This window comes from Ptychodera flava, unplaced genomic scaffold (genome assembly GCF_041260155.1).
Source record: "Ptychodera flava strain L36383 unplaced genomic scaffold, AS_Pfla_20210202 Scaffold_31__1_contigs__length_3010019_pilon, whole genome shotgun sequence".
Classification (NCBI taxonomy): Eukaryota; Metazoa; Hemichordata; class Enteropneusta; family Ptychoderidae; genus Ptychodera; species Ptychodera flava.
In genome coordinates this window covers 1,064,665-1,136,753 of record NW_027248353.1, presented here as the reverse complement: position 1 = coordinate 1,136,753, position 72,089 = coordinate 1,064,665, and the positions used below count along the sequence as shown (strand labels likewise).

At 37.8% G+C, this 72,089-nt stretch overlaps 2 protein-coding genes across 3 annotated transcripts; both read left to right on the top strand.

Moving 5' to 3' along the window:
- Positions 1-35,945: 35,945 nt before the first annotated feature.
- Positions 35,946-71,092, top strand: LOC139127431 (glycogen synthase kinase-3 beta-like). 2 transcript variants are annotated; one of them, XM_070693356.1, is made up of 9 exons: positions 35,946-36,262; positions 60,546-60,739; positions 61,164-61,247; positions 62,298-62,408; positions 66,351-66,481; positions 67,476-67,582; positions 68,072-68,265; positions 68,476-68,662; positions 69,263-71,092. In XM_070693356.1, the coding sequence occupies exons 3-9, from the start codon at positions 61,182-61,184 to the stop codon at positions 69,430-69,432; spliced, it is 966 nt and encodes a 321-aa protein (XP_070549457.1). In that variant the 5' UTR covers positions 35,946-36,262; positions 60,546-60,739; positions 61,164-61,181; the 3' UTR covers positions 69,433-71,092. The 2 variants fall into 2 exon arrangements, with proteins under 2 accessions (XP_070549457.1, XP_070549458.1); XM_070693357.1 differs by lacking the exon at positions 35,946-36,262 and having other exon boundaries at positions 60,535-60,739; positions 69,263-69,573.
- LOC139127430 (uncharacterized) lies at positions 36,917-39,873 on the top strand. The gene is made up of 3 exons (XM_070693355.1): positions 36,917-37,231; positions 38,056-38,140; positions 38,367-39,873. Exons 1-3 carry the CDS (start codon positions 37,214-37,216, stop codon positions 39,368-39,370), a joined length of 1,107 nt encoding a protein of 368 aa, XP_070549456.1. The 5' UTR covers positions 36,917-37,213; the 3' UTR covers positions 39,371-39,873.
- Positions 71,093-72,089: the final 997 nt, after the last annotated feature.

The following is a 72,089-nucleotide window of genomic DNA, read 5'->3' as shown; positions in this document are numbered from 1 at the left end:
ACAGTCAAAGTTCAAAGTTCGTATGGGACCCGTATTGTACGACAAATGTATACTGTTGATGAAAGTTCAAACATGTTTGCCATGACGTACAGTAAAATATAAATGTTGCAGCTATGTTGATGTGATGCATCTAGTTATCGTGCATAAAAAACATCGTTTGTAAACGAGAAAGTAGCACTAGCGAAGTTCCGACCCCCTCCCTGTAGATGACATCGGGTGCACGTACGGAGTAATTAAAGCCTTCGACCGAGAGTATAATTCGAATTTCAGTAAAATGATTATGTACTTTTGAAGACATCCGATTCGTCTAAAGCCCCAACAAAACAAACAAACAAACAAACAAACAGACAGACAAACAAACAGACAGACAGACAGACAAACACAAACACATCATAGAGATTCGATTATGACGAAGCGTTAGACAAACGGGTCAAATCCTAGGTGTGCGGATGTTGTACTAGTACTCAGGTTCATGTTCATCCTTGTTCAAACCTGTCAATACAAGCATTTTGTGTTGCCATTACCTGAAAGTTGAATGAGAAAGCACAGGGGTATCTGAAATTTTAAGACATCAATCGCTTTGGGAACTGTAATATCTCAGACCGGAGAAAGCCACGTGTGTGAAATAGACTGGATATCGACTTTGCGATCGGCAGCGCCCGAGGAAGTGTGTGGTGCGATTTCTTGTAATCAAACTACGCTCTTCAGATAAATGTTTGGTGATTTAGGAAAAATATCCGGCAGTATGATATGCACATAACCAAAGTCGGCTTGATGAAACTTATTACATATGTGCTCTTTCCTCAGAACCGCAGTTCGAGATGTCCAGAAAAAAAATACACGGTTCAGCTTTGTAGAAGATGGCAATGTTCCCCGCGTGAATAATCTTCGATAGGATAATATGAGATCATGGCGTATGGTAGCCCCTCCTATGAATGCAAGTGTCCCGATGTGTATTCTTCACCACATACGCCCTGAATGACACAAACACGATTAGAACTAATTTGGTATAATTGGATGGTGAAGTAATGCCGATTTAATCTACAAATGTAATCTCCTCTGTTTTTCTTTTTTAGTTACACACTTGTTTTTTGGGGCTAATTTACAATATTACAACATTCATTCAGCTGTAGGGCACCTAACACTTTTGAGAAATTTGAAAAATATGAAAATCCAATTATCCTGAACTAGTTACAGTCGTGTTCACAGTTTATCAATATTTTCGTCTCCGTCGGCGGCTCTGACGCAACATGTAAACGCCAGCGTAAACATATCCTCTTGGTGATACGTTACAGACAAATCAAATTTTGAGACAAAAAACGCGAGGGGAGTTGGCTGGGGACCTGGAGGCAGACAGAGTCACACACCGTCGGCCAAGCTACATTTTTTACCCACATTTTCTGGAATTTAATGAGAGGAACTAAATATTAAAGGCGGAACCTCCCTTTAAAAGGGCGCGAAGCTATGATGGCGGCGTTCATGTGGACATCGAACAGGCAACACGCGGGCACACGCTCCAGAAAATGCCACTTTTTAGATTTTTCCGGCCGCAAAAACACAGACAGACTGCCAAGCGGTCAGCGCCAAGCTGCTACCGATCGAACTCAGTGGTTATATTCAAATTTTAACGTGACTGGACTACGATTTTTTAGGAAATTCGAGCGTTGTTGGTGGGAATCACGACCGTTGGCGATTTGAACCGACCGTCAATCAAACTCTTGTATAAACTCAGTTTGCGGGATTAACAAAAGGCGCCAAAAGGTTGAGATCAGTTTGTGTAATTAATGTTATAGAAATCAAACATCGTACTGGCCAAGTGTTTGATTGGGAGGAGAACTCCACTAAAGCGAGAACCTGGGATTGAAAAGTGCGGCTTTAATTGAAAATATGGTGATTAGATATTCAGATGACAGGACCGAAACACTCTGGAAGGAATAATTTTTTATGCGAAATGCATGGTAGAATCTTTTCGTTAATTTTTTCGCTATTACTAAATGGCAACCACATTTGCACACGCTCATGTCTGACGAAACTCTCCGCCGTGCTTCAAACAAGTGTGAGAGTACAACATTTCGCCAAGGAACTTATGATTTGAACTTCGCCCAATAGAACAAAACGCTAAAGTAGTAGTTCTTTGTTTGTTTGTTGTTTTGCTTGTTTGTTTGTCTGTTTTTTTTCAGACTGCATGGCCAATGCACGATATAAAGTGAAATACAGCTACACGCCCTGCCTCAGACACGCAATGAACTTCGTTAGGCATGCGCACTTTTATTTTCAGTCTACAAATTTTACAGTACTGAACAAATCTCCGTTCTCTGTCACTCGCCAGTTTTTGTGTATTTTGTTGATACTTACGGTACGGGTTTTAGGTAGATTTTGTCTATTAGTGATAGGGTGACGGACAGCATGCAGTGAGTAGGAGTGCGCCCTCTGTTACGATAACTTTGAAACCTTTGTCTATAGCTAGTGCGTGTGTTTCTCTGGCCCCACCGGTGAGCGTAGCACCAACCCATTGCGCAAAAATACAAACACGTTTAATGTACTCTTTCAATGTTCTTGGATAACGTTCATCGTTTTTCAAAATCACTTTGCGCTCTGCAGATTGTTATGGTGCATCGTCATTTTGAACATTTCGTGTGTCGATGTTTGCTTTACTTGACATTTTAAAATATCTTCCTCTTTTGATTTCACTCTACTGTTCCGTGTATTGTGCTATAGCTTTTTGGACCTAGAGACTGAGTGTCTATACCTTATGGGCAAGTATACGTAAATGTAACGGCTATTGTTTCGAATTTTTATTTTGGATAACAATGTTTCGCTTTTTGTTGAAGTCAATACTTCTACACTGCCAATTCCCATGCATGTAAGCAGGACGCTGCTGATGTAAAGAATTCACAGAGACAGGAATGCAATTCAAGCAGTTTATTACTCATAGTGATGATTCAAAAGCAGTTGTTCCAAACAACACCTTCAAGTTGAACAAAACCTGTAAGAGTTTTCACGTCTGTTATATTATTTTCGCAAAATTATGATTGTTACAAAACTAAAAGTACTTCTCTATGCATATATTTCAAATGTAAAGTGTGTGAAAGAAAACAGCAGATGAGTCACAATGCTAAATAAATAAAATCAACTGATATATTGAGAAAGCTTGCGTTCATTAAAGTGTGAGTCCCGCCAAATTTTGAGGTTTTTTCGTTTGACTTGAGGCCTATACTCTAGTTCTGGTTGTCAATGAAATTGGTATTAATAAAACAAACATTTACACACAAACTGAAGCTTATTTGAGCGGTTTTTAGACGGTTGTATTGTGTTATTTTGACGAAAACACGGGAAAAGTTGCACGTTTTGACTTCAATCATGGCGACATTTTCCGGAAATTGCCGAGCTCGCCCCGTTTTGGCGTAAGTAGCTGTGACGTCACTAATAGGACGCGCGATGGTGACTTAGTGCATTGACTACCGGGATTGACTATGGTGACAGTGATAATTTCATGAGGGAAAGCAGTGCAACTGAGAATGTCATCGTCACAGAAAAACTGACAAAGCTGTTCAGAATTTACAGGCCTGCAGATTTTAACAGGCGGGACCTTAACCTAAACGAGAACAAGAGCGGAACTCTTGTTGACCGTCTATGACGAGCCCACCAGAGTCCAACACACTAGTGAACTACCGTACACACAACCGCAAGCTACCAAAATATGAACGAAGTCTGGAGTTGCCATCCCACCTCATTATTACTTCTCAACATAAATTGCCTCGTTCCAAATCTGTACACAAAAATTTGAATTACACCATGACGTTTGTAGATAAATTTAGTAGAGATCAAGTTGAAAATTGTCCACCGTTTAACACACATCTTTGGAACCGGCTGAGGGTCACGTTAGCATAAAAACCAAAGTAGTATTCACGCCGAAAAAATCTTCAGTTTGGCGTTATAACACCTAACATGAAGTTTGGCACTTTTACACGTAAAAACATGTGACCGTGAAGACATGTCTAGCCAATTTCTCGGGAAGAGATAAATGAAAATTGACGTGATGTAAATATCGGGCACACTGGCAACCGAGGCCGGGCGGCTCAGCTGGCCATTTCTGTGACGGAGTGATCAGCTACGCTTCCGCAGATTTTTTTCTTGATTAAGTGTCAGCGATATGAAGCACAGTGTTCATTGTTTCATGACTGCGAAATTGTCAAAGATGCTAAAATATTTTAGGGGAGACTTAGTCGGGCAGAAGGGAACAGATGGTGACGACAACGCGACTGCTTCGTCAGCTAGCAGTATGAAACTTCTTCGCTACACGTTGTGTCACTTTTACCATGGATGTAATGCTTTTACTGGCAGCGTCGTGCTGTATTATACCATGGATGTAAAAAATAGAGTAAGCCAATCACTACGTAAACTTTTTAGGAATAAGTTAGATTTCTCCCAACGTTAGTAATTATAGAGTCACACATACATGAGATGTAGTACTTGTATATTTTTTATTTACAATCACTTTCGTAAAGCAGCTGAATCGGCGTTCAGTCCTGGTGGATATAAACACGGTCATACTTCTACGGCCCCGCATCCCCTCGACATGTTTTGGGTAACCTGTCGCAGTCTTGCTGCTGTTCTCGCTCTTGTCCACAGTTGATGATGGATGATACACGCGAACGCTTTCTGGTGACAATGGTCATATTGGTACGGCATTGCGATCACATAATCGATGTAGTAAGTCCAGGAATTAAATTAATCTTACCGTACATCTGGCTTCCGAACCGTGTGTATTCGACGCGAAGTTACAAGGTCAATGCACGGCATGCAAGGCACTCGAAAATGCACACTCCAAACAGTGGCGGCGCTCTCACTTCCGTTTCACTTCTGCTCCCGCTTTCACCACTGCCACCGGTGACTTTGCATAATAAAGGCGCATGAATATTAGCAATGCCATTCTTTTGTAATATGTCAGGCGAGGTGAATGATGTCAAGACGTCATTGACCTAGATTTACGGACCAAGTATAGCGGTAGATTTTAAATCCGCGGTAACACGAGTTTTGGACGCGCGCAACCGAAGTATAAACGTAAAAACCAGGACAGAAGTGCTACAAAGTGTTTGGAACTCATAAGGAGACTGGGAAGGAGACATTGTAGCTACGGGAGAGGCGACAGCGAGAGGATACCGTGTACGCATAAAAAGACGTCGCCGTACTCTACATCTGATTTTAATCAGATTGCGGGAAAACTATCATTTTCCTTCTCTTGACACCGATGATGAAGCGAAAAAATGACTCTGTTAAAGGGACGGCACCGTAGTCGTATGTCCGTTGAATATAATTCAACGTGATCAAATAAGCATTTTAAAATCATGTGGTATTTCAGCATGTAAACTTGACATCAGAGAACGTGGAACACTCTTGGTAGATGAAGGTGGGGACAGCAACTTTGAAATAGCAAGAAAATATGTATACATATGTATACATATGTATACATATGTATAAATATTTGTCTTTGAGAATCAAAATAAATAAAGTGAAAATGTTATGTTTTAGAATGCGGATTTTCAAAGTAAACAATAAAAATTAGTCCACCGCTCTAGTTTTAAATAAATTTTGTCAATAACAAAATGCCGAGTAAACCTATTTTTCACATAACTTTTGAAACCTTTTGTGGTGTTTATCTTAATATCTAGCAAATTGAAATCTGGTCTGTTTTGACTGGGCTATGTGCCAAGTTTCATGAAAATTACAATGGAAGAATAGAGTTTTCTATCATCTGACGTAATCCTATGGCAGCAGACGTAATTGTTGCTCTCTTTTCTGCATTATTTTCATTTGATTGTCGTGAAACTTAACAACAAGGATGGATGAAGTCTATACTAAAGAGGAGAAATACGAATATTCGTGATATTTTGCGGCAAATCGATATAGCTAGTTGAAATTGGTAAATCGACATATCGGTATTTCGGCAATAAGCTAATTTCCTATTTGATTTTCACACTTGCATTTTCGGTCAATCCCTGCATATAGGCCTACTGATGTGATATCTCGCATGACGATTTGCATACGGGACAATCTTGATCGCCATAATTTGCTTCCTTTTTGCAAACTAAACACCGTCAATGTAACGTTTTAGAATCTAAAGCATTTGCGGTAAATTTGGCGGCCATTCAATTTTTGGAAACCTAATAATTTATATTTGAAGTATTCTGGAAATGTGATTTTTCTATAACATGTTGCATTGAGGAACATTCGAAGTTTCTCATATATCGCTATTGGACGAATGCCATAACAGCGGAACTGAAGGCTCCCAAAAACGTGACTGCAGGCAGTTTTATTTGAAATAGATAAAGATTAATGATGTTGTCATCATTATTTTCATATTGGAAACCCTCCTTTGATACTCAACAAATCGTACACATGTCAACCACATCACATTCCGATGACGACAGCCATACACCTAAAGTAATTTGAAATTTGCTACTTCCTCTTGTGCAAGTCGTAGTATCTCTGCTACCATGTAATTTGCCTCAATCGACATGATGTCGTTCCCTCGAGACTGGCAATTGCAAAATGGTCAATGTAGGCTCAGAGTTAGAGGGAAGGGAAAAAAGGCAAGCGACATATGGTATATTACTCGGGCAAAAAATAAGTAGCCCTTATTTTATGACTAATGAAATATTATCCTGAGATAGTTTACATCACGAATTTCAAAGTCGTCAAATTTCCTTTTCCAAACTAAGTTTTACATGGTCGACACTTGAAAATAGCTTGAAGTAAAACCATCCACAAAGAAACTGCAAATGACGACCGAATTCAAACGAAATAAGATGCCGCCATCAACAAGGCTCTAGTTACATAAGATTGTATGAAACCTAAACACTTTGACATTTGTCATCATCACAGCTGTAACATTTAAATTATACGATGTAGATTATGACAGATATGTTTTAACTTTCATCAATCATTGTATCTTGGATACAGTATTTACATTGGTCGTACGGGTCCCGACGACTATATCCCTTTAAATAACATGTCTGGATAAAATGATAAACGTATTCATCCAGTTAAAACGATATTATTGAAATAATCATTTGGCCGTATTGTGAACGGCGAAAAAAGAATGGCGTGCCACAAGTTTTTGAAAGCGTGTCGTTCAGATGCACTTAAAAGATATCTATGTCCATAAGCTTATGTCTAATATATTGTTTTGCCGCAAAATGTCACGGATTATTTACCAGTAATTTAAATGAGTGTCAGAGACATTGTGAGAGTATCATGTGAAAAAACTTTCATTTTTGCTATTTAGTAAAGTAATGATAGAAATTTAAATAAAATGAAATAAAATTTAAATACAGTCGTTCAAAATGTATTTACACACAGTCCCTCTATAGAGGGACTGTGATTTACACAAAGACACAAAAGTGTTTTTTCCTCATCAGCGAGTGCTGCTAGTTTTGAAAGCTCATATGAGAATCCTTTTTTATGTTCATTTCAATGTTGGCCATTACCTGGTAGCAGTGTTCAAGATGTGATCATGTCTCATTGTACTTGCTCACTTTCCAAAGTGTGTTATCATGCAATATGTTGAAAAATGAAAGTGCCGTTTCAGTGTTTTCTGCTTCGTGCCACCCTTCACTCACGTTATTGTATCAGACACATTCACCCACGAAAAGTAGGTCCAACGATTTTCGCAAATATATGACAAAAACCAACATAAAGGCATCTTTTATACTTTATTCTTTGACTTTGAAATTAAATATCGCCATACAGAGCATGACATTATTGAAAAATATGCAATCAAGCGAAGTTCGTAAAAATGTGGTAAATCACCACATTTTTGTCACCGGTGGCAGTGGTGAAAGCGGGAGCAGAAGTGAAACTGAAGTGAGAGCGCCGCCACTGTTGGAGTGTGTCGAAAATGTGCACCGCAGAAAACGCTTGTCTGAATCACAGGCCCACGGAACGTTTCGTAGATCGTCGTCGGATGGATAGTGACTGACACTGTGATGTGAGGCCGAAGGCCGAACCTCGGTACTGTATAAGAAAGATATACAGACCGAGGTTCGGCCTTCGGCCTCACATGACAGTGTCAGTCACTTCCCATCCGACGACGATCTACGAAACGTTCCGTGGGCCTGTGAGGTGAACACGCTCACTCGTACGTTCAATTAGTTACGTCATTTCCGGTGGCAATGCCCGCGAATTCCGAAAGGCAGCCAACTTCAAAGTCGCACAACATATTGCATTTTTACATATTTAACCGCGTTGTTTCCTTGGGATGATGCATTTATTTGATAAAGTAGGGATGGCAAAATCATATAGCATGGCTCATTTTAAGCAAATTAAGTTTGAATTTATGCCGGACATACACTTACAATAAATATAAATTTCTCATTAAATATCGGCAACCTCAATCAATAATACCAAGTTTTTAATCACATTCTACAATGAAATATTCACATATCTTAGTTACAAAGCAGTTTTCATGCCAGCTTCATTGAAAAACAAACAATTATATCAATGGTAATTGCCCGCCCCGAATTCGTAGATAATTCAATCTAGATACGATGGTGTTTGCTTCAAATATAAAATCCAATTTTGCCAATCGTGCAAATCTAAAATGCAGCCTTTTGAAAATGCACTACAAAGCTACGATCAAAGTAGAACCGCCAGTCTAAACACATGGAACACAGGAAAGTCAGCCATAAAATCAATAACGAACGCACCAACAACGTTATACACTGTTAAACCCTTGCTGGTGCATTCGTTGTTGACCTTGTCAAAGTTAATCCAGTGATTATCTGGTGACAGCGTCCATAGATCAGTAACTAACAGACGCAACACAGTGATAAAACCTCAAGTAAGATTGTCAAAGGTAAAATGCATTACACGGTGAAGGTGATTTTTTTAAACAAACGAGTACTTACATAAAACTAAGACACCAAAAGGTTGGTATACATTTGTGAAAAGTCTGCCATTTCTTTAATGTTTATCAAGGTTGATTTTATTGATGGCGATGAAGTCTTCTACCACCTTTATGTTGCAAATTACCTTTTGAAAGTAAGTAACGGTGGCACTCTCATTTCACTCCTACTTAAATGAATAATATTCTTGACTTAATACGATACAAAAAAAATACAAATTTAGTTCAAGTGGGTTCCCCTTGCGAAATCTGCTTTGCTGAAACAGAATGTTTTGAACTAAGAAAACGTAACCTAAGTCTAGCTAATGTCTGATAAAAATGTTTTTATCACTTGATATTTATAAAACAACATGTACAACACATCTACCTATGACAAAAATAGAATCCGAAGTAAGGACCTTTGAATGATCCTTTTTATACAATATAAAATTTAGTATCAAAATACCATGATTAACTTCAAACAAAAGTTCTCAAAAGTCTGAAGTCCAAATACAATAGTATGAGTAATTTCGCAGACAGATGTCATACTTTAACATGCTCTCCCGTAATTTTGACAATTTTTTATGGGCAATACGTAAATAATTAGTGTACAAGTCAATCAAGTAATCGACAGTCTCAATGATGTTTACTGAAAATATGTAACTTTTAATGGTGATAAAATACACAAAGTTTAGGAAACATTGAACTGAATCTCCTTTAAAGTACAAGCTCCGAAGAGAATCGTACAGTAAAATACAATCAGCACTGTGACAACTAATATCAAACATTTCGTTTGCTGAAGACAATTTTTGATCATATATCAAAAGATGTAAATGACAAAATTAAATTGTTCAGTCGAACATTATTACTGGAAAATGTAAGAATAATTGTTTAAATTATACATAGAATTGAAAATACATCAATGAGAAGTTCACATAAGACCCTTGCCCCCGAGAGAAGTCAAGGACAACATTAGGTTCAGAAACATATGTAGTGATAAAATATTCTTGATTTAAATAACTATGATAAGCCTACATCTCTGTGAGCGATGATATCCACAATTTAAACATAAATATAATACTTTACTACTTTTTATTACCAGTCTTTAGAATTCAAAAAGAACCAGTATAGGAATGCGATCACTGAAATCTCTGGTGATGGTCAGGTTCAACGATGACGGCGCCACCTAGCGGGCTCACATCATGTCAGGGCCGATGGTCAATTCACAACAGGCACTCTTGGCTGGGCTCCTTTTGCATGAGGTGTCCAAATTTGCAGTAAGTTAACATTAAAAGTTCCTATTTAAAGTTTTAACCTTCAAATTATAGCTTAGGGAAGGTGGGTAAAGGCTTACGGCCAAACATTTATAGGTTGCCATAATGTGTGTTGTACATTATCAACGCCCCTACAGTGGATTGATATTTCGTCTTGTTGGGTAAACATACTTCATCCACTGTTTACAAGGAAGATTTTATGCTATATCGTTGTACAAAGGTACGAAAAATAATTTCAAGCAAAAAAGCTTGCTTTATAATATCAGTAAAATCTTCAAATGTCACGCTTAAAAAATCACCGAAGCAATCTCTTACGCACTATTTGTTATTATAGCGATGAGGTTAACCTGCGGACGTATACAACATGAACAGTGTGTCTTGGATTTGTAGCAGACTGAATGGACCGTGTTTCCGTTTAAAATCGTGAAATTCTGATAGTTTTGTAGTGATCAGAGTTGAATACAAGAAATGACAAGTGCTTTTGAATTCAGTCGACCTACAGGTAAAGTTGGAATATTGTATCTATTGATTTGCAGCAAATATGACAAGATTTGACAGCGATGCTTTGATCAATGGTTTCAATGAATACAACTGTCAATGCAGTCATGTATAAAATTATCAAAACACAACTTGTAAAAAATATGAAAATTTCAACCGATTGCTTTGATTTTCACTTTCTCAGCTTCATTACATTCTGACGTGAAATTCTAACCCTAACATGCCATGGAAAATTCCAAGCATTTCCAAGAAACCACAATAATGTTTACATTTTGCAATGCAATCATCTCAAACGATATCTTCAACCAATTTTCAAAAATATTCTTTAAACAATTATAAAATTTCAACTGATCATTAAATTTCCACTTTTCCAGATCAATTACATCAAGACGTAAAATTCTAACCCAAAGTTGGCAGGGAAAATATAAATTCTAGCACAATCTTCGCTGAGAAATATTGATAATTTGGCGAAAAAAGAGGAATTTTCACTTTGGATGGTGTTGTTGTGTTGTAGAGTTGTATTTGTTGCAATACTTGCATAAACTGTCTTCTCATATTTTTGACTTGTAAATTACACACACAGTGTCATCAGTGATATCTGTATAAACTATTCTACCGTCTTCAACACTGCAATGAAGGATGGCCGTCCATCTGCAGTTACATCTGTCAAGTATTCACCCTGTGCACTAAAGATCTTTACTTTATTCTCATCTGCTACATAAATATTTCTCCAATTACATCAACACTGACTCCATATGGCATTACTAAGTGCTCATGTCCAAATGTGTGCAATGTGTTGAGATTACTGTCCAAAACATAGATACAGTGTTCATCCTGACATGACACTATGAGTTGATATTTGCTATTCATGGTAATGAAGGGTGAACTGAGTTGTTTACTTGAAATCATTTCACCAGCCTTGCTGTATTTTATCACACGGCCTTTGTAGTCTGCTACAAAAACAGTGTTGTCCGGACCAAGACATATCTCAGTGAACCCACTTTACCAATATCTATTATTTGTTTCAATGTACTCTTTGCATCGCACACTAGAATACATTTGTTGCCAAAGTCGGCAATGTAATACAAATTGTTTTTAGACATTTTCACATCTCTTGGTCTGAAAGTATTTGGCAAGCCATGAAAAGCGATTTTTGATATGATCTGTGCAGTGTCTGCTGTTACCGTCTTCACACTGCCAGGCTGGCCATACCGTCCATTGTCACTGACAACTACTTGTCCATCCTGGTTTATTGTCAATCCCCGTGGGTCGCAGACTTCTGCTGGTCCTTTGGCCATGCCTTGACAATCTTTTGACTGTGTCTTTGGGAACAATACCTGCCATTACAAATATAGGTCAAAGGTCATTACAGCAGACTACCTTCACAAAAGGTATTTTTTGTAATCAAAACATGACATTGACTCAAAACTGTAACCATGGCAATAACAGAAAATGACTAACACGTCAAAAGTAATCCAATAGACATCCGTCACCTTGGCATTATGTTTGAAAACCATATTTTCATTCTTTTTTGTGAAAAATAATGCCGATATCAGTGCTTTACAAAGAAAAAAGTGAATGTAGTGCTACAGTTGACCACTCACAAGGTATGGTTTTGTTAGAAGGAAAATATTCACTTAAAGGTGTACTTTATCTACAAAAAATAGATAATTTGATTTGTAGAAATTAGCAGATGAAATTAGATTATCCTAAAGAAGCTCAGCACTACCATACTTTTCGAAGAACTTTGATGAAATTTGGAACAGAGGAGTTTTGTTGAGACCCTGTTGAGTGCACAATGTCGTGTAAAGGCTTTACTGTTTTTCATATACTAATTAATTGGATTATTATGAAAAGGATGCAACTCATTTAGTTTGGGCTTGGCAAGCCTCGAACGTTAATTGGCTTTCCTCTCGCCCTTGCCCATAAATAAAGTTAACGTTAATGGTCATCGCGTCGCCCGTTATTTCTATATTTAATAAAAGTATAAAACAAACAAATTTTATGGCAGTGTTAAGAACACCATTGTCAATGCAGGAGCTGTATTGAAAGAAAGTGTTAATAACCATTGAACTCTAGTCAAATTTTGACTTTAAAGGACTCATTATTTGATTTTTTCTGGCTTTGTCTTTTTGATACTCTCATCATCTCTGTTGTCATTACTGAGAAAACAGCCCTCTACCTAGGATTTCGAATTCCAGGCTCTTCCAAAAGTGGTATCGTCTGGCACAATCCATGTCTAATGGGGGTCTCACTCGCATATCACAAAATCTTGAACGTTTTCTTATTTGAATGGTTCAAAGAAACCTATATGGATTTTTACTCTGACAATTGATGAACTAGATTGTCCATATGGATTGTGAAAATGAGTGATAAAATATACATTACTTTGGGGTAAACACCTGCTGGTTTACTTTTCAAAGCCATAGAGGATAAAAACAAAGCTACAGTATATCTCAATTTTAAAAAAAACAAGTCATCGTTGATGACACAGTCCCCACTTGTTAATGGGTACTTTGACTACAGGTCCTCAGAGAGGATAGAGTCCTCTTCATTAGGTCTGTGATAAAAATACTTTGAATAAATTCGCTTGATACATGTCTGAGTTATGGTTCAGGACATGAAAAACTCGTAATAAAATGGCCACACGGCTGCCATATTGGATCGTATCACAAAACAAATTGACTGTGCATATGCTATGACATTGGTAGATTCCTTGTACCAACTTTGAATAAAATGGGCAAACATGCGGATATGCCTGAGAAATGGCTCTGTACATGAAAAAATCGTAATAAAATGGCCGACCTGGCGGCCATATTGGATCGTATCACAAAACAGATTGACGTGCATATGTATGACATAGGTCATGTCCATGTACCAACTTTGAATGAAATCAGTTGAGATATGCCTGAGTTATGGCTCTGTACATGAAAAAATCATAACAAAATGGCCGCCTGGCGGCCATATTGGATTGTATCATAAAACAAATTGATGTGCGTCTGTATAACATAGGTCAATGTCCTTGTACCAAGTTTTAATAAAATCGGTTGAGATATGCCTGAGTTATGGCTCTGTATATGAAAAAAATCGTAACAAAATGGCCACACAGCAGCCATATTGGATCGTATTACAAAACAAATTGACATGCATATCTATGACATTGGTCAATGCTCTTGTACTAACTTTGAATAAAATCGGTTGAAACATGCCTGAGTTATGACTCTGTACATGAAAAAATCATAACAAAATGGCCACCTGGCAGCCATATTGGATCGTATCACAAAACAAATCGACGTGCATCTGTATGACATATGAAGTAATCCTTGTAATAAGTTTGAATGAAATCGCTCCAGGCATCTCTGAGATATCTGCGTGAACGGACGGACGCACACAGGCACGGACGCACGCACACACGCACGGACATGACCAAACCTATAAGTCCCCCTGGACGGTGTCCGTGGGACTGAAAATCCCTCTCAAAGTTAAAGAGGAAGTTTGCCAAGGATGATTTTCACATATGTGCTAGCTTTGTGGTCACTTACCCCGGAAAAGCTATTTTCGCAATTTATAACTCTCGTCATTTTTTACAAAAACGGACAAAAGAAGTACAGGAAGTAGCATTTTAGGGCTGCATCAACTCCATGTAATTTGAATCATGGGAAAATAGCTCAAAGCTTGGCGCTTGCATCACGTGGTATGGCAGATACCATCTTCGGACGGGTATGGACCCACATTGTCCAATCATCCACGTTACCCTTTGCTGTGTCATTTGCATAACATCGTATGTAAGTATCTGTTGAATAAACAATGCGAGACAATCGTAGTGAGTGATTCTCGATGCATGTTTGCCTTTGTGAAGTTCTTCACCTTTAGTAACATTGGTCTTGACAATTTCGTAGTTCACAGTTTAAAACTGTTGTCATGGGCTTTTCTTTTGTGCGTGGTTTCAAAAGCAACACTAAAAAAGCAGTGTTACGTTTCATCGATTCCTCAAGACAGTGAGACGGAAAATCCGGTTCAGGAATATGTAGTTATAGAGAATAGTCGGAACTATCTACTCTACTCCATTGTTAAACGGCCGGGAAAGCTTGTGGTAGATTCAATGGTTAGTAGTAAACAGCAACACAAAATCTGACAGTGGAAAGTTTATTATAAGTGATTCATCATTTATGCAAGGATACTCAGTATAAACACTTGTTATGTAAATACGCACAGCCTGGTTTGACCGTGAGTGAGTTCACAAGGCCATACCCTCGAACGACGGTCCCTTCCATATCAAAAGATGCAAACTCCAAGCCTGGAGCTTTTCCCCATGATTCAAATTACATGGAGTTGATGAAGCCCTAACAAGCAACTTCTCGTACTATTTTTATTGGTTTTGTAAAATATCGCGCGAGTTATATAAATTGCGAAAATAACTTTTCTTGGGAAAATGACCACAATGCTAGTACATGTGTCAACATCATCCTTGGTGAACTTCCCCTTTAAATGGCAGAAAGTTTGAAGTAGAAGAACTTGTTACGTTATCTAATGTTGTACTCACGGACATGCCTTTTAAAGCAGACAATGGTGCTAAACTAATTGAGACGCTCCATATGTTTGCAGAGATTTTATAGTGAATTCAATCAATAATTACATATTTAAATAGTAACTGATGATTCTGTACTACCATTGGCTACAAATGGATTGTATATTTTGCTGACTGAACAGCGCCCTCTATACGCTAACATTCAATATCTTTTAGATGAAGGTTATTCCTCGGGTTTATTCATAAAAGACATCCTTTCATTACTGTTTTTGGCCAAATTAAAATTTATTAAACGTCATAGTCTTTGTATGGAATCTCCAGACAATTATGTACATATGAGAAATAAATAAAATTGACATGTCTGCTGTGGCCGAATAGTTCCGGTGTTGCAACAATGTCCATGGGGTATTTGTGTTTTAGCTACTATAGACTATAGTCTATAGAAGCTATTGGGATGGGTATCCGTCCGGCGTCCGTCGTCAGTCTGTATGTATGTATGTATGTATGTATGTATGTATGTATGTATGTATGTATGTATGTCCGTTTGTGAGGCGTCCGTCCACTCAAATATCTTGAGAACCGCAGTACTTACTGATTTGATATTTGTTGTGTAGATGAAAAATATGATTTTGAGAAACTATTTTTTTAAATTTTTTGATATTATTGAAAATAGGCAAATTAATGCCAAAAAAGGTGTTTTTGGTAAAAAATCTTCTTCTTCATAACCGCTGGTCAGACAGCTTTGTTATTTGGTATACAGGTCCCTAGGGATAACCCAACTTAGATTTGTTCAAATTGTGATGAAATATGCAAATGTGTATTTTTAAGGAATTTTTTTGTCATTTTTGGTCAAAATTTGACTTACATTGTATGTAATTCTTGTACTGTATAAACCCTATCAATTCACCCAGAAAAAAATAATTAATATGATTTGAAATAATTGAATTAATTAGGAAATCATCAAAGCCAAAATAATTTTAGTGTGGAATTATCAGAAAGTTCAACTTTTTTTGACAGTTCATAGTGAAATGCTTACCATCTTGGAGGATTAAAACTTGTAAAGGCAACTTTCCTGAATCCCAACTTTGATATTCTGAACCACCATTTATGTTATCTAAAGAAATTGCTCATAATAGTTTGTCATGATAGGGTGGTCAAATAAATAGAGATAGAGAAAGTTCTAATTTCCATTTATGGTTGACTTGGTAAGGATAAAATAAGATTACTTTTTCAGGAAAAAATAGAGTGGTCAATTAAAAGAGCGGTCAAAGTGATATGGTTTTTATGGTAAAGCTTGGCTGTAAGATTCCTCATGTGCTATTTATAGCAATTATGCAATCTGTGTAAACAGTGCAATGAAAGTGTAACATGATTCCTTATAATGCTTTTGATGACCTTGAACTTCTTAAGTTTCAAACATTTGTCTTCAGTGTGCTTTCTCTGAGTACGTACAGTCTCAACTTATTCAACAGAACTTACTGGTTTACAAGTCCCTAGGATGACCTTAGTGAGATAATTTCATACAGTCAGGAAATACTTAAATTTTGTATCCATGTCTATGGTAGCTTCAGGGACTTTGGCCCTATGTTTGTATGTGCGTGTGTCGGTGTACTATCCGTACAGAAAACCTAACTACAACACCGTATATTTCAATAGGAAATCTAACTATTTTCCTCCCTCTCTCCATGATTCAATCCATGTGGAGCCTATGTCACCTTTGAGAGACATTTTTTGTAAATTCCACAAAGTTCTCGACAGAAGTACAGTGAAATTAAGCTACAGCTGCGTGAAGAACATGGATAGTATTATGAAATCACACAACAAATAGGTTACCCAGTGCAATGATAACCGCACTGACGAATGTTGATACCGTATCGAGGTCAATTTCCCACTCTAGGAAGCTGATGTATGCAGTGCCTGAGAGGGACCTTTTCTTTTTACAGTAAAACCATAAAAGAGTATTATTACGAAATAGCGTTTTGTAACTATCATTTTAGTTAAATAAAAAAAATCTTTTTACTGAAAGCATGTAAACAAAGGTAAAAGTGGCATCAATTAGAACAAAACATATCTCGTCATTTTCTCTTTCTAAAATTTGTAACTGTATCAAATTTATTGTGAAATATTAGTGCAAGTTGCTTTTTTATATTAAATTCGCAAAAAGCAAACGAAGCAGAATTTTTTGTCATGCTTTTCCTATACACTGTAGTTTCATAATGATTAGTACACTTACTGTTTGCAAAATATACTTTAAATATGCAAACATCCAGACATCTCTGAATATGCATATATATACAGAAACAGACTTCTTTAGATTCGGATGGGTATGGACCCACATTGCAGAATGCAGTGAACCCAATTCAAAAATGGTTTTGCCCAACCAATTCCCCCTTCACACTGACTGTTCCCTGACACGAATGTGTTCAGGTCAAAAACAAGCTCAAGCAGTGTAGTTAAAATGAGTTGAGCTTCAAAGGTAATCTAGGGAGTCCGATTCCAATGAGTCCGGGCACAAAGCGAATGCATTTCACTAGTTGCACTGGGGTTCGTGGGAGTTGCATAGAGGTTTGTGAGAGTTTGATGGAGCTCGTGAGTAGCATGGAGGTCCGTGAGAGTAGGATGGGATTCCGTGAGAGTTGGATGGAGGTCCATGAGTGTTGGGTGGAGTCCCTGAGAGTTGATGGAGGTCTGCGAGAGTTGGATGGAGGTCAGCGAGAGTTGGATGGAGGTGCATGAGAGTTGGATGGAAGTACGTTAGAGTTGGATGGAGGTTGGCTCAAAATGTAAGGTGTTAATTTTGGCATGGATTAGGCTCCATAGAATGTAAGTCAATGCATGCTTGTGGGCACAACAGTGCCGTCACCGGTCTTCTCTGTGTCAACTCGTCAATCCCGATCTCGGTCGTCAATGTTTTCATCTTGCGGACTTTGATGTTTGCAAAGACACATATCTTGCCAGTAGATACATCCAAATTTTGTTACTCTGTTCTGTTCTATGAGCCCGGTCTCTGAGTCAGCTTTGGATAATTCATCGAATTCAGCGCTGCACTGTAGATTTCAGGGTACACAGCTCGACAGATTATGTCTTCGCTGTACTACAGTCATGCAGCCCTACGCAGCAGGCTCGATTTCGATCGAGAATCTACGGATTTTTTATGCGATGAAGGACATTTATCGCTGTTCGTCGAATGATTTTACGCTTGTGCCTTCTATGTCACTTTCCAGAAAATTATACGGTAGTTATTTATTCAGTTGAACTTACGTTGAGGTGTAGCGTTTGAGTTTGTCGCCTGACGGGATCGCAAGGTACGACGTCTACATTAAGCCTTACGACTCAACTGGAGCCGCGATGTTTATACTCTGAGCCATTAGAGCAAAAGACGGTATCTCGTGGAAATAGTTAAAGCTTCAGCGACTCAAAATTTCGTTTGACATGCCTTCTATGTTTCCATGTCTGGATTTATCGAGTCACCTTTTTGGAAAAATGTCATGAGAACACGATATCGATCGCTACAGATCAACCAGTCTCTGTCGCAGTGTGCATCAATGAACGGTACCACTGCAGCAGTGCAGGAAAAAGTTTCAGATTGATGACGTAGACCATGGGTAATTCGGATTTGTTATCCGTCCTGTTCTACGTCACACAGGTGGCGATTCGGACCAGTTCATGTGATATATATATATATATATATATATAATATATATATATATATATATATATATATATATATATATATATATATATATGATCAGTGGCTTGGTGTCAATTCAAGCAATGTATAGTGCTAAATGCGTTTCCGCAGGGCATAGATATTCCTACTCATTAACACTTAAACGTGCCAGACAACCGCCTTGTTTGCATATACAGCTGAACCTATGTATAGGTAGCAACGAGCCTGCCACTCCACTCCCGACGATTGCAAAGCGCATATGCATGAAACAGTCTGTAGAGTAACCACGATTAGTTCCATGCCTAGCAATATATTATAGGGTTATACACAAAATACGGCCCTGTATGGACGAGGCCCGGCGGTGGCAGTCTCTGGATGGGTGGGTACCCACGCTCGTTAGCAGAGTTTGAAATGTACCCCTTTTCCCAGAATTTTTCTCTGAAAAACACCCCCTTTTTGGGAAAATCTGGGAGAAAATCACTGCGAAAAACACCCCCTTTTTTTCCTATATCTGGGAGATTTAACCTAAATGTTTGCCAAGATATTTGAATACCATAATTTACCAATTTTAAAAGCGAGTTTGCTGACTCTTGGTGAAAAGGAACACATTATACACTAGCTTAGCATGGGTTGACTTTGTGTTTGATGTGCACAGTAACAGACTGCCTTGTTGAATGTACCCGAGACGGTTCTGAATCATGGCTTGGGGCATGGATGTAAATAGCTATTTTTTACATCCATGCTTGGGGGACCGCTGCTGAGTTTTACTCTCTCGAGTGTAAAAGCGTCTTGGGAGAAGAACCAGATCTATTCTCGGAGGGTGATCTGAAAAAGTACCCCTTTTTCTCGATTTCACGGACCTAGATGTCTCCTTGATGTCCGACGAAAATCACCCCCTTTTCCGCGAAATTTCTAACGAGCGTGCGTACCCGGCTGCTCCGAGACTGCCACCACCGGGGGACGAGGGCTCAGTGAGTGACGTATTGGACGAGCCGAAGGCGAGTCCAATCCGTCACTCACTGAGCCCGAGTCCATATATGTGTATAACCCTATTATTATACACCTCCCTCCATTAATCGTCCGTATAAACTAATTCTATGGTAAATTTTGAGGGATGTGGCACGCGCGATATGGAGGAACGCGCGCGATTGTTGAAATAAAATTGCTACAAAACCCTGAAAATTTGCATATTACACCTAAAAATAGAACGTCCCAGTCACACACGGTACAGCGGTACGCTCATTAGCTCGCACGCTGGTAATCACAGTAGATTTGCATGAAAGAACTGTTTTTATTTAGAAAACGAGAGCTTGAAAAATTTGAGAAAATCCAATGTATAACAGCATAGCTAAAAAGGAACACAACAGCGGTGAAAATCATGAACTCTGGACTGTGGAACTCAGTGAGGAAAATAGATCACTCCTCCTCGTCGTCGTACAGGACATATGGTCGTCGGCGTTTAGCTGGACATTGCGAACTGGAAGACACTGCTTCTGAGGAATTTGTAATATTAATTGTGAAGCTACAGTTGGAAATAGTCGCATTCTCCAATATACCATTATGTCCTCCGCGAATAAACGAGGTCAATTACACTGTTGTTGATGAGAGCTAGTGCCGGAACTTGGTATTGATGGCGGCGTTGGCGCGATAACAGGTAAGACTTGGAGTTTGACCGGTTTCCTACCGACTGACCTCATCATCCGTATTCGGGATTCACGCGTACTATACAAAATACGGAAAGTTATTCGACTGTCAAACTCCCATAGTTATAGCAGTAGGTGTATAATATATAATGCTACTATGACTCTACACTAACCTTTTCTTATCCGGTCTTGAGATGATTTCATCTTTTCAAGTTCTTGAACCTTTCCTTTAGTGATGTCTTCCATTGATAACATATCATAGGTCAGCATCTTTTTTTGTTGTTTCAATTTTCCCCCTTTTTCCTTGAGGACAAACCTGTCAGAAGATTTTTGCACTCTCCTTTTCAGCGTCATCCACTCATTCCTACTGGCTTCCTCTCTCTCGCTGAAGGTTTGACTCTCACTGATGACTGTCGACTGCAACTTGTCCTTGGTCTCTATCTTCACATCGATCTGCTTCCTTTGGATACTGATGTTTTGCTGTTTCGCATGCTTCTCATCTTCCATTGTCATTATGCGTGCCAGCTCGACGTCACACAAATCTTCCGGAGATTTAACACCTTCTGAAGATATCTGACTGTTTATATCTGAGCAAAGAGAATGTGCAAGCAGAGTAGAATGTGTTACAATGCTTAGAGTGATCCGTTGAAATATAATTACAATGCTCACAAGACAGTAAATGAGCGGTTTTATAGCAAAATCGCAGTTGATCCTCTTTAGTTCACTGTTTTATACATGTAGGCTACTGTCTTAGCGATGCCTGTCTGTATGTCCATGCGCGCGTGTGAGGGTGCCTGTCTGTATGTTTACACGATAACTTAAAAACGCCTGAAGGGATTCAAATCAGATTTGGTTGACAGGTACCATATGCCTTTTTCAAGAACTGATTACATTTTGGCTTGCGTATTAATGAATTTATGAAGTATGTTTTATATATAAAAGTTTCCTATGGCGACAATTATGAAATTGTCGACCTATATAAGAAAACGGCACAAAAGTTCATGAAACTTTTCACAGATGACAATCATTATAAGCATTATGATGATACTGTGAGTGTCATGCCAATTATCTGCTCATTGCCTTATTTAATTATTTTTTATTATTCATGATATAACTCTGAAATTCCTGCGCCAAATTTGATGGTATCTGCAACATATATTGATCTGATATATCTAATTGACAGTGTCAACTTAATATACATCTCATTGCTTTCTTAATGAAGTTTTGTTATTAGTCATATAACTCCAAAATAACTGCATCAAAATTTGATGAAATTTGCTGTAGATACTGATCCAACAGATATCTCACTGTGTTGAGAAGCATTTAGTAGTGTGAAGTTTATGGAGGATTCATTTGGATATTTAACGAACATTGTAATTAATGGTATGACTCTGAAATTACGGTACTACATTTGGTAAAACCTACTACAGATATTGATCTGATAAATATCTAATGGTCACAGGAAGAACTGGACAGTGTCAAGTTAATAAATAGCTCATTTGCATATTCGATGAAGATTAGTTATAAGTCATATAACTTCAAATAAGGGAACTTAATTTGATTGAGATCTGCTCATTAACTGATCCGACAGATATCTGACTGTGTTATGAAGCATTTAGTAGTGTGAAGTTAATTGAGGGTTCATTTGCATTTGTAATTAGCGATATAACTGTGAGATTATGGCACTAAATTTAATGACACCATCTACAGATATTGAGCATATTCTTAATTCGCTTGAAGCTCTGAGTAGTGTCAAGGGTTCATTTGCATATCTAATGAACTTTGTATTAGTTATATTTACTCCAAAATTACACATTAATTTGATGAAACGAGCTACAGATGCTGATCTGATAGTATATCTAATTGTCATGAATCATTGAGTAGTGTCAAGTAAAACAGCTCATTTGCATATTCAATGAAGTTTTGGTTTTAAATGATTAACTCCGAGAGTATACTGTGCAAAAAGTATGGTCTGACAGCTATCTGATTGTTCTGTGAAGCGTACTTTTATGTAATGAACGCGTTGTGAACCACACGAGCACATTCAGTTTACATCTGGGTTTGGCAAGAGTTCCTTTAGCCCAACCACCTCAAACCAGGAAATCACTTTAATCGCGGATTTCCGTGTAAGAAGCACATAAAATACAACTTTTGGAGGGCTTTAGATATAGGTTTAGGGTTAGTTTTAGGGTTAGCATTCTTATAAGTGTTGTATATCCCACTTTAGAAAAAAGATTGTGGTCGCAGGCCTAAAGGAACTCTTTTCCCCATTTTTGCCCATTCTTTGATTTGTATATATTGGATAAAATAATATTTTCCTGCGATGGCAAAGCTGATGTTTTGCAAAGATAATCGATCTCTGGATTTAAAAACATTAAGTGCATAAAATTAAAAGCGACCAGGTTGTAGATAAAGTGCCTCTTCGACTTTGCAAAAGGCAACTATAAATGAATATAATATAACGCTTTGTCACTAAGAATGTGAGCTGATATGTATGTGGTTTTTGAGAGCAATGAAAACCAAAACTGACAAAAAGAGCCTAATAAGTGAATATCAATGTGTTTATCTCCCGCTACCCGCAATCAATTAATAATCACTGGATTGATCGATCAATACTTTAATCATTTGTAATTTTTTGAATAGTCAATCAAAACGTCAATAAGTAAGATTTTAGTTTATTCAATTATATTGTTATTGCATACCAAGAGAATATCACGTATGAAAACTAATCAATAGACAATGCAAAACATCGTGTCCAAATATTGAAAATTGCATTCGAATGAAAAAATTGAGATGACTGTTGTCAATCAAAGATAGGCCTACGTTCAGTGACGGTTTGCTACAATCTTTTCTAACTTTGATGACACTTTCAGAATTCTTACTTTTATGTAAGGTTGTAGGCAAGCATGACAATCCATTAAACAAAACGCTTAATAGTCATTGGCATGGGTAACTTTACTGTAAGTTTTTATTTGTAAACCTATTCTCTTTCCAATGTGCTCCATTTATTCAATATTGAAATTATGCTTCTGGACATGAATAAAACTGTTACATACCTCTTCTTGCGATGTCTTCCTTACACTTTAGGTATTCCTGATAAATCTACAAAGGTTTCCAAAGACAGCATCCTGGCGCCAATATCATCAGAATAGGTATTGATAGAAAAGTTTTATCCGCCATTCTATCTAACTGTCCACTGCTATAGGCATTCCACAAGACATCGGTTGCATCTAAAGATCCACATCGCATGATGAAGTTCAGACTCCCTTTTTCAACGCCTTCTCCAGAAAGGTCGGGATGCATCGAGGTAACTGCATTCATGTACTGCCGAGCATTTGTGTCAGTGCTTTCATGTCTGAATAGATTATCCTCTATGTCAGCAATTGGTCTGTCGTTTTCGGGTACACCACTACTGACACGCAATCTTACACTCATGTGACCTGCCAAAAATCATGAACATGTATTTTGTATTTACGAAATAGACGACCGATAAACTATTTTCACTTTGCAGCAATGTCGACAGAAATGCCATCATCAGCAGACACAGCAACACTAAAATTTCGATCTTAAGCTCATTGGATATTGAAATAGTATAATTATAGTAATAACAACAGTACAAATTTGATGACTTTCGATAAAAAAACTAGAGATTATCATTTCAACCATTTAATCGATCCAACTAATACAGTAATGTCAAGGAAATGGTAACAGAAAGATTCATGGATTTGAGGGGAGAATTGTAAGTAATTAGAAATTTGACTTAGGGCAAAGGAAACTTTCTCTTTCTGCAATTTGACTATTTAGTTTTACATTTAATTAATTCATCTAAGTCTTGAGCTTTATTCCTTGCACACGAACAGATGAAGGTTGAGACCAACTAATAATCTGAAATACATAGGTGGATCTGGATTGAATTATTTCACAGTGGAAACTGATATCTACCTCGTATATTTTGATGCTGATTTTCACCATCATGATTGGAATGGTTTTTATCCCCATTTCTGTCGTTGTTTGTACTTGATCCAGTCCCTTGGTCGTCTCGCTGTGAATCATCACCTAAATAAGACACAGTGGACCATATCTAAATCTTAAATAAATATGATAGATGCCATTGCTAGAGGTCTGTCTGGTTACTGGATCCGTAAAACTGAAATAGTTTACTTATTTTTTTCCATGCCAGCAATACCATCATGTTGCGTTATGGTCAAGAATGAGTATGGACAAACAGTACAACTTTTGGTACTCAATTTCAGTCAAATGTCCATTGGACACGGGATACATTCGGTTTTAAATGCCAAGGAAATACGCTATTCGTTTAATGTTCTACACATAGGAGGCCTATTGATTTGAAAATAGTTGCATGCTCAGTTTTCACACATTTTCATGCAACAAACATTTGCCAGTCTTTACAAATATATCTTTCGTGAAAATGTCGTGTGCACCGATCGTTTTTCAGTTTGCGCTTTTTTCTCGCTGTTTCTTCTTCATCAGGTTTTTACTTGGATCAGTTTTTATAATTTGGGGGAGACATTTGGCCTGAAGAGATGTTCAGCAGTAAAAGCAAGTTTGTGTATCGATGGAAATTTAGGAATACATATATTGAAAATACTTCCAGACTAATTAAAGGGTTCATGTACAAATTTAAAGTCAAACTGATGAAATAGCTTCGAAACATCCGAGTCGAATGGTATTGTTAGAGTAATCATAATTTCCAGCGTGCATTTCAATAACCGCAATACGTATAAAAGATCCTTGATAGTATACCACACATATAGTCCATTCAGTTAATCTGTCAATTTATCTATTAAGTAACAAGTCGGCGCAAAGGAATTTGCTCTCTACGTGTAACCTTTTAAAGCAACAAACTGTGGCAAATTCGAGCAAGTTGTTTATTATTATTATTATTATTATTATTATTATTATTATTATTATTATTATTATCATTATTATTATAATTATATTATTATTATTACAAGTTTAGGGGCCATGAGTATTATATAGAAATCCAAAAAACAATTCATTGAAGCTGTGAAACTTCTGAAAAAAAAATGTTGTTACTCCTGAATGGTTGCCATGGAAACATCTCACAGTAAATGAAAAAAAAAAATTATCAATTTTTTACATCAATTAATAGTTCTTTAATAGGAATTAGGGAAAAAGTAACATTTTCAATCCCAAAATAGTTACTATGGCAACTCGAAACATTAAATAAGTCTGGTTTTTGTGTTCTCTGACCCGAACTTCCTCACTAGATAATTTTCATATCAATCAAAGTAACTTTTCAAGGGATATTAGAAAAACTGAAATTTTCAACACCTAAAATGGTTACCATGGAAACATGGGCCAGTGAAATCGATATCATATTTGGTCTTTTCGACCCAAAATACCCTTATGGTGAAATTTTCGCGGAATTGAACCTATTATTATTATTCGTGTTATTTATTCTATATAATACTTTATTAATTATTGAGTTTATTTCAAACAATTTTAACGTAAGAAACTGCTGCTTAAATTATAAGTCGATATTCGTATTGATAACGCAATTAAAGCAATCTGATTGGTCGAGGCATGAAAAAACCTTGGCATATTCGCAATATACAATCGCTGGCTAGAGCAAGCTCACGGCTAGAGCAAAAAATCCTTTTTGAGGTTCCATGCCAGAATTTCAATATATTGTTATGTCATAATAGCAATAATTCACATGCTGTGACAGTATACCACTCCAGTGAGTGCAAATATGAAGTGAACTTGTCAACATCAGGCATGTGGTATAGCATTGTTGAGTGTGTTTTATTGCTTAAATACAAATCATCTAATTTGAAGTAAACGTACCACCTCCAAGTCCCGACCACTTGGCTTCCAGATCACCTTGTGATGTTGGAGGCTCTCCAGCCAAATCATGACCTGTAAATGGTTAGTGAAATGTGCTTTCATTAAACATAGTTATAAACATCCTGTCAGTTTATGCATTGCTATCCTTGATGTGTCTAATGTCAAGGTTAAACTCCTGGAACATTCAGCTCTATCTTAGCAATCTCTGATTTTCGCCTTTTAATTTCTGCAGAAAAACAAGAGGTTGAAATAAATATAAACCACTATGGCTGATTTTAAGAAGTAATGTAAATTTCAAAATTAAAGATAAAAAACACTTTTTCAATTGTGAAGTAGTATCTCTAGGATTTATCAAATTTGCGTGAAAAAAGCAAACAAGATAATCTATCCCATAACTATCCACTTGCAATAAAACAGAACAAACGGCTGCATCACTAGGATCTACAGCTAACTTTAATGGGAAACTGAAATCTGTAGACAAGACTGGAGCACTTTGCGTATGGCTTTAAGTGTATTAAATGCCTCTTGGCATTGTTCTGACTAAACAAACTTTACTTTCTTTCTAAGTGACTTAGTGAAAGGCTCAATTAAATATTAATGAGGTCAAAGCTTTAAGCAACAAGCGTTATGTTTTCAATGAAGTCTCAAAGAAATTGCCGTTCTCAGATGTACATACCACTTTCAAGCTTTTGCCTCTTCGTCTCAGGTTCACTATCTGAATGACCGGGATTAAGAGTGATACTCTGTTCATAACTGTGACCTCCGGAAGATATCTGACCTGCGAATCATCATGAATCATTATGTTTTACTTCGTTAACGAATGTAAAACAGTATGCACCACTGTCTTTTGATCAATACTGTTGAAAAACACAACGTATTTTTAGAATAACAATATGTATTGCACCAAAGGAGTCAAATCATGGGATAATGTTTAACTTTACCTCCGACATAATTGAGCAAAACGACAGCCTGCAAAAGGGCGGGTAACAAGGAATCACAGGAATGTTATTTGTTACAGCCAAGACATGGGACTATGTGCCCATTGTTGGTGATCTTTTGCCATACAGAGGGAGGGCAAATGGTGCCCTGCCTGGAGCGAACATAGTCGCATGATTGAGCTATTACATGCCTATCTTACATAATTTTCACTCCAAAGTTTCAGGTTTACATACAAATGACAATTATATGCTTAATTTTCAAGTTAGACAAAATAGGTTGTAAAAATAGAATGATTATCATCGTCAAACGGCGCATTGATATATTTAAGTCAATGCTATGCAGTTCATGCATTTTTTTTCCGCATAATTTCGTGAAACAGTATTTCCTATTTAAAATGTGCAGTTTTATCATTTTAAAACCCGAAGATCTCAAGGTGAAATTAGTCCAGGATCGGTTTCACTCAAATGATGACTGTGCGGCCAGCGACGTTACCAACGAGTTACCATTGAATCCCAAGGAGCGCGGAACGTTCGATGTACGAGGCATATAATAAAAGTCAACTTCAAAAGAGGTGCATAAACCTAGCGAACAAAGTTGCTATGATGCCATTATAACATTAATCCGAGGAAATGGCAGTGTAAAATTATGACATCATACATGTAATGTGAAAACTTGATGCCACTATTGAAGTGAGAAGACTAAAGTCGATGTATAAAAGTTGTTTACCTGATCTCTCAGGTACTTCCCCCACTGGGTTGGCAAGTTCGAAATCTTCATGCTGATTTATAAAATTAATCAAAATCTTTTTTACATCGTCTGATAGTTTCTTTGCCTTGCCCTTCAGCTTCTTTCTCAATGCCATAGCCTTCTCAGTGTACCGAGGATAATTAGTAATAGCGCCATTTATTTTACTCAAAAGTTCGGTGTGGTCACTTGTCATATCAACTGCGCATTTCAGATGCATATATACCTGGTAAATACTCGTCGACTGCCTTTTGACTAGACGAATACTGAGGTACCAGAAGTGGGATTCCGATTGCAATCGCAGAGAGGACAATTTAACCGAGTTGATGGAAGATGGAGGCACAACAAGTAAATGTGATTCCTGCAGGAGATTAATAGCTTCAGCAACTTCGAATGACTTGTATGTAATTTTTAGATGGGGATGAGAATTGGATTTAATTTACTTTTTAAATCACCCTCGCGACCTTTCGGTATTGAAACAATGATCCACTTTGGGGTTCTCTTTTAACCCTATGAAAAGATTCAGCCACGTGATTCATAACTTGTGCTAAACAGATTCACTCGATAACTCTTCAATATCAACTTCGTCAACGAACATCACAATCTGAAACTTGCCACTTGTAGGAATTTTACTGGAGCGCTTAACGTTGAAAGATCGTCATCCGGTGTAAGCATTAAAGAAAAGTGATTTATCAACTCGTCAACACATTGATAGTAATCATCAAAATGGTCGAATATTTCAGAACCAATGGAAAATACGGCTTTTGCGTCCCTACTACTATCAATTGCAAATTCTTTCCAAATTTTGTATCGATATTCATCGTAACCAAGAATACTCAAAGGGGTGTCAAGTTTATACGGGTTAACAAGGTAAAATGACGCATCAGGGAAGACATCTTCTCTAATAGCGGTAGCTGGTATTGATGTCACCATACTAAAACTGCAGACCATTTTAACTGACTCTAATTTGCCGATGTCAGGAAAGAATGTCCTATGATCCTGAAGCCAGGTAATTTCTTGCTTATCTTGACGATATAAACGCGGAGGATTTGGATAAACGAGATTGATGCCAGATTTGCGAAATTCGTTCTGCTCGTCATCATTTACTTTAAAAGCAGTGCAATATATTGTCAACCCTATTGCATGCAAATAGTAAATCAGTTGGCGAACAGCAGCGGCCACTCCACCAGTGATTGGCCAGCCTAGGTACGAGCAGACAACCAATGCAGCTGGGAGTTCTTTGTCACTGTAATACGAAACAATTGTCAAATAATGAAACGTTATACTGTCACTACGCAGTACTATTTGAAAAACATATTGATGTCATTTTGCCATGAGATAAACGTCTTTCAAACAAGTAGCTGATAACTAAACGGGGAGAAGCTTGGTAGGTTAAAGGGTCTCGCATTTACTCGTTCAAACGCGTTTTCAGCGTTGTCTATCCTTTGCAACTGAAAAAACAAGGCTATCGAAACAGGTAAAAGGCGAGACAACAACGTACGAAACACCAGACGTGCTATAAAGAGGAGAAGTTGTAAATACCATTATATTTGGATGTTGAAACAAGTGACCGCAACGATTTACTCACCTTGTACCTCGAAAACTACTTTCCTCAGAAGACATCGCTGTGCCAAGATTACCAACAACCCAGTTTTGTTTTAAATGTAATTTTACCAGTAACCACGGTCTACAGCAAAATAAGTTCATAAAACTTTCAGTTCAACATAAATACATATATATAACGATAGTATGCACACATTTAATGCAATAGTTGATTTGCTAAAACGTAGCGATGCCATGCTATTGAAGAACCAGGCTGACTATGAATTACGTTAAGGTACACTGCAGAAAACCCCGCAACATAGATACCGAAAATAGAAATTAGAGTTAAGTCAAAAAGTTGAACAGATTAAATAATGGCCTTGAGTATGCTAAACATTGGTCATTTTGAAATGAATAACACGTAAGATTTCTGTTACACGAACTTTACCATAACCTAGCCACATAATTTCGTTGCGACATTACATTAACAGAGGCTTTTGTAAGGTTGTTTTTCACACTTTACTACATTACTACACATTACTACACCATTCAAACAAATTTGATATGTTAATAATTGAAAACTACTTGTTTAAACTAACATGAAAGTAACATACGAGTTGGAGAGGTAATTTTTGCCAGAGCTATATTATTTTTCTTGAATTACAAAATGATGCAGTTTAATATTTTCATCATACTATTATGACGACTTGTATAGAAATTCTCTCGTGTTATATATTCCAATCAGATTGTACAGTACACTACATTTCACTACAAATAATGTGAACAAAAATGAGAAAAGCCTTTTAAGTTCCCGAGTTCTTACATATATAGACCATGACTCGTAAATAACATTAATAGAAACGATCAAGACAATTTCAAAGAAGCCACAGACCAGTCCAACAGAAAATGTCTTTAACCTCGATTACACAGCACTGAACCTATCTAAATCAGGTCATACATTTTAAATGTCTTAAAAGGTTGAAGTTTCTCAATAGTTCCTTTTGTTGAACTTTCCCGACCAATAAGAACAAAATTATGCTTTGATTAGGAAAGAAATTGTACCATTTCCTTCCGTCTTATACCACATGACATTATGTTTCTCGGAACTATAATATGTTTATTTATCGACATATCGTGACAACATTCGCTTGTAGAGTCAACTACACAAGGAATGAATCTTCTGATAAAAGTGTAGGTATCAGTATCAATGGTTGCCTCTGATCACTATCTCCCAATATTAAACCAACCATATTACAAACATGGAAACAAGATAGTATTACGCGCATGTCTGTATGTTAGATGCTGTTTTTCTACGACTCAATTAAGCATTGTAATGTGTTGCAAGTATTTATATTGTGATCACAGTTCACAGTAAAAAAATTCCACGGGATAATTGCATGTTACGAATGCGGCGGAATGCAGCAAAATACTGAACACGTTACCCATATGCCACTGGCATCAATATCAAGATCGAAGGTAACGTATGAAATTTTATCTCCTTTAGTTCATTTATAAGTTTACCATGATGGGTAGAAAACAGATGCTGAATAAACCCTATTTATTCGCACCATTCTTCAAACAACAAAGTTGTTTTCCGCCTGTTTCATGCGCTGATAAGCACACAACACGCAGTCTCTATTTGCCTATAATTGCGGTTAAAACGTCCTGTATTATTGTTACTTGATCCAAGAACGACAATTACACCGGAAACCATGGCACACCAATGATGTAAACATTCGCGGTAAATTTTAATTCTACTTTTCTTAGTAGATGCGAATAGCAATAATATTCAATGAAGTAATTGTCAAAACAGAAGTTTTAGATATTGTGAACTTCACAAGCGATTTGACTCTGAGAGGCGGCTGGTTGTTAACGAATTGCCAGCATTAGTAGTTTTCATAATTTATTTCAGTGGAGAAATACATAAAATGGTCAATGAATTTGGTGGAGAATAAGTTAAATGTAACATAGAGTACTTAATACAAATTTTTGGCTTTGTATCGCAAAATCTAAGGTCAAATAATAAGCCGCATTGATATTGGATCATTATGATAAGATCTTTTTACAACTACTGTGTCGTTATTTTGGCAAAGTGATATATTACATCTAGCTGGACAACGACTAAAGAAAACCCCAACAGTATTTGAGTGAAAGTCCAGACCCCCCCCCTCCTCCATCGTCAATATGCTAAATTTATGAAGTGGACAACAATATTCAAACAAGTTGTGGATCACCATTACCTGAATCTGCTCGCTTTGTATTTTACGCATCCGCTTGCTGTGCTCTTTATTCACATCCATGTCTTTTAACATATACAGGTTATGCCTAATATCATACAGGTGACAGTTTGCATCGAAAACCTGTTCGAGGTTTAGCCAATATTCACAGGTATTTAATAAGCCACTGCAGCATCTACCTTAAATGTTACAGGCGAGCTATGAATTCTTCAAATATGGCTCCATCAAAAATGCGAAATCATGAGATTTACCTGTTTCCTTGCCTTTCACTAATCTGATTACTAGCTGTTGAAATGTTATGAGTATTGTTCTCACTTATAAATTGAATAAGGAGACTGATATCCAAGCATCGACCGATTAAACTAGACGTCTTGTGTTGAAAACGTGCACAGGCGCAGTGAACAAAAACATTTCACTGAGTAGATGTAAACAAACGCTAGGTGTTCAGCATTGTAACGGTGAAAACGTTTAAGAGGTCACTGATTCACACAAAATCCAACAGTTTGACTCTTATATTTCAGTGCTTCAATACCTAAGACATGTGTCGTTTTTCATTGGGGTCAGTTTTCGAATAAAATTCATGATTTATGTTATGCTTATTGAGCTAGATTTCAGACATTTCGAACCAAATGGGAATTAAAAAATTTTGTCGATGGAACACCACACTTCAGTAAGTATGTATTTCAATCACGGTTAAGGTAATGAATAACGATAATCATTTGTACCAGTCGTTATTGGTAACCCGGACGTGCGTCCTATGTTTCATTATAGTTGCATAATTTGCACATGATCTCATGTACATGTCTTCTAAACGGCAGGGTCAATCGTCTCAATTCTGTTTCTATAGACCTGATAACTTGTTTGCAAATAGACCAGTCATTGAAGTGATCACAGTGTACTGATACAGGCTCACGAATTTACCCTTTGGACAGTTGCAGAAATAAACCTGCACAATTTTCATTTACTAAGCTTCTGACACCCCAAAATAAGGCACAAAACCCTCAGCCACACTAGAAACTGAATTAGTTCAGTATCAGTGAATATGACTTGTCGATGATACCCTTTTCGGCTAGAATTGTATTATCGCCGCCGCCGTCACCCCACCCCCGCCCAAAAGTGGAGTAACTAGTCAATTCGGAATATGTTTACCTCCTGGAATGTACCACCTTTGAAATGGGGTTTGATGTCTTTGAAGATGCGAAGAGTAAGTTAAATGTTTTGATCATAGTTCTACAAGGTCCATTAATTCTATTGGCGTTTTGATGATTTGCAACTAACATAATTTAACAAAAACCATATGTGAAGTACGCACGTGGCTAGAAACAAATTTGTAACTATAAGTCACCTGCGAAGTTACGAAGTGACAGTTTGGGTCCATCAAAGAAAGCTAACAGACATGTTCATGCAGAGCCGAATCAATGATTTTTCTCGCAATTGAAATAATTTGAATCAATGAGGGGTGTCTTAAAATATTTTGGCTACTCAGAGTTCAACGGATACGGATTTACGGTAGCATTGATGGTTAAATGGTCAAAACCTGCATGGAGATCTACGAACGTCTTAGGTATGAACGACCAATAAGTCATACAATTGATCAAAGAAAGCTGTAATTACATGCATACCTACGCTGACCTCTGTATGCAAATCAATATCCATTGAAAGGTTAGGGGGGAGTAACTATCATCATTGTGCAGCACATTGGTTTCAGTCGTTGACTTTTGAGGAGACAGTTTGCCTTCAACATTTCAAAATAGGTAGCATACACTGGTCTTGGAAGCGCTACGTTTGTTAATTGATGGTTCATGTCTAACATTTTGATTTACCGATTGGTTGGAAAGCAGATGTATCGAGTAATCTATCGTATTATTCGTCCCCTGGGGTACGACATGTCATACTTGCACACTCGGTCATTTACCCTCTTCAAGGTTGATCTGTTCACTCTTCTTTAAAAGTACTGGAGGTCAACATAAAACCCAAATTAATAACAATAGTCTGTACGATTCTTCATTTCCAAGATTAAGAGTTCCATATTACGATTTTTAAAACTACACAAAGCATTAGCCTTGCTATAAATTTACTGTTCGATATCTCTAATGGACGACAGTGTCACAAGTGTCACTTCGTTTAACGGAATCAATGGAAACCATATTACCAGTTAGTACTGACTATACTTGTTTGCCTTTTATTCCCTGTGTGTCAAAGTTCAAGGTACAGTGTGTGATTCTAATTGGGTCCATTCAGTGGGGTCTAAGCTAGGTGATAAAAGTTGTTGACTTCATACAAACGCAGAACATCTATATTTCATTAATACATAGCATTCAGGTCACCAGGGCCCAAAAGAAATGCTCACCCCTGGACAGGTTTGTAACGAGTCTTTGTGAGATGCCGGCAAGGTTCTAGAACCAACAATCTCAGTGGCAATCTCAAAAATTGTGATCTCATGAAAAATGTCAGATCGTGTTTCGGAAATTTATTTCTACTAGTGTTTAGGACATTTAGCCTGTTTCCTGTTTAACTGGGACACTCTCAATACAGCGCACGCAGACTATGACACAAAGACAGAAATCTGAAGCCTACAAGCTCTCATGACTTTGGTAAAATTATGTCAAATTGTAACGGTTCCAATATGTTTACACTCAATGGCAACGTTGAGTGAAATAAATGTATGGGATGGCATACCCATGGTGTGCGGAGTATCCCTCCGTTCTTTTACTTGAGTGATGCTCGGCCGATTGCCGCAGCTCACTCACCATTATAGTGAAGCGGAAGTTTTGCTGTAAATTGGTGCTTGCTTTTCGCTTGCCTTGTACCTATCACACTGCGGCGAATAAAAATAGATTTAGCAAAACGTCACAGCCATCAAAACAATGTGAGTTGGTTCCATACTAGTATAAAATCGTATCATTCAAGCTTGGCTTAACTTCATGGACCATGTCAATAGTACGTCTGACCTATGTAATCCTAGTGCTGATAAATGGTAGTTATGAGTGAACGTTGTGATAGGTACAAATTGCATTTACATCAGCCATCGACTTTTCACTAGTCCTATTTGTTATCTTTTTTTTTAGTTTTTGAACGTCCTCCCTAAAATATTCTGTAAATATTCTCGACATACTGTGATTTTTATAAACTAGTCATCGTCAATATCATTGTCCCCTCCGACGAAGGTCGAGGGTATTTTTGGATTAAGCTCCGATCGTCCGTCTGTCCGTCCATGCCGATATCTCAGACATGCCTGAGCCTCTGTTCCTTTCAAACTTTGTACATGGATAATACAAAATGCCATGCAAATGTAGGCTCATTGTTTTGGTTGATGCAGGCATACTTACTGCAAATTTGAGTAATTGGGTGTTTGGAAAACAGTTCTGTTTCAAGAAAGACTGTCAAACTTGGTACTACAGTTTTATTTTAGCTATGAAAAATTATGGCATTTCTTGCTTTTATTGAATCAATAGTAAAAATGTCCAATGAATATGTCGTCAATATATAAGTTTAAGATATTGTTCAATGGCAACACATTTGACTCACTTGCTATATTAGTTGGGTCATCAATTATTGCGTTTGCAAAACTTTCATCGAGCATAACTGAACTTGTTTGAGTATCCATTAAAGTCAAACTATCCATTAAGTTTTCCGGCTGTGTAGTAGGGGTTTACTTATCACAGCTCCCGGCTAGCCTATGTATCAGACGATCTATTGGCAAAGAATAAGCCTGACTGATATTGATTCATTGAGATAAGATATGTTTACAACTTCGACTTTAATACTTTAAAAGTTTGTTTCATAAGTTCATAAGTTTTTGGTCTCCCTTATCCTAAACTTGAAATATCCTTTTTCCTAATTTATCCACTAAGACTTTTCACCTGCTCTACGGAGTCTTCGCTGCAATCTGATTGAGATATATCCGCCTCTCCCTATCATCTAGTGCAATGTCGGATGTGCAAGTTTGCATCTATGCAAATGAGAACAAGTGTAGGGAAGTGTAGCGAAGCTAAATAAACGCTAAAATTGAAAGTTTAATTCTTCAGAAGTGTTCGTTTATATTCTGTAAAGCATTCTGTAACATTTTTACATTCAGTTTCTTTGATTTATCGTCAAAATAAAGCCAAGAAAAGCGTACTTGATTGCTCACCATGGAAGGATATGTCTGTGTTAAGTGGACGTGTTCGTAGCAAATGTTTTGCTATCACAGTTGATGAAGAAATAATGTATTAGGAATGTCGACTTAAGGTGAATTAAGGCAATGGACAACTTTTCAACTCTGGTCGTGTTGGGGTTACCTGGGAATTTAGCGAGAAAATGATACTATTTTATTTAGTTCTGAAGAAAACACTAGAGCAAATGCACGGTCAACGCGGTGTCCGAATGACACATATCACCTTCCCCTTTGTATCGTACTCTCGTCAATAGCTGATAAGCAGGCACTTGCCCGGAACATCGAACAGTGGAAGAGCACAGTCAATCCGACCACGTAAGTACCTGTATACTAGAGTCTCAATAATTGTACTTAGATTCATATATCTTACATATGTACCTCTGCAGTGAGATGGCAGTGATTTATATGTTTAGTTTGTCTCATCATGGAGGTACAAAAAAGACTTGCAACGGCTGCATTGTCTCGTCATGTGTCTGTACACACGGTCGATTCGCGTGACATAAGTTTTCATACACATTCGTACTGGGACAAACCTGCAAATGTATAGTATAAAACAGTATCTTCATTCGGGGTTTGAACCCACAACACACGACATCCAGTCACGTAGCGGAGATTCTTAGCAACATACATAACCGCTCGGCCAAATCTCCATTCTCAAAAAAGTGTGGTTCAATCACCGAGCTAAAGTTGTTAGATTTGTCTGAATGCGACCGCTCCACACGTATTAGCAGAAAGCATAGACCCTAAAACGGAGGGACAGGCAATTAGCTATTTTCTTTCATGTAATCCTGGTTATAATCCGTGAAAAACTTGAACACTCATTAACATAAACAAACGTAACTGTTTATCTCTCGTATCGCAAGCTCACGGAAATTCCCGTGATTTGAGAGACTTGTCAGACGCGTGATTATGTTAATCACTACAACATTGCGATCAGCGCATGCTCATGCTCAAGCTCAAGCTTTCGCGTCTAATTTCAAAATGGCGACGACAACAACAACAACTTCAAGCGAGCATGAGTGGGGCGATGTTTTTTCCGATGTAGACGACGTTTCGATTGTAGTTCTGGTATGAGTTCCGATGCCGATATGAGCGATGACAGTGAAAATGAAGAAGTTAGAGTCCCAGCTAAGTCAGCGAGGCGTGATTTGCGGTACCTCGATTCGTACATTGCCATCGACGGTGTCGGGAGTGGTATGAAGTATTTGTGCACTGTCTGCGAAAAGGCTGTTAAGAAAAAACAGGGATGTAAGAACCATCTCTTGAATGGCCATAAAATCAAAGGTAATGTCTATTTTTATGGAACGATTGCAGTTGTTTTGTGCTCTTTGGACAGACTCATGACCATGCGTGATTATATGTTACGGGCGCCTATCTATAGACATTTTGATTGTGCATACGATCATAGACCCTAAAGGTCTATGATACGATCGTAGACCTAATAAACGGAGGGTCTAAAAACAGCACACAATGTTTTAAAATGGCCGATTCAGACGCTTGAATTTTGTTCAGATTTTAAACATGAGAGTTTGTTAATTACATAATTACTGGTTAATTCCAAGAAATGAAATGTGTGCATGAAACACAATAATGTTTTGGGGTTGGGGAAATTGCAAGGAACAATCTAGTTTACTGATCACTGACTGAAAAAAGAGGGGCTACCATCAAGCACAAGACGTGTCATATGACTTTATGATTTCTTGTATTTCAATCAGGTTGCTTTTTATATGCATGTCATGTGTATACCTACAAACTGTAGCAATCCTGTGACATTAGACAGCATATCCAAGTTGTTGAACCATAGACCCTAAAAACGGAGGGTCTATGGTTGAACCATGTCGGTGATACATACAGCAATGGTCATACACCCTGTGTATGCTGGGTTTGTGACTTGGTATGGTAGTGGCATGACTTTATTAAAAAAATGTAATGTTTTAGTACCTAGGGCATAAATGCTACCACTCTAGTGTCAAAACAGTCATCCCTTTGATGTTGGAACAGGTATCTTGACATATTGCAATAATAATTACCTGGAGATTTGCTTTATAAAGCCATGCATTGTTGGAGATTAGTTTTTAATGACATTTGATTGTGTGCTTTTATTTTAGGTCCCAATAATACATCTGATGGAAAAACACATTCACCCATCCAAACAAGTTAACAAGACAAGAAATAAAATAAAGAAGAATTTAGGTGAGTTTGGTAAAAATACACAAGACATTTTTTTATTCTGTCCTCCTTAGTATGATAACTCATATTACTCTTCATATCCATTCACTTTTAGTGCAATGACTTTACAGAAAATGTATGTAGTTGCCCCAGTACATGATGTATATCATACGTTTGAAAGGTGCATACAATTGTTCAAGTTGAAGGACTTTGTTTATTCAATTACATATTTTACATTTCTTTATTGCAGATGCATTGCCTGTTTCACAATATTCGATGAATGAGGCCATTGCAGAAGGGAGAGATTTGTTTCTTCAATCCATGAGGAAGTTGGAGGAGTGCGATATTTTACACAGCAAGGTATTGCCAGGGGTGTCTGCAGCTAGATTAACCATTCAGCTGTTAATTGAGCAAGTGGACACTGTGAAAGAAGAAATTGTTTCAATTATTAAATTGTTATGGCCTTCAATCATCGCTGGGGATTCCAAATACACTTCATGCAGCCGAAGAGAAGCGGTGTTCTCATCATTCCACAAAGCCAGGCTGTCCCCAGCACTACAAGACCAGGTTCAAGCCATTTGCAGCAAAACAACAAAGGGACATACATCATCTGTGATCCAGACTACCATTACCCGAGCTTTTTTCGAGTCACTTCTGTTAAGGAGAGAAAAAGTTGAAAAGGCAGCTGATGATGACACCAATTTGATGATGGATAAAACAGAAGAAAATGTCCTCCGCTATGCCTGTGGATATGTGCCCATGGCACTGTCTCGGCAACTGCAACGTCGTGGGGCAGCCTTTCATACAATGGTTGAAGTGCTTTCTGCAATGAGAACCACCAAAGAACAGGCACCAACATTTTTGTCATACACTACTGAATGGATCAGTCGGGAAAATCGTGGTGGACTGTATGTTGTCAATGACAAGACATATTTATTCTTTCGTCGGGTTGAACACTTTGTCAGACTTAACCAAGGTACACTAATTTATCAAAATCAATCACTTAAGCAGATTGTAATAGACAGCATTTTGGCAGACAGAGTTGCTCTTTCATATTGGTCTGATCTCTGTTCAAGTTTGACTGACAACTCTGCACTAGAGTTATTAAATATGTGCATCAAGCTATGGGTCAACATACGAGGCCATTCTACTGCTAGACAAATAATTGAGGAATATAGACTAGCTGAGCTGAAGTCAAAACGTAGCAAGAAAGGAATACGAAAAGAACTGAAAGAATGCCAAAAGAAAGAATGATTAAACTATTGACTCTGTTTACTCATAAATATGTGGGCCTAGTAAATTTTCAGCTGAATGAAAATGATTAAATGATGTTATTCACATTGGCTAAAAGAATCACACAAACAGTAAATTTCATCACAATGTTTTAGCAAAACCTTATATATTAGAGGGCACACTGATTTTGTCTGTTGTGAGGGTGGGGGCACTTCCTAGGAAGTGCTGTAAAAAATGTGTCCTGAGCTCTTTTTTTCATACCAGTGTGAGCTTAGATCAGAAGTGGATGCCTGTTTTAAGGCTTTGTTTGTAAAGATGATCACTTTGCTCAGTTCTCTACCAAAAATATCACATGCTGCTAAAATGGGCTGAAAAAGGGAATCCCTAAATACCAAACAAACTTCTATTCAAATGTATGCAGTAATTTTGAAAATGATTTGTGAAGAAATGTTGACTAAGAATTTTTCCATAAATGTTCAATGGCAATTTAGAGAAAAATAAAATTTTATATTTAACCACTCGTACATCCTGAATTGGACAAAGTTACTCTGTTCTGACATGATATGGTCATTTTAGCTTCTTTTGACAGGCATGTTATGCTGAAATATGATCAACCACCAATTGTTTCAATTGTACTCACAACTCACACATGGTCAAAACAAATTAATTCTACTATAATACAATTTTCATATAAAAAATCATAGAAGTTATCAAACATTTTATCCATGAGAAGTATGTGAGCTTAGCTATGACAACAAGATGTTAAGTCCATTCTAGTAAGCAGAACAACATAAATAATTCTGCAAAAGAAACTAAAATGACCTATAGATATGCCAAAACATGGACACTCAAAACACAGCATTAATCTCCACCAAGCCTGTCATCAAACACAAGACGTAAATCTTTATATAATATTATTCAATGTACTTTTTATTTGCATTCATCATACTGTAGTGTGAATAAAGGGCAAGAACACTGGCACAAGATCTATATCTCCATCCAATGAATTACTGAAAATTATGGTTCCTCTACAGAAGTACAGCTGCTGTCCCATTTACCAATTCAGAGTGCACAGTTAATTCCATTCTTTAACAGCCCTATAACAGGTAAAATTGATATACCCTGTTCGCACGGTCACATCAGTTCCTTTACAAGGATCCTGAAGTTTTTAAATAAATAGACAAAAATAAATAATAGTTGACCTTTTGCTGTGTGTCATTTTTCTGTTGATTTGACATTTTAACATCAATTTGCATTCAAAGCTGCATTCTTACCTATTACATTTTAATAATATTCTGAAAATCTATGTGAACTATTGCCTTGTAATATTTTAATCATTCAGGATGCTGATTTTGTTAAATATGAGTGAAACAGAAGTACTACTCTTGCTTTACATTGCACAAGTTTCTCATTTATCTTGAAATATTGCAAAAAGTAGTGTTGTGACAGTATTCTATAAACATGAAAAACTGATCAGTATTGAGTGTAAATGATGCAGCTGTTAAAGTGATATCACTTGTAATGTAAAAGTTACATTAAAAAATATTGAAAAGAAAAGTATGCATACTAATTGGCTATATAGAATTATTGTACTATATTTGTACATGAAAATACATCAGAAGCAGACTGACAATACTCTAGAGTCACACTTGTGTTTGCTTCATGTCAGTCCCCTCACATGAACAGTATAGTAGAAAATCAAATTCATGTAGTAATGACAGAGATTGGACACCTCTGTGCAAAAAAGTAGAGTCATTGTCAAAAATCATGAATCAGGGAAGCAAAATGTAGGTATAACACATTCTCTGCAATACACATACTTCTGGAAGTTACAGTTTGTCTATGGAAATAATTCTTTGTGACAAAAATGAGATTCAGAAACTACCCAGCAAAACTCAAACCATTTGCTTGTGACTTCAACTGAAGTTTATAGACATCAAAGAAATCTTTTTGATACTGAACACCCTCTCTCTCTCAGAGCCGACGAGGAAGTGGTGTATCGTCAATTGGCATTTCAGCAAAAGTTCTAACATTAGCCCCTCTTATATGCAATGTGTTGGAAGCCTTCAGCCTCAAGGCATTTGCATTCTTGCCAAACTGTAAAACGGTTGGTGCTTCATTTCCTCCTCTCATCTGTCTTTGATTACCAAAGTATGACTCTAGGGGATCTTGGTTAAACTTCTCGGACAGAATGCACTGCACCCCAGGTTGGCGGAGAAGGTATCTAGTAACCTCGACAAAGGCATTAACTGAAATGAGAAAAAAAATACATTTGAAATATTACTAAATGCCTCATTCTGAGTTCAAAACTAATGCATTGGTTTCAATGGGTAACAACCGGCAGTGTGGCGGACGGGTAAGCGTTGTAAAGACTGGTTGCAAAGGCTACTCGTCCGATGAAATCAGCTGAAACAAAAGGAAGATAAAACACACATTGCTACAGAAGGATTATCTATAACAATGACAAACTGCTTGAAAACATTGTTTTTAACCCCAATTTTTTTTCTGGTGAGGCATGTAATGAAAATATGTGATTGCCTGAATACATGGGTTTATGGGCCCAAGATTAAGCACTAGGGCCCATATACCTTGGCACAAATATATAGAGATGCATGCTATCACATACTTTTTTAGCTGTGACACTGCGAAATTTACAAAATAACAAATATGTAAAATTACAATAAAACCAGTCCTTGATATTAACAAACTCATAGGTATTGATGGAAACAAGGACTGTCTGGTCCTTGTTTCAGTCGATAAATCATATTTACAAAACAAAAGGTCCACTGTGGATGTTAAAAGCAGTTTGACAATGGAAAAATTGTGGAGGATACATGATGTACATCATAGACACTGTTTTTAGTGTCTATGTATACACATATATATACATTTTAAAACATGATTAACTCACCTGACATGCGTATCCCTTCTAAGGTCTCTCTACTTAATTTCATTCGGCCCTTTTCCTTCTTACTCAAGTGCTGTCTTCTGTCCACACGCTCATCCCAATCTCGTAAGTAGCCCAGCAAATCATCTTGCAGCCACTGTTGATAAATTCAACAAGGATATATTTAGATCAATGTGCTGTCATTTTTAAACAAATTAACATCCTCAGTTACAAAAGATTATCAGCACAATCTGGCTATTATTCACAAAGGAGCTGAAATGTCCAATTTGTAAACAGTAGATCTAAAACTCATTATTTTTCATTGTCTCTATAGTAATAAAAAAGCACTCTATTTGAAGTGTATGCACTGTATAATGTGAATGTTTTGGGGGAAATATGACTCACCTCAAGCCTTGGATCATTTGGATTGTTGTATGGCAGCAAATCTGGCTTCAATTTCCTATGACCTTCTGTCATGCTTCTTACGTTCAAACAGTCAAAGAATCTGTCAAACCGACGAATAAAATCAACAGTTGCACCTTTGTGGTTCCCATACCGTTGTTCTATTGCATTTGCAACTCTTGAGCTAAGAACCTGATGCAAGAAGTGAGAAAATTACAATTTTAAACGACATAGACATATATACCGTACATTCCTCTTTAACTGGTCTGTGCAGTTTACACTATATAAATATCATTTTCTTTTGAAACTTTGCAATCTATATTTTTTCTTTTTTTGAAAAAGTCTATTACAAGACAATCAACCCCAAAAAACAACAAAGACATGGCCATACACACTCATGTACCCTTGCTTTCCTATTTTTATTCAGATTTGTGTATCACTTCTAAACATAAATTTTAGTATAATCCCTTATGGGTGTAATGTCCAAAGAACCATATCAATACAAAATATTAAATAAAGCCCAGTCTTTATGGCATGAAGGGTTGGTCCCTGCACTGACATCATTTACAGACAGTGCTGTCTGCACTCAGGATATTGTTCATAATACAGTCCATAGACTTTATACAGTGAAACCTCACTAATAGTCAAACATAGAATCATGTTTACGTTAAAATACACAAGCTTACATAAATATTTATCCTTACCTGTGCAGCGTAGCTTACTTTCATCCTTGAAAATGATTTCAGGTACACATGATCATGTTTCAGCTTATGGCACAGGAAAAGTCCCCCTCTGCGGTCAAGGTCTGCTTTGTACAGGTCAATAATTGTCTGCCAACTGATGGCCTCACCATTCTGAAGGGGAAAATACAAATTACATAGCATTATGACATTTTTTGATATAGACTTTTGTGAGATATTGCTTTATTTTGTGTATAAATTTTTACAGGCTTTGTCTCTAACAATTTTGAAAAACACTACTTGGAAGTAAAACATGTCAGAAACAATAGTGGTAATGTACATGTACAACATTTTGGACAAAAAATTAACTAACACTAGGTAAATTGTAATAAGTGCCCATGGAATTTCTGCACTACAACTTACAAAGAAAGTGTGACCTACCCAAAGCATTCTCTTATGACTGTGTGCTCCAGAGTTCGAGAAGCAATTCCTCACTGTCTTTACAAGGTGTGGCACATCGGAGAAGAAATATATTTTTCTCCCATCTCTTTGGCAGGGGTTTACAGTGCTGAAGACCACTTCACCTTGGGGGACTCCCTCTTCTCTATGTAAACGATAGAATCTGCGATTTGGTGAGGCGCCATCAGATGTAGATGCTATGACCTTCAGACCAATGAGCTCCAGCCATTCAATGGTTTCCCATACAAGGGAGAACAGCAAGTCTCCTGTGATTGTGTTGGTTGCATAGTGGGATACTGGATATTGAAGTCGCAGCGTTACACCTCTAATCATAAAGGCAAGAATGTATCTTGCAATGGGCTTCCTTTGTGAAGCTTCTGTTGAACTGCTGGGACTTTCATGCTCAAGGCTCCTCTGGTATTGCACAAGGGAATTGTTGAAATTGCCAAAATCAACAAATCCGACAAGTGTTCCACTCTCCTTCACATACACTAAATCAGACCGTATCCGCAACTCGTCATGGAGGAGCACGACATATTTCTGGTGGTCTTCAAGGTCATCTATTTTGCACTCTCTACAAAGCTGCTCCAGAGAGGCAGCACTCAACCCAGTTGATGAATTTGCCCACTGAGTGTAATCCCTGAGTGTACGTTCATTTGGTAGTTCCAATACACCAGAATCCCTTAATGTTCTATATGCTGCACCTGATCTCAGACGGAGATTCAGGCACCATTTGATGAACATTGGATGCCAGCGATGCCCCCTTTTGTCAGTACACTTCAAGGCTGACTTCTGTTGCTCCCAGAACAGGCGCTGAAATGACCCATCTTCATATTCTTTCTGGATTACCTCATCATACTCATTAAGAACTCTCGTAAGACCATCAGCTGATTCGACATCTAAGCTTTCCCCATCTTTTTCTATGCTCTCCCTAAGTCTGGTCTTCAATCTACCCAGACGTGCCTCTGCCTGCCTCTTTGCTTTAATTATGTTGTGTGTTCTTGCCATTAATTCATCAGGTTTGAGAGTTGATAGGGGTACCTTACTGCTTGCCTTAATGCGGTCTTCAGAAGTGGCCTTTCTCTTCTTGCTTAAGATAGCAGACAGCTTTCTTCTGAAATCTTTGCATTGTGTACACCTCTCATCAGTACTGGTACTTTCTAGCAGGATTTCACAGTCTGTTGCACGAAGAGTTTTTGTGTGGATTTGACCACTATCGTCTTGTGAAACAAACTCTTCACATGTACCAGTTACACTGCTTGCCTTCCCTGTGCCAGTAAATATGCCACCCCTTGCCTCTGAAATCTCATGGAACTTGGTATCAGGGTTACCAATGCATGTGGCACAGGAGTCAACCACATCTATCAGTTCAAGGAGAGTTGAAGGCATCACTATCTGCTTTGGAAACTGCAACAGAAGCTGACCATTTGTAATTCTTCTTTGAAGTACTCTGACTTCCCAATCTCCAGATCTCCTCAGAACTACTTCTTTCAGGATCTTCAAATTTTGAGCATCGTTCAATTGTCGTTGGAAATTAACAAAGTTTATTTCTGACATACTGGTGCTGCTTACCCATCCGCTTGGGAGTGTACATTTTTCAATTGCAGACTGAATCATGTCAAATCCAATAGCAGATGGAAGGGGTGGATAAGATGAGGCAGACATAGAGGGTTGATGGCACAGTTTGGAGGGCGGATGGAATGATTGGGTTGGTGGATAACATGCCTTAACAGGTTGATGACTTAATGACAGAAGGCCATCAAGTCCATCAAGTACATCAGCGCTGTGGTCACTCTGAAGACTGGACAAAGTTATGTTGGTAGATGGATTGCCTTGTGACTGCTGTGCTGTATGTAATGATAAAAGTGCTATCACCCATCCATTTCTTCAGAGTTGCAGTTAAGATCCTCCAAAGTAACATCATCTTGCTGGGCACAGGATTTAACTGGTGTTTGATTGTGTTGGCTACTCACACTGTTGGAGTTTGGTCTGAAGGCTTTCCTTGATGGTGTCAGTGGCAAAGGGATATTTTGGATGTCATGTTTCTCCTGTCTTTTGTCTTCTTCAAGCTTGTCTTTTCTAACATAATACTTTTTCCGACGCCTTCCTATTCCTCGGACATATTTCTTGTATGGCATATCTGGAAAGTATTAACAAAAGAAAAAGTCATGTAAAGTAATATTAAAAATCCATGAAAAGTCTATGATAATTGTTGATAAATATACATCATACAGTTGCGATGTTGTTTTTTCCAGAGTCATTGCCAATAAAACATTCACATGATATTACTAACATTTGCAATTGAGTACCAGAGGTACCTTCTCAATACTACTTCAAGCACACAGCATTTTCCAATTGTTTGTTTTAATGAAAAATATGAAAACTGATGGGCCAGAAGATTTAAACTGAACTTAATAGAGACGTAAAGGATGTTGCATAAATATAACCATGCTCTTATCACTCACATGATAATTTCAGTTCAATTAAGCTGACTATTTTAAAACGACTAACATATACGAAGACAATAATTTTAGGTCATTAGAGTCAGATGCATGTCACTCTAGTTTTGATTTTTATATGGTTTTTACAAATGTAAAATTTACCCCTCCTCCCTAAAAAGTACTTGTCCCTAAAGGAAATTTGCAAAGTTAGGCATATCAAGAAGAGAAACATGGCAGGACAAGAAAACTTACGCAGTTTTAGGGTCTATGGTTGAAAATGCACAGGAAGTCGTCTCGCCAATGGCCATCGAGTCTGAGGTGCATGAATTTTGGTGCACTTTTTACAAATATACATATGACTTCCTACCCCCAAAAATAGTTCAGTCAACAAAATATGAAACGTAAAAACGTGCATTAGCACTGTCATGAATTATCAGTACAACAAATGAGAGGGTTAGGAAAACTACTCTGATGAAACGCACAAATTGTGGTTTTGTAAACAACAATGGCCGTCAACGGCTGAATGAGACGGAGAGGCGTGAATTTAGTCCTAGTTTTACCATGTACGTATGACTTCCTCCTAAAAATACTAGTTCAGTCCACGAAATGAGACACGTAGAAACGTACATTAGCACTGTCATGCATTATTATTACAACAGAGAAACATGAGAGGGCAAGAAAAATTACTCAGAGGAAACGCACAAAATGTCATGTTGTAAACAACAATGGCCAATTTAGTCGGAGGGGCGTGAATTTAGTCCTAGTTTTACCATGTACGTATGACTTCCTCCACAAAAAAATTAGTTCAGTCCACAAAATGAGACACGTAGAAACGTACATTAGCACTGTCATGCATTATTATTACAACAGAGAAACATGAGACGGCAAGAAAAATTACTCAGAGGAAACGCACAAAGTGTAGTATTGTAAACAAAAATGGCCGCCAACGGCTGAACAACGGAGAAGCGTGAATTTAGTCCTAGTTTTACAAATGTACGTATGACTTCCTGTCAAAAATACTAGTTCAATCCACGAAATGAGACACGAAAAAACGTATATTAGCACTGCCATGCATTATTATTACAACAGAGAAGCATAACCTGGGTAAAAAAAATACTTAGTTGAAACACACAAAAAGATTGTCCATCAACAGCAATGGCCGATCGAGCTGGAGATGCCTGCACGTGAATTTCGTACAAGTTTTACAATGTAAACATGATTTGCCCCGCAAAATACTAGTCAGTTGACGAAATACCTAACGTTAAAACGTTTACTATCATTGACATGCATTATCATTACAGCAGATAAATATGACAGGGTAGGAAATTTTCAGTTGAAACAGGAAGTCGCTTCGTAAACAACAATGGCCGATCGGGCCATAGACCTCCGTTTTTAAGGTCTATGATTGGGCTGAAGACGCACGAGTTTTTAAAAATTCTACAGTTCCGAAGTGCAAGAGGTACATAATGAAGTAAAAGAAAGTTTAAGCATTACACATGAATCAGAAATAAACGGAAGAGTTATCAGGGGTGTACAATGATTAGATTGCAAAATTAACTTTGCCGACTCGATCATGAATAAACGGGAATTACAAAAAACAACAACAACAATACCTACCTAATAGTGACTCATCCGTCGAAAATGGTAGCAAAATTGTCTGTAAAAATCAATGGGTAATACAATCCTCGAAAACAACGTGAACTAGACCCCGGAACAGAACGCGACTTGACTTGACAGCAACACAGGTATAGCGTCTAGTCTTCTGTGTAGCTCCAGTGCTGCCAAGACGTCACTGTGTCGTCACGTGACGTGTTTTGCGTTTACATAACTGCGCAGAGGATTATAACCCAGATCGTACGGGTAAACACGCAAGTTTCTTTGTCTTTTCCGGCAGTTGCCTGTCCCTCCGTTTTTAGGGTCTATGCAGAAAGAGGTGCAATGCCGATACTGGCCACATTATGCGGTGAGACCATGTGTGTTCGCGCCGGGTATAGTGTGGAGAGTGTAGCTGTATCGCGAGCCCGAGTGTATGTTTACGTTTACTGATGAAACACTTGTGTAGTCAATTCAACCGTAGACAATGAGACGTGAACACGACAATTACAAGAGAGGTCGGCCAGTGGGAGAACTTGGCCAGTTATCTACGTTTTTACGGGGCGGGCACTGCCCAAGCTCGCAACTGGCCGACCTCTCCGGTTACCCATGTGAACTAGTGTATGGTTTAATTATCATTCATTTATCAACCAACGGTACCGTTTTCTTACTACACTGGCGTGTGTTTACATTTGAATAAAAAGTCATGTGTTTGCATAGTCATGGAGGCAGGAAGAGATTTCTTCCTACCTCCATAGCATGGTTAATATTTAATTTATTTCAAATTATTGCGTAACCTTCATGGGTCACAAAGGCCTGAAAGTCCACTCATGGAGGTAGCTGCGTCCACTCTACATACGGTAATACTGTTTGGAGTTCAGAAGACCTTTATATATCCAGGTTCAGCCAGAAGGCTGGCATATAATTAAACGGAGATGGCACATTAGTTTCACATTTAGGCGATAGTTTATGAAGATTCTCTCAAAATTATGAAAACCACAATTAAAAATATAAAAATGTCACAACGATAAGGGCCAAGATTACCGGTATCTACAATTGTAAATGCTAATTTAAGTTATGAATGAATAAGTAAATCAAACTGCTTGGCTGTGGAGAACGCTGGAGCCCTTCTCTACAATACAAACTTAACTAAGACAACAGATAAACTAAAATCTGTTATAAGCATGCGAACAAACACACTTTGCAGAGAACAAAGAAGAAACATTTGTTTGAAATAAATAGCCCGTACATCAACTATGGACGTAACATTCATCATGCAAAGGTCTTGTATCTGGTAACTACATGCACATAATGGAAACTTGGTAAACCTGTTAACTCAAAGCAGCTGAGTTAGATGTGCAATGGAGGTAGTAGTTCCACGACCTCCATGGATGTGCAGACGGGAGAAGACAGGCTGTTGCCAAGCAGGCTGGCAGGCTACCCAATTTCCCTTGACAAGAAATCTCTGCTCCCTGTATGCAAAGTGTAAGAATGTCATAATGTTGTATTGCCACTGGCTTTGGCACTGCAGATTTGTAAAGTTCATCTTTTGTATAATTTGATTACCTAATCGCCGTGTATTTACACAAGCTTGCCCTGAGTTGCAACTTTTACAATGGAAATGTGTGCAAATAGGTTGCAAAGCAGTAGCTATGCAGATTAGAAATGTTCACCTTTGGCATTATAGGGTAGCTGCTCATAATTTTAAATCATTTCAAAATCCTTTAAATTTTGCATTAAAATAGTATACTCATACAATAAATAAACTTGTGTCAAAGGGTCTCGTGATGTGCGCTTTAAAACTTCACTTTGTGGAGAGAGAAATGATGTGAGTTAGTCATTGTGGTTGCATGTGGTCCTTTAACGTTCAGAATGCGGTCCCTTCACTTACTGAATGACTCTCTCGTGGCAGAAATAATACCTCTTCTTTACATACTAACATAATCCCCTTTTAAAACAATGTATCACCAACGTTACTATTGCCCAGTGCAATAACCTTAATCTAAGGGTCAGGTCACGAAACTCATGATGGCTGATGTGTTGGGTCAGAACGCTGACCTATAAAAACCGTCGCCCATATAAGATGTACAAACCAACTTCTGGCAACTCCAATACCATGTCAGAATATGTTCCTACACTACATATCTGTAAATATAACTGCCTATAACCTAATCAGTCATTCTGGAAGTGAAATTAGGGTTTGGATTGGCGACTGTCTTTCTTGGAGTTTCATCAGCTGTAAAAAAACAATACATGACTGTCTCCTAATTTGTGCCCTTTAGTGATATTAAGGGGCGTCAAACCTGCCACTTGGAGCAGCTGTAGCTACCAAAGTGTTTTCAACAAAATAATATACTGATGTAAGGGGTAAATGTTATTCGTGTCTGCCCTCAAACTAATGGTTGACGACTTTCCACATGTTGATAGGTTTCCAATCTTCCTGCCTCCGAACCTGAAATATGACCTCTCCTCCTTATTCGCGAAGAGTCTCACCTACTCCCTCTGAATACCTACTGCTAACAGTTTGGCATTTATCTTCCCTCCACATCGGCAAATCCGCGTAAACAATCTAATTATACTTCGAGCCATACAAATCAACCCTAACTTGTCCACTGAGCAAACCTCACGCCGAAAAAACCCTCCATCCCGACCCGCTGACACGAGACAAAAATTCTCGCCGGCAATAAATCGCTGCAGGATTCATTGTTAACTATATCCTTGTGACTTTGTAGTTTTTGTCAAGAAAATAAGATGTAGTGATACTCGCTTCAACTAAGAGAAGCACGATAAATTGTCAGACAACTTTGGACCATTTTCCGAATCCACGCTTGAAATTGATTAGTGCGAGTACATAGGAATGCCGGCAGTTTATCTCAAGTTTCTAAACTTGAATTCGCTTTTGCCTGACCGCAAAGTCCTTGTCTGAAAGAATGCTTACTTCTTCCAGAGGACTTGAATATGGCATAATTAGACGTGGTGTATTAAATATAAGAATTGATATATCTTTAGGGCTACGAATCAATACATTGAGGTGAGGTGAATGATAAGCGACAATGTATTTAGTAATTAGTGTGACACTCAACTAACAGAGAAATGTGAATACGTGGTGCCAGAGGGAAGTGCTATGATTTTAAGGTCATCCTAAGGCCAGACGCCCTTTCACATAAATGAATTATTTGCCGTAGTCGGACATAGTGGCGTTGGCTATTCAGAAAATACACGGCTGCTTCCTAGCGACTATGCTACGTCAATGGGCATGACAGGGACAGGGGAAATTTAACCTTCATTGCAACACTGAACAAACAAGACCTTGGACATTGAGAAAGCACGGACCAGCAGACGATATGTTTATTTTGTACCGTCGTGCATAATTCACTCAAACTGACTTTCGGCATTTTTATTTAATATATGGTTCTCTCTCTGACTCTAGTTTTAAACGTGTCCATATATGTTGGACATGCTGAGTGGTACAAAATCGCCAAAGACATCGACTTAACCCTTTGAGAATCCATTAAAACAAGTATACAAAATAATATATACGACTCTGTTTCCAAAAGTGTGTTGATTTGAGTTTAAGAACTTCTATCCTACAGATACAAAGCTTTGATGAGTCGTTAGGTTTGCTCGTCGTCCCTTTACGTTCTCAGCGACGACTTTGCGTCAGTGATATTAGTTTTCATTTGCGTGATAATGAGATCTCAAATAGAGGGTTATATCGCCCTGTGTCAGAGCCGAACCTCGAGGGTCAGTATACTCATTGAGAGTGTCCCAACGACCTGTATTTGGTCATAAGCTAAATTCAGCAAACACTCATGCTCTGCAGATTCACAAATCAATATATAACAATATGAAGACTACATGAAGACATCTGTCATCGTTACAAGCACACAGTGTGATTCATACAAATGGTAACGTATTGAGCGAAACCAAAATGGGGGGGATGACGGGGGAATAAACTCTCAAGTAGTGAAACGTCCACGAGACAGAAGAAAGGTCAGTGAACTTCTATTGAAACCGCGATCACTGTATGCTTTGACAGAATTTGCTTACATTGTCAGTGGCACAGTTTCGTATCATACCATATTTAAAGCCACGTTACAAATGTGTTTCAGGGTGTGGCTTATTTTGTGAATTTTTCATCACTTCACTGTTTTAGTACATCGACCTTTTGGGTGATGTTTGGATCAAATATTTTTGAAGGTAAAACGCACCTCAAGAGCATATTATTCGGATTCTCAAAGTTTCACAACTCTTTCCTGATCAACTACTTGAGTATACTTAATTTCAAGCTCTAGGAGTTCATTTTCTTTTACTTTTGTAAACATCGAAAATTTGTTTGTTTCCCGTAACGTAAGACAGTGATGATGGTCGTTTTGAATATCAAATATCAGTGAATATGTCTTCTGAAAATCAAACATGACTTTTAGTAATATTAATCATGCAAAACATTAAATGAAAAAGGAAATTACACTATACAATACTCCGTCATCTGCAGTAATTAAGATGGCGGTCATTGCCGTCTTGCATATAACTCTGGTCGACATCAGAAAGTATCACAAAGTTCGCCCTTATGAATAATAAACAACTTTGAAAAATGCGATTCCCTGACTACTCTTCCCAGCAAATTACCATATTTTAGCCAGTATATTGTTCCAGAAGTTCCCGATGGCAAAATAGGAACAGAAAGAGCTCTCAAACTTTCAAGTATTTGGTAGCAGAATGGATAAAAAATAATATACATCACTCACTTATGTTAAAGGTCTCCTGATTTGTGCTTCAACTTATTTTGCCTCAAACTTCAATTTATGGAGAAAAATGTTGACGAGTGATCATTGTTTGCAATGGATCCCTTCACATACAGAATGTGGTCCTTTCACTTTCTGAATTACTCCCATGTGTCAGCAATATTATACCTCCACTTTGCATACTAATAGAAACCCCTTTAAAGGGCAATGTGTCCCCTAGGTTTCTATTGTACAATAAACTTACTTTTTTAGCGTCAGGTCACCAAACTCATTATAGTTCTGCCAAGTGATATGTATGGGGTAACAACGCGTACGTCTGAAACCATCGCCCACTAGATGCACAAATTAACTTATAACAATTTCAATACCATGTGAGAACATGTTTGTTTTTGTTACTATAGGTCTACAAATGTATTTTCCTATAACCCAATATATCATTCTACAAGTGAAGTTTTAAGTTGTGACTTCCCTTCTTGGATTTCCATCCGCTGTAAACGAATTTACTCGACTGTCTACTATTTTGTACCCTTTAATGTTATTTAGGGGCAGCCAGTCTACCCATTTTAAGCAATTATTGTAGTTTTGAAAGTGTTTTTAACAACATATAATACCACAGGGGGCAGATGAAAGTCCCCTAGGTGGGGAGGAGGTTTTCTTTGTGCAACGGTTTACCTTTAATATTTGATAAATTTATTAATTTTGACTGTGATATTTCAAATAAAGCTTTCGACTCCACACTGTCTGACTGTGTTTCAAATTCCTTATCTCCTCTTCAACCAGTACACATACCACTCTAATTGCTGCACAAACATTGCCAACTTGTTAATGACTGAGCGTATCAGCGGATTAGCTTATTAAGTCAACACCACAGCCGTCCCACACGTAGTGAAATAAGGTTATTTTAATGCGTGTGGGACGGCTGTGGTGTGACTCAATCACGTAATCCGCTAATACCGACAGCGGATTAGCAAGTTGGCAATGTTTTCGGAGCAATTACAGTGGTGTATACACAAGTTGGAGAGGAGATAAGGACTTGTCGGTAATATATAAAGCAGTCAGACGGTGTGGAGTCGAAATCTGTATTTGAAATACCACAGTCAAAATTAATAACATTACTTGTAGTAATAAAGAAAGCAGTCAGACGGTTTGGAACTGAACTTTATTTGAAATATCACAGTCAAAATTAATAAAATAAAATAAGGTAAACCGTTGCACAAAAAAACTCCCTCCCCACCCCACGGGACTGATTTCTTTCCCCTATTATAATACTGATATATGGGGGTAAATGATGTTCGTGACTGCCCTCCTACTAATATTTGAAAACTTGCTACATGTTGATAAGTTTCCCGTCTCCCTCACCCCGAACTCGAAGTATAACCGGTCCTCATCCCCTAGCCCTGGGAGTCCCTATTGCTGTCAGTTAGGTATTTATCTGCCTAATACATCGGCATTGGCATCGTAAACAATCAAATCTTACTTCTAGCCAAAAAAATCACCAACTCCGAGTTGTCCAATGATCAAAAAGATGAAATATACGTCCACACCATCCAGTATGATCCCGGCCTGATGACATTGGAAAAAAATTCTTGCCCGCAAAAGAAATTGCTACAGGACGTTTTTTCTGTGTATTCACAGCTTTTTACTCAGAGTTTCAGTTTTTGTTAACAAAAAACTGTCTTAATATACACTTCTAATTCAGAAACATAATAAATTTGTGAGTTAAATTTGAATCCTTTCCCGAATACAGGCATGAGGTTTATTGGTGCGAGTACATTGAAATACCAGCAGTCTATCTAAAGTATAAGAACAGGTCTTCGCTTTCCCCTGGTCGCAAAATCCTTGTCTAAGAATATGTTTCTTCTTGTGCTGCTATTGATAGTGTAAATAGAAAAGGACTCAAGTAGTGCACGATGAGACATGGCTCCTTAAAAAAATGATATGGTTTGATACAACTTCAGGGCTACGAATCAACACATTGACATGAGGTAAAATGATTAGCAACACTGCATTTGAAATTGATGTGATACTCAAGAACCAGGTAAGTCAAGAATGATATTCATTTTAGTCACAGAGGGAAATAAGACAAAGTACTACGTTTCACCATGTTTGCTTATGTAACACTGACAGAAATGGTGAAAAGTGGTGCTTTGTCAAGTATGTCCTCCTGGGTAAAGCAAAAAATAAATTTGACTTTTTATACCGGGTGTAGATAAAAGTGAATATGTGTGCCGTGTGGAAGTGCTATGGTTTTAAGGTCATCTTAAGGTCAGATGCGCTTTAGCAGTGGACGTGACATGAATATACCACTTGCCAGAGACAGGCATAGTGATGTTGCTATTCATAAAAATACACGGCTTCTTTCTAGCAACGATGCTCAAGAGCCGTATATTTTACACGCAAGGCGCGGACTTTGAGACACCAGAAAGCAATTTTAGGTCTTCAGTGCTTCCCTCGCCAATTCAGGCATAACAACATGAACGTACATGGTACCACTTCATGGCTTGACCACTGTATTTCGTCATTCTCTACTCACCAGTGTATTAGTTCGATATCTCTTTTATATGATGTAATATCTTCTGATCATTTTCCAATCAGCGTAGTTCTCAATACTGGTACATTGCCGTCATGTGAAAATCTCAATAATAACAAGAAGCAGTATTCTGGGAAATGTGTAAATTGGTCTAAGGTAAACTGTAATCAACATAATGAATATCGTAATATCTCTGACATGCTTCTTGCTGAGGTTCACATTCCAACTGATAGTCTTTGCTGTAAGGACGTACATTGCCACAACACAATCATGCTCAGTGTATTTCTCAGTTTCATGATGATATATTATTGATTGTATTCAGCAGGTCTTCAGATTCCACCATCTATTCGTAATAATCCTGATCATAATGTGACAGGGTGGAATGATTACCTCAAAGACATTCATTCTGTTGCTCGCGACGCATTTAATCTGTGGCGTGATTGTTGAAAACCCAGAAATGGCCCTATTTGAATTCAAGCGTCGTATGCATGCGCGATTTAAATATGCTTTAAGAAGTTGCAGACGTCATGAGGAGCAAATCAAAGTCGATGCGGCTGCGAATAGTTTGTTTACTGGTAATTGTAATGCATTTTGGCAGTCCATCCACAGAATTAATGGAAAAACTCCGCATAGACCCAATACTGTAGATGGTACAGTGGTGATATTAATATCTCTGAAATGTGGCGGAACCATTTTAGTGATCTCTTAAATGCGGTTCACTCGGCTAGAGACAAAGAATTTGTTTTAGATAAGGTTGACGATTGCAACCTTGATCATGTGATTCTTGTATCACCTGATGATGTTCTTAACGCCACTGACAAGTTACAACAAGGGAAGTCTGCTGGTCCAGATTCTCTCTCATCAGAGCATTTTTATATGCTAGTAATAAGTTGATTGTACTTTTGAGCATGTGTCTCACTTCAATGCTTATTCATAATGTATGTCCTCCTAGATTATCTGAAGTTTCCTTAGTGCCCATTGTTAAAGGATAAGAACAAAAACATACGCGATAAGAACAACTATCGCCCGATTGCTCTGTCTACTATTGCTTCGAAAGTTTTTGAATTAGTCATTTGAATAAGATTGATTCGTTTCTTGGATCTTCACCTTACCAATTTGGTTTTAAAACTTATCATTCTACTTGACTGATGTGTATGTTTGTCCTGAAGGAGGTATTATAGCTATTATAGAAGTCATGGTAGCAATGTTACTGTAACTTTTATGGATGCTTCTAAAGCTTTCGATCGTGTGAATCACTGGTCATTATTCAAAAAGCTGATCAACCCTAATGTTTCTATTTGTTATGCGAGATTCCTTTTAACCTGGTATAGAACACAGAAAATCTCTTTTCGATGGGGCTCCTGTATTTCAAACACATTTTACTGTTAAAAACGGTGTGAAGCAGGGTGGTGTCTTTTCCACAAATTTTGCAATGTGTATATGGACCATCTGAGCCATAAATTGATTAATTCTAAGGTTGGTTCCAACATCGGTGGTATTTTTGTTAACCATCTGAAGATATATGTCTGATAAGCCCGTCAGTGAAAGGAACTCAGAAAGTATTAAATATATGTAGCAATTATAGCAATATTCATGACATTGTTTTAATACAGAGAAAACTGTATGTATATGTATAATTCTCAAGCGATGCATGATTGAACATATTCGGCTGTTTATCTCAATTGAGTTAAACTGCGATTTGTTGAAAAGAAAAACCACCTTGGCTATCTGTTGACAAATACCTTCGGTGACAATTCTGATATCGAGCGTCAGAGGAGATCTTTTATATCTCTGCTAACATGCTGTTCTTTGTGTTCTCAGAGTGTTAAGTGTAAACTATTTAAAGCACATTGTTACCAATTGTATGGTGGTTATTAATTGGTCAACTATAATAAAAGCGCTCTAAAACAATTGAAAGTTGGTTACAATAACGCTGCTCGCATATTTCTGCGATATAAGAGACGCAGCAGCGCCAGTACTATGTTTGTATAGAATAGGATTGACACTATTTACGCTTTGCTTGGAAAGCAAATCAACAATTTGATGAAAAGGATTTCTACGTATGAAAACTTAATTGTACGTTAGGTGTATGATGTTGTGTACTTCCTTCAAACTTAAGGAGAAGATGGATAAGCTCAGTCTTCTAATCTGAGTTTCTTTGTACAGAAATATATCTTCATGGTGTAAGCCATAAATGACTTTTTTCTGGATGCAACCTTTTTAGTATTATCCCCCCCCAATTCTGTAATTATTTATATATATATATATATATGGACATGCTCATCGTCCGAAATGAAGAATTAATAAATAAAACAACAGTATCTAACCGATATGTTAATTGTATAGATGGCTGCAAAGTATAATGGTCAGGTTGCTGCTAAAGGTTCATGCCACTTTGGATTATGATTACTTATTCACTCAGTGCATTGTAACTTTCACTTTGACTCAATCAGTGAAAACACACGACAGTGGTGTATGTAATCGCAGCGCCGACGTTCTCTTACCTTGCACTAATATGAGATCTTCCTTGACCTTTTACTTCAGTGGAAGCAATGCGTGAAGGTTGTCTTGGGAGCACTAACTTGATTTGCAACTTGATAAAATTCATATAGAATTTCCCGCCGTAAATGTACTTAGCGGTGCCCTGCGAAATGCACGAAGAGATCCAAAATAAGAACTAAGCCTTGGAAACCGAGGACAAAGGAAGTCGGCCACCATTCGCAAACGTAATATGTAGGCAATGCAGAAAAGCATTGTTAATTTGAATGTGCCGAGCATGCGCACACAGTTTGTTTACAGATATTACATTCGTTGCTCCGTTGCCAATACAATCTACACAAAGACTTGTGTGACCTCTTTACAGTACCAACGTTATCGAGTGTCATGCGTCTACACTTTGGTGAAGCAGGCGAAAGGCGAGAAAATTTGAATTTTGGCTGATAAGCGCGGATGTCTAACCCATTTACACATCTGTGTAATGAAGAACCAAATTCATTATGAGATGCTTAAGTCTGTAATAATCATGTTAACAGTACCTATGTTTCCAGGGGCCTTACAATGCTCAATTTCTTGTTAAATAAATACATTATATAGGACATGTTGTGCTTCGCTAATTTTAACCAATCTGACCTGTGGTGAAATATCAACCTGGCAGAATAAGGCTTAACATTCAGAATGAGTTTCACAGTGTTTATCTTGGTTCCAGTAGCTGACGTAGCCACAGGGCACAGAAATCAGTCCCCTGGTGTGGGGAGGGATGGGTTTTTTGTTCAACGTTACTTTATTTGATTTTATTAATTTTGACTATGTTATTTCAAATAAAGATTTCAACTCCAAACCGACTGACTGCCTTCTTTATTACTGCAAGTAATTTTATTAATTTTGACTGTGGTATTTCAAAGAAAGATTTCGACTCCACACCGTCTGACTGCTTTCTATATTACCTATAATTCCTTATGTCCTCTCCAACATCATTCTCTATTTGAGTTGTCAATCTGTGAAGGTTGGCAGATGTTCTGAGAGTTTTGTGTGACATTCTGTTTGGCCTTGACTAAGAGGGAAGTTTATCCCAGCATAACAACTGTAATTGTTCAATTTCCAATGTTTGGACAACCATCACGTTCACGTTGAAAAAATGTTTTTGAGATAATCAGTGTTATCATAGAGAGAGAAAGGTCATTAAGCTCTCCACTGTGAGTGCTTTGCTATTTTGTAGTAATTGAAAACTTACATTTATTGATATCTAATAATAGTTTATTATACAGTTAGGATTTTAGGACCAAAAAATATGAGATAAGCAAAGTGTCCTGGTATAGTTTCAAATTAACCTTTTGAGTGCTGTAATTTTTCCCAGCACAATGTCAGCGTAATATTTTACCAATTTTTATTGATTTTGCTGTAATTTTCCACCGAATGGACATAGCCTTTAATGAACAACAATTTTTGTTCAAGATTTTTTGGAAAAATCTGAAAAAAAAAAAAAAAAATTGCAGTCAAAGGGCTTATTTCAACCAATGTAACAATTTGTACCTTTTTGATAGCATTGTGTATTTTTCACCTGTGACCAACATGAGATATACGTGCATGTAATATCTAGAAAACTGATCAATTTGGGTCAGTCAAAAGTTTAATGTCTTAACAATTGATATCCTGACTAATGACTCTTGCCATTGTAATACACTGTCATGTCGACATGTAACAAATGACTGAACGTGCTGCAGTGACCCCATTTGGTATCATTCACCTGGTATTGCTTGCATTGCTGGTACATGCATGTTTTAGCTGTCAACCGTAACAGACAAAGGTGATAATTCCTGGTAGTTGAGTGTGAAAATGCCATTCTGTAGGGTTCAGTGTACTGTGGGTAAGCATATATATCATTCATATAGTCAATGCTGGAAGTGCCGTTGCCATTCATGTACAGATCAGTCTCCACACTGTCCATAATCTCATCTATGTTCCAGCTCTGGTGACATGCTACTGTACAGTGTTCTCCAAGGCTTTGAAAAACAGAGGGGTGGCAATTTACATAAGAATGCTATTTGCATATTCTTTTGCTGTAAAAATGTACTCTTTTGTAAAGTTATGATTAATATATTATTAAATTTCTCCAAAACAGGGGGTGGCCCATCCCTAAAAACCCCCTTGTGGAGAACCAGAAGTAACAGCAGCATCATATGCATCTTGGCAGTTGTAAAGCAGATTGACATACCAATAGAAAACGAGACATTGCTCTCTCGATGGCATTTTAAATCATAACATGTATACAGGGACCTTCAGTGCCCTGTAAACGCTGTAAGCAGAAGTCCCATAGTGCTATTTGTTCAGTCAGTCTTGGCGGTCCTCATGGTCACTCACTCAGCAGTTATTTGAGAGAGGTGTCATAGGAGGACAAGATTGAGATGATATGTCAACAAACAACAAACTGTGTACTGCTATATGATGAACAGATAACAGCATACTGTTGTATAACATTGATGGAAGTCAAGTGCATAGTACTCTGATCACAGGTTGTCATGTTTGTTCTGTGTAGGGGACAAGGAAAGGAGAGTTGGAATTGGTGAAATATGATGAATTCTAAGTGGAAGATATTGATTTAGATCAATGTGTTATGTTCAGGAGAAATATAAATGTTTCTATGATATGCCAAACTGAATATTCCCAAAAGATTACCATTTTTTTGTACATTGTACAACTTGTGTTACAGTATTTACATATTCTATCCTGTCCCACTTCCCATGTTTCAAAATATTAGGGAGATATAATATTTGACATCCAAGATCCAAAACCAATCTATGTGGATAAAATTGAAGTTATATCAAACTTTTAATTGTAAGTTTTTCTTATGTGGCACATCTGAAGTAGCTGTTTATTATTGTGAGGCTTTGTGTATAGTCAAGCACATGTAGGTCTTTTTAAACTCACCATTTACAGCTAATTATTTCCTTCTTGTTCTACAGGTGATAAAGATGGTAGTAAAGTAACCACAGTGGTAGCAACTCCAGGGTCTGGTCCTGACAGGACACAAGAGGTCTCTTACACCGACACAAAAGCTATAGGTAATGGGTCTTTCGGGGTTGTATATCAAGCTAAATTATGTGATTCAGGTGAACTTGTGGCTATCAAGAAAGTCTTGCAAGATAAAACGTTCAAAGTAAGTACCTTTACACTGCTATCTACATTTTTGTACAATGCTTTAGACCATCTTATAGGTATTTGCTGCTATCCAGTATTCAGTTCAGATTTTTACAATGAAAAACCAGATGGCTTGTTATAGCGCCCTCACAGTTGATAGTGCAATACATAATGACAAAGCTACAGCCAGAAACTGCGTTTGCATTGCATAGATAAATTGTGATACAGAAACCTTTTGCATGAGAAGGGTTAAAAGAACACTTTAAAGAGCACTTGATAAATACTTGTAAATTCGAATAAGTTACATGCTCAGTTCACACAGTTGCCAAAATACCTGGTAAGGAAATCATTGCCTTTTTTCCAGATATTTTCATGTACATGTATATGATGCATGCACACGTAATTGACCATATTCTTAACATTTCTTTACATTTCTATTCCAGAACCGAGAACTTCAGATAATGCGAAGATTGGATCACTGTAATATTGTTAGACTTAGATTTTTCTTCTATTCCAGTGGTGAAAAGGTGAGTGCAGCATCACATTGACTGTACATGTGTATCTGTATATCTGTCTTCCCACAGGACTTGCATTTTGTATCTCTACTGTATGCATAAAAAGTTTCTGCTGCAGTATTTATACACATTGGACTTCAAAAGTTGGTTGTGAGAGTAAGTTGTGCTTATATGTAGATGAAGCCCCTGGATGTCTCTTCCAAGTTCTGTCACACCCCCTCCTGTCAAAGTACATAGCAAAACCAGTCAGGCACTGCTACATTGATAAATTCGATTGAGCAATAATCTTTACGGCCCTGATACGGATTTTGTGGCCCAAGATTGTACGACAGAAAGGCCCGAGTGTGCATGGCCTGTATGCCGTACGACCAAGGTTTCCTTATCTTGCACGGCTTTGTGTATAAATGGAACATTTGCCGACAGCAACGCGCATAGTAACAAGCGTGCGTTGAGGTAGATAACGTAGTTCAAAAAGGCACGAGATTGCCCATATTTGGATGCACAGAATTCGATGCGTTCATCCAAATTTTGCACTCTGGGCTGGGGCGTCGTACGTAAAATATGCACGGATGTGCGGGCGCTCTCCTCCCATAGCTTTACGCAGACACATGAATCTTGGTATATTATAATTGCTACTAATGAACGAAATAGAACCACATGTATTTCATCAGTTACTCTGATAATGCAGTAACAGTAGCCAACCCACCGTCATTATGACCAAATTTATCATATACTATTATCCTTTGCAATACCATGGAAGCTGGTCCCATCTGCAGACTTTGATGTCAGCTGCAAACCCTTACCTGCTCAACAAACAAGCCAACGCTTGATGACAAAATTCAGAAGGGGGGTTATTGTAAAGTAATTGAAGCAGTCTGAAGTAACTCTAATACACCTTTTCCTTCTAAAATGGTTTACATTGTAAGCCGTTGTGGAAGGAAAAGGTGTATATTTGTAAGTTCCAACAGAAAACGTTTGATATTGGTCAAATGATGTGACATTGACATACTGTCTTTGTGCTTTCCCAGTTCTAATGATAGTGGTTTTTCCTTCACTTTGCAGAAAGATGAAGTATATTTGAACTTAGTTTTGGACTATGTGCCAGAAACGGTTTACCGAGTAGCACGACATTATAGCAAAAATAAACAGACTATACCTATATTATATGTCAAGGTGAGTGAAGACAGGATGTTCAGATATTTGTCATTTTATAGCAGGACAGGCCATGTTTATGCTGATATTGTGAAACTCTCTTGTAGAGACAAAGGGGGGGGGGGAATTTTTACATAGTACGAAGTAAAAGTACTGTTTCCTAAAAGTGACCACTGATTATTACTACAACAAGCACAGTGTTTGATCTCATACCCAACCACCTGCTATTAACAAAAATGGTGAGATGCCAAAATTTGAGGGAGCAGAAATATGATGTTAACTTGTTCAATATGATAAATTGCAGATATAGATTAGATTTAAACTGCTAGCAGGTTTTGTTTGCTGAACAACAATATTTCAACACTTATGTGAACATGTGGCTGTGCATCAAGAATATTACATGCTTAAAGTGTATGTCCCGCATAAATTCAAAGTTAATTTTGCTTAAAATGAGCAATGCTATATGATTTTGCCACCCCTACTTTATCAAATAAATGCATCACCCAATGAAACGACGCGGTTAAATATTATTAAAATGCAATATGTTGTGCGACTTTGAAGTTAGCTGCCATTCGGGTCGTTTCGGAATTCGCGGGCATTGCCACCGGAAATGACGTAATTAATAGAATGTACGAGTGAGTGTGTTCACCTCGGCCATAGCGAATGCTTACCGCTGTGGCTTCAACATGGTGAGAAGTTACGCCTTTGGTGGCTGAAGTAACTGCAGCCATTGTCAGTTTATTGCATTTTAGGATGATGTATTAGCCGCATTTGACAAAATTACAAGAAAGGGTCGGAAAAGAGGCATTCAGACAAGCGTTTTCTGCGGTGCACATTTTCGAGTGCCGTGACTTAGAATAAACACGGTTCGGAAGCCAGATGTACGGTAAGATAGACTTTAATTCCTGGAGTTACAAACTACATCGATAATGTATTCGCAATGCCGTACCAGTACGACCATTGTCACCAGAAAGCTTCGCGTGTATCATCATCAACTGTGGACAAGAGCGAGAACAGCAGCAAGACTGCGACAGGTTGCCCAAAAACACAGTCAAGGATGCGGGGGCCGCGGAGAAGTATGGCCGTGTTACATCCCCAACTTGGCCCAAGACTGATCGCCGGCTCGGACTCAGATGCTTTACGAAAGTGATTGTAAATAAATGAATACAAGTACTAGATCTCATGCATGTGTGACTCTATGATTAGTAACGTTAGGAGATATCTAATTTTATATTCCTGAAAAGTTTACGTTGTGATTGACTGACTCTTTGCGAGACTGAACGATAGGTTGTGTATAATACAGCACGGCGCTGCCAGTAACAGTGACACAACGTGGTTAAAGATGTGTGTTATGAACTGTGGACAATTTTCAACTTGATCTCTACTACATTTATCTACAAGCGTCATGGTGTAATTCAAATTTTTATATACAGATTTTGAACGAGGCAATTTGTGTTGAGAAGTAATAATAAGGTGGGATGGCAACTCCAGACTTAGGGACGGACCATTAGATCTTGGGAGGGGGGGGGTGGTCAAAAACAGAAAAAAAAAATTTTCAGAGCAGAAAGTTAGGAAAAAAAAAATCTTCAAACTAGTTTGCAAAATAAAAAAAAAATAAATAAGAAGACAAAGGCGTAAAAAAAAAATCTGCAAAAGTCTTTAAAATTTTGAATTTTTTTTAGATTTTACCGACAGTAAGCAACTTTCTGTATTTTTAATACATCCTCCCGGCACATTTTTAATTTTAATTTATACATTTAGAGTGACTGTATCCCTTATACTGGAAGTTGTGATTATCTTATCTTTTCAGGACTTTTGTATTCTGATCACTTGAAAATTATGAAATTATAGAGCCTGTTTTCTACTTGTTTCCTGCGTACAAACCAAGCAGGTACACTAGGTAAAACATTGAAACTATGGTATGGTTGTCAAGACAGAAAGTTGTATTTGCCTTTTAAGATCAAGGTAAACAGATGCAGGCCACATCAGTTTCATTTTTTCCACAGCATTATATTACAATGATGAATGCAAGAATGGGTGAACAAAGTAGAAACACGTCAATAATGATAAAACAACATATCAAGTCATTATGTATTATTTTGCTTTTAAAAAAGGCATTTTCAATTTTTTTTCTCAAAAAACAGCCTCAAATAACAACAGTAACACATGTTTTAACATTCAACAATACACTACGTAGAATGCCATCTATCCAACAAATCCCAACACAAAAACACATAAAAGGGTTGAACTTTGAAAGTTTCTCGATAGCAAATACTGAATAAATCTGCATGGTTAATCGTTTTGTGTAGCAAATTTCAAAGAAATTGGACAAGCCCTTTCAGAGAATACAGATTTTTTGACCATGAATGGCATAAATTGCCCAAAAAGACAAATATTGAAATTTCAACACATCTATACACATCCAATCAATTGGACATGCTGGTACAGAGAAATAGATGTTTTGATCAAAAAAGGGCAACAATTGCTCTAAAAACACAAATATGCAAATTTCACTATATTATTTAGCTTATTTTAGCTTCTCAGCTTGTCAAAATCAATTGTAAATCATGAGATATGCATGATGTTTGGTGGGGTGAATGTAGGCATTTCACCACGCAGTAGAAAGGGAAGCCAGGAAACCAAAATAGTCAATTTTCAAAACTATACGAAGCTACTGAGGAGCAAGAAGACCATGTTTCAGAGGAAGATGTGTAATCCGAAAAAAATGCTCCCCAAGTGCCACCAAATAACACCATTTTAATCTCTCTTTTTCAAAAGCTCCAACGGCAGGAGGGGGACACCCCCTCCTGACCACCCCCGCAAAAATACTCCCCAAGTGCCACCAAATAACACCATTTTAATCTCTATTTTTCAAAAGCTCCAACGGCAGGAGGGGGACACCCCCTCCTGACCTCCCCCCGCAAAAATACTCCCCAAGTGCCACCAAATAACACCATTGAATCTCTATTTTCAAAAGCTCCAACAACAGCAGGGGGACACCCCTATCCTGACCTCTTCCCAGTGACCACTTGCGTGGCCGCTTGTGGTGCTTGGCACCACGTTTGCCCTCTTTATCTTCAGACAGCGACGAACGAAAAAAAAATTATAAATCTGAAAATTTACTCTGAAAAAAAAATTTGCACAGCTAATCTCAAATGGAAAAAAAAAATTCAGAAATTTACAATAGTAAAAAAAAAATTTCACAATTTCATTGTGACCACCCCCCTCCCAAGATCTAATGGTCCATCCCTATATTTATATTTTGTTAGCTTGCGGTTGTGTGTACGGTAGTGCACTGGTGTGTTTGACTGTTGTCACGGTGGGCTTGTCACTGACGCGACGCGGTCAACAAGAGTTCCGCTCTTGTTCTCGTTTAGGTTAAGGTTCCGACTGTTAAAATTTGCAGGCCTGTAAATTCTGAACAGCTTTGTCATATCTTCTGTGACGATGATATTCTCAGTTGCACTGCTTTCACTCATGAAATTATCACTATCTCCATAGTCAATGCACGAAGTCACCATCACCCATTCTATTAGTGACGTCACAGCTACTTACGCCAAAACGGGGCGAGCTCGGCAATTTCCGGAAAATGTCGCCATGATGGAAATCGAAAAGTGCAACTTTTCCCGTGTTTTCGTCGAAATAACATAATACAACCGTCTAAAAACCGCTCAAATAAGCTTCAGTTTGTGTGTAAATGTTTGTTTTATTAATACCAATTTCATTGACAACCAGAACTATAGTATATGCCCCAAGTCAAACGAAAAAGGTCTCAAAATGTGGCAGGACTCACACTTTAAGCTTTAGTTTGCATGCAAATCCTGGAATATAGAGAGCCTCCCTCCCTCCAAAACTATTTGAGATTGTCTTTGAAATATTTTTATAATATGTATGACCCAAGAACCTTCATTACCAATGTCACACTGAAAACTGTATTCTGTTTTGTTGTTTTTTTGTCTGCAGTTATACATGTATCAATTATTTCGGAGTTTAGCTTACATACATTCATTAGGTATTTGTCATCGAGATATCAAACCACAAAATCTCCTACTGGATCCGGAATCTGCGGTACTTAAACTTTGCGACTTTGGAAGGTAAGGGGCTTTCTATCGCTTAAACATCGCCTACAGTGACACTACCGATAGCTGATATTTGACTCAGAAAAAAAAGAACATACACAGAACCTTACCTTTATTGAGGGATGCATATTTTTAGGTGTTACATCATAGGGAAAACCAAATGTTAATGCCATATATGTGTATAGTTCACAGTGAGGACCTGCTTCATACTCAGCAAGAAAACTACAGGCAGATTTCTGTAAATGCCTGTAACAGGGTCTGATCAGTACCTGTAACAGTCCCTGAGAAATAAACTTTGTTACAGGATCTGTATAATCCATCAGCTATCAGGGTGTGTGTGAACAAGTCTGTATCAGGTCTGGTATTAAATAAATGTATATAGTGATGAAATTTCTGAGTTAATCCATTGCTGTGACCACATGACTGAAATACTGGTGTACTAACAGTGGTGTGCCAGTGTTGAATTTACATGGCCTGTTACATGGTCTGAAAATTAGTCAGATTTCAGGGGTGTATATTTTCAGAAAAATGGGCCAATTTTGATGCCGGAAATGAATACAGGCATAATTTTATGCACAATAAAAATTAATGACCCTGTAGCAGGTCTGTATTCACATTGCTGTGTACAGTCCTGTAAATACAGTGATGGGACAGGCAGAAATTTCAGGCCTTGTCACATCACTGTGACTACAGCACTGTATATAGCCATGTCATCACAGCACTGGCCACAGACCTGTACATCACAGCAATGGGACGTCTTTGCTGACACAAACATGTGTACCACAGGGTTGTGTCAGAGTCTGTACAGGGCTTGTCACAGGGGCAAATGTTGATTTTTTTGCTGTTGTATACTCTGTCTTCAATGATAGTCTCTGCATGGATGACAAACCAATTCGAACATTGTTCCCAGCTTGCTATTTTGCCAGCAAAGTCTTCTTTTATTGTAATTTTGCCACTTTTACAGATTTTTTGCTTTTAATCAATCATAACATTTGCTTTCTTCTTTCAGTGCAAAGCTATTAGTACGGGGTGAACCTAATGTGTCTTATATTTGTTCGCGGTACTACCGTGCTCCAGAACTCATATTCGGTGCTACTGACTACACATCAAATATTGGTGAGTGTTACTTTGTCAGTAATGAGGTTCAGTGACCCAGTAGAGTTCTAGAATTCTAAATCATTCCATGAATATCCAACAAAAATGGAATTTGCCCACTGAGAATTCCCTGCAATGGGTTATGTTCATATAATTGTGTGTTATCTTTTGATGATGAAGGCCCATCAGCTGCAGATATGTTGGCATTATTTTCATGAGTTTAGATTCACATCAATCTGGTTAAGATAGATTTAGTTACATAAGGATTTGTGCTTTAACCCCTAGATGGGACTGCATGTGTAAGTTTCAAGAAGATAGATAAGAAATGCTGCCGCACTTAAATATGCATGCCTGAATGTGAATATGCAAAAACATCTGAACTTGGTGCATATACCTATTGGAATCGTAAAAGACAGGACATGGTGTCATTAACTGAAACATAGAACTGGCTGTCCTCTGTCAGATATTGTAATTGGTCATAACCACACTTCTTATGCTTTGCGTCATCAGATGTATGGTCAGCAGGATGCGTTTTAGCCGAGCTGTTACTAGGGCAACCCATTTTCCCTGGTGACAGCGGAGTAGACCAATTGGTTGAAATCATCAAAGTTCTGGGCACACCATCACGGGAACAAATACGAGAGATGAACCCAAATTACCAAGAATTCAAATTCCCACAGATTAAACCTCATCCATGGCCAAAGGTGAGTAAAGTGTATTGACTCAAGACTTCATTGAAAAACGTACAAGTGTGTATAATCATCCCATCACGCCAACAGAATTCATCATTCTGGCCATGAGAGGGCGCTATACCATGGTGCGTAATAAAAAACTGTGGTTCCATGTCCCTTTGAAAAGTGAATGAAAACAACAAAGATAATGTGTCTACATGATTGCACCCTGTACATTTGCAGGTCTTTCGTCCTCGAACGCCGCCCGAGGCAATAAGTCTGTGTGGCCGACTGCTGGAATACACACCATCAGCAAGGATAACGCCAATGGAGGCATGTGCACACGCATTCTTCGATGAACTAAGGGATCCTAGCACAAGACTACCTAGCGGCAGAGATTTACCCCCATTGTTCAGTTTCACACAACAAGGTAAGGGACTCTATGCACTTGAAATGCAGACATCATGTGTGTATATACTCTCGTCTTGTCTCATACTGCATTTCTACCGCTGGCCACGCTGCTAACGAAAAAAAAATCAAAAAATAATCGTGAGCAGCACATCCAGCAGTAGGAATGCAACAGGGGGGACCAGACTATATATAACCCAGCAGTGAAAGTTAGTCTGGTGAAGGCATTGATCTTGAAATGTCCCAACAATTGGAAATCAAAAAGTGGGACTGATTCATGTGTAAAACAAGAGTTTGTTCTCTCATTGCTGATAAAGGAACTTGCAATTTTAATGATGTGATAAGCTTGTGAGTTGATGACAACCTCTTGGACTTCCCAGGATTTGGCATATTGCTGGAGTTTTTGAATGTGGATTTTTTGCCCAAGACCAATCATTCTGAGACATGACAAAGAACTGCTAACTCTAGTAAAGCTGTATGATAGAAACACATGCATGTCCCTTAGAAAGACTATCTAATATGAGTCCTTCAGACTACCAAATATTGAAAACATTTGCAAAACCCCTGTGTGACAGAAATACTGTTTTGAAATAAACGCATGGTAATACTCTTTCTTTTTCAGAATTGTCTATTCAGCCATCACTGAATTCAATCCTAGTACCACCACATGCACAGCACCATGTCCAAGGCTCACTTCCAAGCAGCGGTTCTGCACCAGAAGCTGCCAATACCTCATCGGCTGGGGACGTATCGTCAGCGGGCGCCACCGCTGCACCGACAGGGACAAATTAACCATGTGCTGGAAGAACTTGTGCAGGAACTTTTTATTTCCATTGAATCACATGACACAAATATGTGAGAAAAAAAATGACTTGTGCATTCAACGGACCTATAATGTATTCTTATAATCGCTACAATTGACTATAAAAAGAGACAAAGAACTTTGAAAAAGGCTCCCTAGGGTGACGCGGAAAATATATGAAGTCTCCCTAGAAAAACTGACAATGAACTCATCTGTAGATAAAATCTAGCAAAAAATATGAGGAAAAAAACTTGTATTTTACTTGAGAACCGAACTGTACTAGAATTTTAGGGGAGCTTAGCAAAAACTGTCGTACGTTGAATCGGTAGCTTCTAGTTCTTTGTGGGATCTGTGTATGATAGTTCTTATTTCTTGACTCCAGTCATTTTGTTGTAAGAGTCCTCTTTACTCCACACCAATCTTTGTGTAGTATGACAGCCTGCTTCGGCCTATTCCCTCTGTTCAGGTTAAATACAAGTTTTCAGCTGCTGTATTATTTTAAAAGAATTATTGCTCACATGAAAAAAAATCTTTCCTTTTTTGACAGTTACAATGACAGGGCTTTTTTAAGTTGGGTTCTGTACTTTTATTTTAAGTAGCACATCATCTATGCCTTTTATGTTGTCATTGGAACACGTAATGTGAACTGTGAAATGTCTTTTCTCGTCAATGTTACATTTTTGGTTACGTTAGACCATGTAATATACAGCGTTGGGTAACATGTAGCAATATTTTTGTGACATTTGGTATGACAAAAAAAATGAGGACAGATAAAGCAAACTGTGGCAGAATTTCGTTTTCTTTTGTTTATGTTCACATGAAAGAGTATTTCACAGTTCATTTGGTTTTTGCAGTGTGACGTCACAGTGTTCAACAATGCTGCAATCCAACCAGTCTGAGTCACAGTTGCAGCTGTAAAATCCTCAGCGATGAGAAACGCCTCGGCCCCTGCATCAGTGGAATGGACCGCACCCAGGCATACAAATTTCTGATGGGCTACTTTCAAATAGGGGTGGCAGGTGTAAATTGGTGGGGATGGTAATAAGTGTGATAGTTGTACATTTTTTCGTCGTCGCTAGTTTATACAATGATCAAAAAATATGTGACACAAGGCCGTGTTTAGTGTATCATAGAACCTAATGCAGAATTTATTTTCATTTATTTTTCACTTTCACACCGTGGAAAATTCAGGGAAATTGTCTATTGAAGTCTGGAGTCTGAGTTAGAATCTTTCCTCTCGGGTGGGGTTCCTCTCTTTCTGTTCACAAATTATACCCCCTGCCTGTCTTTTAATTGGAGGAGAGAAACAACCAACTCTCTTCTATATTCCCTGTTTTTAGACCAAATATTAGAAATCGTGGGTTTTTAATGATAATTATTCTCTTTTAAATTGACTGTGTACAGTGAGAAAAAATTAGGAAGACTAAACAGCATGTAGAAATAATTCAGTTGTTTAATACTTGGGATTTGCCAGAAGGCTTGGATAGATCCAACTGTGATGTTGATATCCCCTGTGAATTGACCCCTGACCTCTTTCTGTTTATTCAGTGTATTTAGAGTAGCAGTGAGATCTTTCTTTCCTCGCAGTTTTATGTTTCAAGGAAAAAAGTACAACAGTGCATTAAATAGTCGTAACTATGTACCACTGTATATTGACTCTTGCTTGAATTTCTGTGTAATATGTGTGTATGTCTGTTTGTTTGTGCATGTATGTATGTGTGCGTATATATATTAATGTCTAGGGTGGGTTGCAAGGGGATTCTTTTCTTTCTTGTATGAAAATTTAACTTTCATTTAAACACTGAACAAATTCAAACAAGACCTTGAACATTGAGAAAGCACAGACCAGCAGATGATGTGTTGCTTTTGTTCCGTAGTGCATAATACATTCAAACTGACTTTTTGGATGTCATAATCCTTTCTAAATTAAATTCACCCTTGCAACCTACCCAAACCGCACCAACCAATGTTATACTTATACATGGGGAATTGAGAACCAACCATTCGAATGAGCAATGAACAGTTCACTCTCTATGATATATGTATCCTTGCACTACTCGATAGCAGGCAATGGGATTTGGATGAGAGAGATATCGTATATTTGGTTTGTTGCTGTAAGAGTTGTTACCCCGGTAGGATTTTGCCATGTTTATCTACCTGTGTGTTAAACCTCAATTTATCACGGTGAACAAAGGTCTTAGTCCTTACCATGAGATCTATGGTTGTTGGTACACGTTGTGTTACGCTACGTCAAAAGAGGGCGCTGTTGCTTGAGCATGACGGGCCTTTCGACTTTGAACAATCGAATCCCACCGTGACACCCCGATGGGCTTAAATAGAAGTCTGACACAAGTTAGGGAATTTCTTTCTGGATAAAAATTCCTCATCATTCCCCTCAGAAACAGTGAAAGATTTCTTCTTACTGATGTAACAGCATTTAGTTTATAATATTTGGACCATGAATTACAATAACTAACAAAATGCATCGTGCTTCGGCCTATCGTCACCTACTTGTCACCGCCATCAACGGGGAATTCACAAACCCGTTCACTTTGAAATGTGTACGTGTCTTTTGTCCGCGCTGTAGTTCCGGATGTACGCGACCACCCATCGGTCACATAATACGCGCGGATAGGAGTAGTCACAA

Bases quoted from the DNA above. Each gene is read 5' to 3' on its own strand.
- LOC139127430 (XM_070693355.1), top strand. The intron at 38,141-38,366 runs GTGAGTTTGGTA...TCTTTATTGCAG, and splicing joins TAAAATAAAGAAGAATTTAG to ATGCATTGCCTGTTTCACAA.
- LOC139127431 (XM_070693356.1), top strand. From the start codon at position 61,182: ATGCGAAGATTGGATCACTGTAATATTGTTAGACTTAGATTTTTCTTC. The intron at 66,482-67,475 runs GTAAGGGGCTTT...TTCTTCTTTCAG, and splicing joins AAACTTTGCGACTTTGGAAG to TGCAAAGCTATTAGTACGGG. The intron at 68,266-68,475 runs GTGAGTAAAGTG...GTACATTTGCAG, and splicing joins AACCTCATCCATGGCCAAAG to GTCTTTCGTCCTCGAACGCC.